Below are 72,089 nucleotides of genomic sequence, written 5' to 3' on the forward strand. Positions count from 1 at the left end.
CCAAAAAGACGCTGCTGGATCTTTAGGCAAAAGTATGTCAGGCCGAAGTACGTTAGATGGAATGTTGGCAGAGTGATCACTTTGATCATCAGTACTTCAGTAACAGTATAACATCAACATCAAGAAATCATCTATGTGAGAAAAGGGAAAATATAAAAGAATATTGTAAAATCATGGAAGTATATCCCAGTATCCATAGAATTTCCTAGATTCGAAGAATGTAAAACACTCAAGAGACTCAAACATCTTCTAGGCCTTCGAGCACAAATTTCAACATCGTTTATGAAGAAAATTAAGAAGACGGCCTACTGACCCATTCTACCCTATGAACTTCAGCTTCGCAACCCATTCGGCTTAACGTACTTCGGTCTGACGTACTTTGGCTAAGCGTACTTCTTCCTAAAGACCGTATGCCCCTAGTTGTGCATTGGGTCAATGGTAAATGGCATATGCAATTATCTTTTCGGGGAAACGGTACATTCGGGGAAACGGTACATTCGGGGAAACATTTTTCGGAGAAATGGTACATTCGGGGAAAAAACTTTCGGGGAAACTTCATTCGGGGAACTGGTTTTCGGGGAAATGTCGTACAATCGAAGAAAACATTTTATGGTTTGAAGCAATCAGGTCGTGTTTGGAATCTCCAGCTGGACAAGGCTTTGAAGAAATTTGGTTTGGAACAATCTTCAATAGATCCCTGCTTGTATTTCAAAATCGATGGCCATTCCTCATTTTTACAAATGATGTTGCACTGAAAAAGAAACTGAAAGATATTCTAAACAATAATTTCAAGATGAAGAATCGAGAAGAAGCAAAGTTGTGTCTTGTACTCCGGATAACGCGGGATCATTCCAATGACATCTTGCATCGGTTCAACATGGCGGTTGGCTGCAAAGTCACCGGCTATTACCACCGGCCTTCGCCCTGTTAGCACGGTCGTTAAGCGGTCCAGCATTTGCGTGAACTGCTCGATCGGCTACCGCGGAGGCGCATAACAGCTACAGAAGAAGACCCCGTTAACTTAACGGCTGCGACGGCTACTTGCACATCGCACTGTTGCCGCAGTGCCGTGACGAGCTCTTCCACTTCGGTGATCTCATCAATGTCCATGACCTTCAGAGTCGCCTCATGTGTCAGAGCCTTCACCTGCGCACCCTCACCAAGGACCTCTTCAACCAGCCTCTTATAGGCGGCGCCCTTGTGCTCCTTCTGGCGCTTCAGCTCCAGGATCATCTCGCCCGTACGAGTACGTCTAATACTGCGTACGTCGGCTCCAAGACCCTCAAGCTTGGCTTCGCTTCGCATCATCTTCAAGACGTCCGAGTACTTGGACTGTTCCGTCTTGATGACGATCGCGTCGCCTTGCTCGCGCTTGGCACCTGCCCTCCTACGCCTTGGCTTGGCGTCCTGCGCTACTACCTGCGGATTCGCCTTCTTCTTCCTCTTCCGCTCTACCTTCGTCCAAGGCGGGTCCTCCCCTTGGATCGCCCTACTCTGTGGCTGTTGAGGGCCCACCAGCGGTCGCAACCTCTTGTTCCCATCGTTCCGGGACGGGCCAGCCTTTTCAGGCCCACCCTTCCCAGCTTTCCGGGAACCCTGGCTGGGGTCCGACCTTCCGGCATTTTTACCGATTTTCGGGGTAATGATTCGCCTGGCCTTGCGGGCACCACCAGACAGCTCCTCGCCTGACGGTTGCCTCGCCCGCTTCTGCGATTGCTTGCCCCGTTTGTCGCGAGCAGTCGCTTCCGCCTTATTCGGACTTCCTGCGAAGGAGAAGGCCTCCGTTTGGGTAAACTTCGGCACTTTCTCATTTGCAGGCTCCGCTGCTGCAGCAGTCAGCAACGCGAGTGCCGCGTACTCCTGCTTGGCATCGTCGATCGACGCCCTAAGTCGAAGCAAGGCCGTTTTCAGGTCCTTGCTTATGTTCGACTTAGTGGACGCAAAGTCGATGATTTTGCCAAGCTGCTGCTCAGCCACCTCTATTGCGGACCGTCCTTTGGATTCTCGGTTGACGGCCCTCAACAACCACGCTCCGTCCATAACCTCCACCGGTTGGCTTGCCGGGAAGTGGACTGGAGCACCCACGCTTGAGCTGCGTACGCAACTCCCAGCACCTATCTCCTCACTTCTCCTTGTCGGAGATCTCATCAACCCGCTTCTTGCGAAGGGGTTGATCGCACCACTACTTCCACCTAAATTCCCTAGAGCCCTGCATTAAGGGACAGCTTACTGTGGGGGGTGCCCAGGTATCCCACAGGCTCCGTTAAAGATCGAGCATCTTTTTCACCCCCTCGATCACTCATTCCTCAGCACGGGTCGCTTGACACCTTGAATTGGGGTTAGTAGTCCTATTCTTAGCCGGCGACTACGCGGCTGACTCGCAAGCGGGGGGTGCGTCAGGCCCCAGGACTTTCGTCCCTGCTGCCCTGCGTCCCTGCTGCCTTGATCGCGGACCTCTCGAATGCCATGTTTGTGCTGGTTTAGTGGAAACGGCGGAAACCGTTTTGTTCGTGAGCCCGCGATTTCGCACAATGCGTGACCGCATGCTTGTCACATGCGGGAAGGACACAACTCCGGACAATCTTGTCCAGAGGATGTGCAGGAATGAGTTTGGCTGGAATTCCGTTTCAACGGCTATCACCCACATCGTCTTGGAGCTATTGAGGAGGTGGCGCGTCGTTTCGGAGTATGGCTAGTTCAGATGCGGTACAAGAGGTGGTCCAGAGGTTCAGAGTCGACTTCGTATGTCATACCAGTGCCCTGCGCTCCATTCGCGCGCTCGCTTTGCTAGATTTTTGCGATTTTTTTTTCCTCTGCGGGGCTCCGACGACGGGACGCCAAGCAGTCAGTAGTGTGCGGTAGTTCGGCAGCAGCAAAGTTTCGCGCGCTCGCTTTGCTAGATTTTTGCGATTTTTTTTTCTCTTCTCTCTGCGGGGCTCCGACGACGGGACGAGTGTGCGCGTGTCGTGGTTCGAGTCGGTTCCGAATTTTTCGCTTCCCTTCGGCGCTAGTTTCCAATACACTTTTAGTTGATAATAAATATTTTCTTTCATTTTTTGCATTTACACAAAAGAGTGAAAAATGATACTTCGGGTTCGCCGGTCGAGAAAAAATCCGGGCGCCGACAAGTGAGTCGCGCTCAGTGTATTTCTGTGTGGAATAGACTAAAGGTTTCTGCTCCCTAGTGGAGTGGAGACGCGCGATAGAATTTTCTTTTTGGCTAGTTCTTGCGTCGAAAAGCGGTCGGTTGTTAACGGCGGTTTGTGTATATTGATCCATTGTCAAATCATATCACCAACCATAGGTGATTCCCGGACTGACAATGTACCTTACCCTACTAACAAAAAAATCCTTCCTGAGACAAACGTGGAGATGCAGCGATTCGCGGTCTTTATAACAACGTTTGTCTTACTAACATTCCCTTCCATCCTCGATGACCGTAAGGACGTGGCCGGCGCCGTTATTGACCTTATTAAAGTTGAGAGCTCTCGACCTGTGTACATTGAGAATAGTAAGCTAGTCCCAAGCCCTATTCATTGGTTCCTTGTGCAATTTCGATTGCTCTGGTCAATCACGGAGTAGCAACTACGAATTGTGCGGTCATCTATGCTCATGCTCATGCTTATACCAGTGCCCTGCGCTCCAAATCGACCCTTACAGCAATTAAAAAGCCGCGGAGAAAAGTCCTGGTAGCGTTGCTGTCGTGGCGTCGGTCTACTGGGTTGGATCCGAGCCCGCGATTAAAAAGGGGTCCCCGGTAAGGGTCGGGTCAGGTGAATCCCCTACTATCTGCAACCTTCTGGTACAATTGGGTTCTTTAGGGGTACCCGATTATTTCATAATCGGATTCTCCGCCCCAAAATTAATCTAAATCCAAAATTTCATAATTTTTGGAGTCCAGGAACTATTTTTAAAATGCATTTGAAGTTTGTATGGGGAAATTTTTTTGTTCGGGTCGAACTGTCATTTTAGCGATTGAACTGTCATTCTATCCACGAAAGTTAAAACTGTTTTGTTAATTTGACCTTTAAAACAAAGGTATTGGAATCCAATAAATTGACGTAATACTCAGAAAAATGAGCTCTTTCGCTTAGACTATAAAAAATAGCAATATTTCATTCATTAAACAACCCAATTGCTAGGGCCTGAACAGAAGGGTAGTGTTACCCTTGCCTTCAGCAGGTCAGATCTGGTTGCACGTTGGCATCAGTTCTTGATGTCTGCAAAACAGTTGGGCGCGGGCTTGGTGTTTACCCTGTCCGCCTTCCGATGATAAAGGAAGTGGTGAGGACCACTCGGGAAACTGGCTAAGCGCCAGCATGCTATCGTGATGGTTTCTTCAAAGCGAGTCATCGATGTTCGTTGCTGCAGGCTACGTAGCTAACCTTGAAGGTGCGATGTGCACTAGCCCCTCTCTGAAGCAATGCCTTCTTGGTCACGAAAGGAATATGTTTATGTTTAATGAGTCGAGGAGAGAGTTGCCCTGGTTTGTTGTAGATGACGGCTTTAACCAGACACGGACTGTGGAAAGCTCCTGTCAGAAACAAGTCAAGAAATTTCTTGAGTGTTTCCTTTTAAACACAAAATTGGGCCTATGGTTGAAACCCAGTTTGGAGTTCAAAGGAATCGTTTAAGAAACTTCTTGAGCGATTCCTGTCAGAAAGTTTCTACGGTGATTGCCATTTGCACTGTCACTTCTTCGCAACTGCGTACTGCGATTGAAGAACTCCTGGTTTCTTGAGCGATTCAGACAAGAAATTTCCCATGCATCAAGATAGGCTGAGAAATTCCTTCTGAACTGCAAACAGCCCTTTAGGGTCTGTTCCAATTGGAGATTTAAAAATAATTTTCACTTAAACTTGACAGTTCGATACTTATTTCCTTAGGATAACTGTCAAGTTTAAGTGTCGAACTGTCAAAAAATCATTTAAATCATCATCATTTTAATTTGCCAATTGGAAAAGACCCTTAGAAGGACTAGATGCTACCTGAGACGAGACTCGTGAAGAGGAAAAAACGCAACGTCAAGTGTAGCTCAACTGAGCTGTCGGTTGTAGCCCGTTTGATTACGTTACCTAAAACGAGGAAAATATTGCTATCCGAGATAAATTCTGAAGCCAAAATTCACTCCGAGCAGCATTTTCTTCTCCTATGCTGTCAAAAATAAATTGAAAACAATATATTCCAATGCTTGGCGATTGTTGGCGATGCAAAATTTCACCTCAACATGATTTTGTGCGTGAATGGAATTCAGTCAAACTGCATGTGAGATGATGCGGTCACGTACGTGTTTGTACCACCTGCCCAAAACATAATAGTCCTGTTCAACGACGTAGGTTGAACTTAATCGAAGTTGCTGCATCCTGCTCTTACCCGTTTTTTGACAAATGGGTAAGAGCAGGATGCAGCAACTTCGAGCAAGTTCAACCTGCGTCGTTGAACAGGATTAATGTCAACACAGACAGGAAGAAGAAAAAAATAACAAACTGGAGAAAAAGAAGACCTTCTTCGCGAGTCTCGTCTCAGGATGCTTCAATGGATCACTACAATAACTAAAACGGCCGCTATGAAATGAACAGATAGCGCCACCGTAGCCTTGTGTGTTTGACGTAACTCGACTGCTGTCACTGTGTTACCGTCCATATACGGTGGCGCTTTTGTTTTGATGCGGTGAGTAGCGGAAAAGTCGGCTTCAATGATCCATTCAAAAAGGAAAAGCTTACCATGATTGGCATCATTGGGTATTGCGGGTAATGCTCGATATTGCGTATGCTAACATTTGTGTACAATGATACAATAATCAAAATGGCAATAACTGGTACATGCTATCAGTTGACTATGTTCTAATAACAAATAATTATCTTCATTTCTAACATCAGACGATTTTTTAAACTTCTCATAGCATTTTATTTGTTTCAGACATTAACGTGTTAAGCCTAGCTTCGTGTTCAGCTGAAATCGCACAAGAGGAGGTATTCATTCATTTTATTTTGCTCTAATGAAATGTTTACTCATTCCTGAAAACCACTGCCTTTCTAGCTAGCCCACAAAGCTCAAAGAACGTCGAACGACTCCACCAAATCGCACCGGCGCGCCCCAAGTCGCACAAGGGGTTGAATTTATGCGCCGCCCAACAGGAACGGACAGAGAATGTCAACTTCAAACGGAAAATGCGCAATGTTATAGAGAAGAGACCCTCAATCAGCCAAGCATATTCTGTCGTGCTCGTTGATGTTGGTTGTGGTCGTCGGCGGTCGTTCGACCGGCCTCAATATGGATAGATGGATGAAATCGCTTCTTCCCACCAGCCCGTCGTCGCGTCGTCGTTGACTAGCTAGGGGGAATCGGTATTGAATGCGTTGAGGCTCAACGAAGATATCGTCTCAACACACTAGATTCAACTATGTAGGGCAATTTGTCCCGCTCTCCCCTCGTATTATTGAAGGAATATGAACGAGTGGGAGCTAGCAGTAAGCAGAACAAACCAAGAGTGAGTGCGCGAATAACTTTAAAGTACGTACAAATGGGTGTATATTTATCATCGTAAAGAATAACAAGTAGGTATGGGTACAGATATAGTTTCGGTTTCACCACCCTAGAGGATAGACGGTTTGTAGCAAAGAACAGAGGGGAGTGGAGCACCACAAAATGATAAACGAAACCCCATCATCCACCGTGAGTTGACTAGAAGAGAAAGGTTCAATGAACGTGAAAATATTTGCACGCTATTTTCCTCGTCCCTCACGTCGTCCGCGTGGACTCCGATGATGACGATGATGACACGTCGTCGTCGTCCCTCTGATGATCCTCCCGCGCCGCGTGTCAACGGGTTCTACGTCGATTTGCTCCATCAATAATAGAGAGTGCGGAGATCGAGTAGAATACGCCACACGGTTGGGCGCGAAAGAAGTCTTGCTATGATCCACGAGCTCACGCGCTGAAAAGTCAGCAAAGTTGGCGCAACGAAAGTAGGTACCTACTCACATTTGCGCGATCGACAGTCTGGAGAGAAATCAACAATTTAGATTTATTGATTATGAATTCCTGAATGGTTGTGGTGGATTCAACTGAAGTGCCGGCAACAAGCTGTTTGCCATAAATTCTGCATCAATTTTATTGGGGGAAAAGAACCGATGTTCAAGTTGTTTGGAAATTTTAGATAGCGACGAATGATAAAAATCCTGTCAAACTTGTTTATTACTTTTCCTTTCCCTTTTCCTTTTCCTTTTCTTATCCCTTTTCCTTTTCCTTTTCCTTTTCCTTTTCTTTTTCCTTTCCCTTTTCCTTTTCCTTTTCCTTTCCCTTTTCCTTTTCCTTTTCCTTTTCCATTTCCATTCCCTTTTCCTTTTCCTTTTCCTTTTCCTTTTCCTTTTCCTTTTCCTTTTCCTTTTCCTTTTCCTTTTCCTTTTCCTTTTCCTTTTCCTTTTCCTTTTCCTTTTCCTTTTCCTTTTCCTTTTCCTTTTCCTTTTCCTTTTCCTTTTCCTTTTCCTTTTCCTTTTCCTTTTCCTTTTCCTTTTCCTTTTCCTTTTCCTTTTCCTTTTCCTTTTCCTTTTCCTTTTCCTTTTCCTTTTCCTTTTCCTTTTCCTTTTCCTTTTCCTTTTCCTTTTCCTTTTCCTTTTCCTTTTCCTTTTCCTTTTCCATTTCTTTTTAAATTTCTCCGTGTAGCAGAAACTTAGTTTAACGAGCAATTCAGAGATACCGGGAATTTCACCATCCGTAGTTCCTGAAAAGAGCTGCAAAATGGTGAGTCGATATGCTGGATAGAGTACCCTCCATAGCTGTGGTTCTCACAAGCTATTATGTACCTCATGCTTCCACGGGTATGTCTATACAAGTGACATGGTTTTTTTTCATGTATTAAATATTACATTAAATTCAAGATAAAACTGAATCAACAATATTTCTCCATACACGATTCGTGGCTGCCGTCCTCCATCCTGGGTCGCGCCCAATGCTCGCCAGGTCACGCTCCACCTGGTCCGCCCATCGTGCTCTCTGCGCTCCACGCCTTCTTGTGCCAACTGGATCAGTAGCAAACACCAGCTTTGCAGGGTTGTTGTCTGGCATTCTTGCAACATGCCCTGCCCATCGTATCCTTCCGGCTTTGGTCACCTTCTGGATGCTGGGTCCGCCGTAAAGTGCAACGAGCTCGTGGTTCCTTCTCCGCCACACACCGTTCTCCTGCACACCGCCGAAGATCGTCCTTAGCACGCGTCGCTCGAAAACTCCGAGTGCTTGCAGGTCCTCCTCGAGCATAGTCCATGTATCGTATCCTTAGAGGACCACCGGGCTTATTAGCGTTTCGTAGATGGTGAATTTGGTGCGTGAGTGAATCTTTTTCGACTGCAGTTTCTTCTGGAGCCCGTAGTAGGCCCTTCGATCAGTTTACATTTTTATATCGAGTAGATACCAAGAGGTTTTACACACCATCATAAAGTCAAAATAAAATCATCTTGGTTTTACGGCGGTTCTAAGAATCTTTTGAGAGGTTTGGCAAATGAGTCATCAAATTGTTGATTGAACAAGAATGCCTGCTGAAATTCCTTCAAAGATTCCTCTTCGAATTTCTTCGGCATGCTTCATGAAGATTTTTCAGTGATGCTTTCAAAATTGTTTACATTTTTTTCTAAAAGTTCCTTCAGGTATTCCTACAGAAGAATTCCTGCAGTACAGTAATTCTTTCAGGGATTGCTCCAGATCACTCCAGATCGCTCCAAAAGTTCCATTAGGGATCTCCCCGGGATCTCCAGGAGGATTCATGGATGCTTCCAGGTGTTTCATCAGGGTCCCTGATTCAGGGATTATTTCAGAAATTCCCTCAGGTATTCCACCTGAAATTCCTTTGGGAATTCCTACATGAGGTCCTTTAGGGATTAGTCTAGAAGTTCCTCCAGAGATTCTTTCAGACGATCATTCAGAAATTCCTACTGGAGTTCCTACAGGGATAGGTCCAGGAGATCCTTCAGAAATTCCTCCAGGTGTTTCAGGGATTCATGTAGATGTGTCTTAAGAGATTTCTTCTGGATTTCCTACAGGGATTCCTCCAGAAATTCCTTCAGAGATCTCCCCAAGAGTTGCTTTAGGAATTTTTCAAGAATTTGCATCAGATAATCTTCCAGGACGATCCAAGGAACCCTCCAGGAGAATTCTTCTTCAGGTATACCTACAGAAGTTCATTCAAGGATTAGTTCAAGAGTTCTTTTTAAGACTCCTCCAGCAGTTCCTTCAGAGATTCCTACAAAAGTTTCTTTAGGGATTCTTCCAGGGATAGCTCCTGAATTTCTTTCGGAGATTTTTCCTGGAGGATTCAGAGATGCCTCCAGGAACTACACCATAGATTTCTCCAGAAGTTTGTTCAGGAACTCCTACAGGAGTTCCTGCAGGATTCTTCTAGAAGATCCTTCAAAAACTTCTTTAGCGTCATAATTAGACATACTTCCAGGATTTCCTCATGAAGTTTCTATGTACAAGAATTCCTCTACGATTTTTTATTTCAGGGAATCTTCCAAGTTTTCTGAAATTCATCCAGGAACTGTTTCGAAGATTCCTTCTGACAAATCCTCGGGATTTCCTTCTAGATAGCTTAGGCGGATTCCTCTTGGAAATCATACGGAAACTCCTCTTAGAAATCTTTTGGTTTCCTCCTGGAAATTCTTTGGGGACTCGTCCTGGAATTCTCTTAAAATTCCTACACCTCTAATAGAAATTCCCGCTGGAATTCTCTTGTAGATTCCTTCTGGATTTCTTCCGAGGGTTTCTGCTGGAATTCTTTCGGGTACTTCCTTCTAGTATTCTTCCTGGAATTCATTTGGGGAGCTCCTTTTAGAATTCCTTCGGGGTATCCTCCTGGTATTTCTTTGGAGACTTTTCCTGGAATTCCTCAAAAATTCCAATTAGGGATATATTCGGAAGTTTCTGCAGAGATCTTTCCCAGAAAGATTCTTGAACCACCAGGGATTCCTGCAGAAGTCCCTTCAGGGTTCCTGCATGGGTTAGCCTAGATAAAGATTTTTTTCTAAGGTATAATTCTAGGGGTGTCCCGTTGAATATTACCATGTTTCGTCCTGCCTTACAGATTTTGACCAGTTTAGCCTCCATGCATAGCAACGCGAAGGTGGCGTCCAACGGCCGGTGGCGTCAACAACAGCATCGACTACGACGACGACGTCTCCGTCGCCGCCGACTTAAGTGGTTCGGTTCCATGTATGGTGATGATTGCTTTTTTGGTTATTTACCCATTTCAGTGTCGTTTGGTCGCAGCATGCTTCGCTTTACTGGGTATACGACGGTACGCGACTGACTGTCTTGCTGCAATGGCCTACTGTTGCTGCTGGTCTCCATACTCGTGCGTGGATTGACCATCTCCAATTTTGGACGCCGCCGGCCTGCGGCGCGCAAACGATCCCAACTCAACATCCCAAACCAACAACAAGTCAGCTGATAGTGTCTGTGCGGCGTGGCGCCTTGGAATCGCCTGACAACTGATTATGCATTCAATTATTGCTGCTGCGGCGGTGGCGAGGACACGAGAAAGTTCCAAGAAAGCGCCTCGCGCCTGTGTCCACTTTACTGACGGTGGTGATCGCTGGTTCGATGATTATCAACAACGCTTTTTGAGTTGACCAGCGAGGGCGATTGAATGTTTCACTGCTGCGGAGATTCTCAATATTACGTTTTAGGCGTTTCACGGAACTTCCGGCGTTCTTTTTTTCGGTGCAAGTGCCCCATATTGTGACTCATTGGCGCCACTTCACTCGGTGACGGTCAGCATTAATCTGGATCTGGAAATCTGATATTGTTCAATCTTTTTTTATTATTATTCAGGTTCTTTGTTCCCTTAGCTGTTAACCGTAGCAAATCGTAAATCAGGCGGTGATAGTCGGCAACGTTTATTTCCGAGAATTTGATAGAACGCTTGAAACTCAATATGGTTTCGAAAAGTCGTAAGCGCCAGGCTCTTTGCGCCGGTTGAACTGATCGCACGGTTGGTTCTAATCTGCAATCACAGCGACTTTGGACCTTTGCACGAGTTGCACGTTTGAGCTGTGCCGTGTAAATATAAAATGAATTCGTTTCTATGGCTACCTAGATATTGTGCGTTGCATGAAAAACACATTTATGGCGAATACTTTTCCAGGTCTTGAAAGATGGAAGAAATTCAATCGCAATGCAAATATTACCACGTGTAGTTGCAGCAGTCATCACACCACCCGGCCACGTGGTGAACTTTTTTCATGAAATATCAAAGATCACTATGATGGAAAATTTGAAAACCAGGTCTGTTGCCTTAGGCGACTATCTCGCGCATATCGTTGACTGTGACCAAAAGTAGTCGCCAAAGTAGATTTTATTTTGATTCTTATAATAACACGGCTCTGCTTAAATGTGTAACGAGTGAACACGTGCATTGGTCCATTATTACATGCACGTTGAAGCTAAACTGAAGGTGGTAGTAGGCAAATACACCACACCGTGGTGATAATGATTTTAAGCTTTGCGCTTCACAATCCCGACACAGTGTTAAATGACTCATGCCGATTTTTATCGCAATAGGCAGAATAATTCACTAATAGCCAAAACAGACGACTGGTCAAACTCCTGATGTAAATTAGAGAGAATCCTTGAAGGTGTTCCCAATGGAATACTTGAAAAGATAACAGTCCCTGGAGAAATTCTTAAATTCTTTGAGGGAACTCTTTGGAAAATCTTATGAAAAGTTCTTGAAGCAACCCTAGGAAGAATTCCTGTATAAAGGGAGAGTTTTGAAAGAATTCCTTGAAGTAATTTCTGAAAGAAAACCTTAGAAAAATTTGTGTGTGTGTGTGTGTGATCCAACTAACCCCCACTGTCCGGCAGTGATATTATGGAAAAAAGATTTCTGCAATACCATATTGATGCTACTGCAAAAGGCTTTAGTCCGGGAGTTAGAAGGTGATAGCTCTATTGCAGATTCAGAGACCCATTTCAGAATGGCTGGAGAGACACGTCCATTCAGAAGTCACTTTCACTTACAATAAGCCCCGCATGTGTGCATTACCGTTATCAAATGGATAATGATACTGCAAACACACTTCCTGATTCAAAGATAATCTTCGAAACTGGCACGTATTTAGTTCAATTTATTGTACAATCAATGATCAGAACAATCTCACCGAAAACCATCCAAGGTAGCGCTGCCATCTCCATGGTAACGTATTCACGCCGCAGTCAGGCTTACTCCTCCTCTCGCACAGTCAGGTCACTCCTCGTCTCACCACCTTCGCGCACGCAATCAGTCATCATTAGAACACACGTCACTTTATCTCTTTCAAAATTATGGGCATGAGGCTACAATATTTGATTCTAGAACTCTCTAAACACTGATGGCGTGGTGTATTAGCCGAGACCGTAGAAAACCCCGAAAAAAAAACAGAACAAACACTCCAAACATAAAATGCTGTCGGTTGGAAAAACGCGGAATAGGCTAATATTTCGACACTCCCGATAGGAATTCCGGCACCGCGTGCGTTATCCGACCTGCTAGGAGCGGCATGCAATCACACACAAGACAATAAAACGCCTCCGGATGGCGTAGCGCTACCAATCATATCACGATTTGTCGGTCAAAAGCTTCAGCAACATGGTATTAATTTTGAAAATATTTCTTCATAATTCTTCACAATTCTTCCCAAAACCACAAATCACTGTACAATTCACCACACAACACAAAAACTCTTCCACACGCGGATACGGATGGCGTAGCACCGGCCAAACCGTCAGCATAATATAATTCCTGTATAAAGGGAGAGTTTTGAAAGAATTCCTTGAAGTAATTTCTGAAAGAAAACCTTAGAAAAAATTGTAATGAAATATTGAAAAAAATTCCTGAAACAGAAATTTGAGAAATTCCTAATCTGAGGAACATTTTTTTGAAGGAATCCTTGAAGAAATTTATGAAGGAATCCTTAAAAAAAATTCTGAACGAATTAATGGTAGGATTTCTGTTAGAATCTTTTGTAAAACATGTAAACCATTTTCTAAAGGAATTTCTGAAAAAGTATTTGAGGTAATTTGCAAGAATTTCTGAAAGTTCTATAAGAGAGAGTTCCTGAAGGAATACTTTGTAAATTTCTGTAGGAATCCTTCGAAAAGTTATGAGATATTATTATTTTTTTTTGATTGCCTGAAGGAATTCATGGAGAAGTTCCTTGAGGACCGCGTAAAAAAAATCCTGAGGAATAATTGGAGAACCTGCTGAAGTGGTCATAGGATTTTTTTTTCGAGGAATTCCAGAAAAAAAACATGAGAAAATCTGGAGAAGTTCTTGAAAGTTTCCTAAGAAAAGTTGCTGAATACTTGAGATTTTTTTTTATCTTTATAATTGAGACTTTCAACCCGAGGCTGGTTCGCTTCCAAGATAAAAATTTATGTAGGAATCGTTGAAAAAAATCTTGAATTATTTTTCAAAGATTTCCTGAAAGAACCCTTCGAGAAATTCCCTTAAGATTACCTAAATGAATTCCTTAAAGAATCCTGAGATAAATTCCTGCTACAGTTCATGCAGGAATTACTGGATTTTGACTTGCAAGGAGAATCCTTGAAGAAATTAAAAAACAAACCTCAGAAGGCATTCCCGAAGGAAGTTTTATTTTTGTTAGAATTCGCTATCATGAGGAATTCTTGAAGGAACTCCCAAACAACAGTTTTCTGAAAAATTTCGTAAAGGAATCGTTTGAAAAATTCTTTATAATAATTCTGCAGGAAACTTCAAAAAAATTTCTGAAAATTTTATGGAGCAAATAAAAAAATCTTCAGAGAAATACCCGAAAGAATACTTCTGAATAAACTACTGATTTTTTTTATCTGTATTAACGAGATTTTTAGCCCTAAGCCAGTTCATCTCGGGACCCACGCTTTACTTCCCTTCCGAAGGAAGAACTCACGTTTTGTGAGTTTGTTGGGAGTAGGATTCGATCCCAGGTCCTCGGCGTGATAGTCAAGTGTTCTAACCATCACACCAGGTCCGCTCCACCTGCATAAACTACTGATGAAAAGCTCAGCGAAATTCCTTGGATGAATTCCTGAAGAAATAAATTAAAGCATTACTGAAACAAGAATTTGAGAATAAATCTTTGGTGAAGTTTTCGAGGAAACCCATCAAAGAAATTCTTATGAATATCTTGGAAAAAATATCTAATATATGTTTAAAGGAATTCCTTGAACAGAAATTTGGGAAATTCCTAATTCATGGAGGAATTTCCAAACCATTGCTTGAAGCGAATTTTTGAAGGAACTCTTATAAGATTTACTTAAAGAATCATTAGGAAGGTTCCTGTTAAAGTCTTTGGCGAAATCTCATAGTTAATTGTTTAGGTAATTCTTGGAAAAACTCTCAATCGAATACTTGGAACAATTCATGAAGGAACCTTATGAGAAACTCCTTGAGTTTCTTGGAAAACTAGCTAAAAGAATCGTTACACGATTTTTTGAAAGTATTTCAGGATTAGTCTTTGGTGTAGTGGCATACGTGCAAAAGTTCATTGAAGGAATTACTGCTGCAATCCTGCTAAAGGAGTTTTCAAAGAAATACATAGAGGAATAACTTAAGGAATCTTTGGATAAATTTTCAAACGAACCCATAAAGATATTCCTCATGGAATTTGGGAAAAAATATGTTGAAATTTTTGGAGGAGCTTCTAAAATATCCTTGGAGCAGTTTCTGGGCTGCAAAACGGTGAGTCGATAAGGAGAGCATCCAATATAGCTCTGGTCCTCACAAGTTCCTACCTCATGCTTCCACGGGTCAAGCGATGACAAAGACCGCCAGCTAAGAGTTGTGTGCTTAGCTGGTAGTGCCGCCTGGGCACTGTTGTCCTTCTGACTTCAGCTAGATTGAGGAGGTACGATCCGAGTGTCTGTTCACCAAGGAGGTGCGGCTCAAACAGCGTCTGTTCTGGCATCCAGCGGCTGAGTAAGAAACGCTGCACCACGCCCAGCTAGATCCAAGGTGGTAGCCCCATCAGCGTGGTCGTCCCAGTGTTGGTTGGGACGTTAAACAGAACTGGCACGATGGCCCTCCGGCGAGACAGGAGTGTTGGCGTAGGCCCAATAAGCCACCCGTAAAAATCCCCATTGCGAATAACATAGGAGAAAATACGACTCGATACAATCGGCAAAGACCCACGCGACGAAATAAGGACTACGATTGGAAACTTGGAACATGGAATTGCAAGTCACTAGGTTTCGCAGGATGTGACAGGATAATCTACGACGAACTACATCCCCGCAACTTCGACATCGTGGCGTTGCAGGAACTTTGTTGGACTGGACAGAAAGTGTGGAAAAGCGGGCATCGAGCGGCTACCTTCTACCAAAGCTGTGGCACCACCAATGAACTGGGAACAGGATTTATAGTGTTGGGCAAGATGCGACAACGTGTGATCGGGTGGCAGCCGGTCAACGCAAGGATGTGCATGTTAAGAGTTAAGGGCCGTTTCTTCAACTACAGCATCATCAACGTCCACTGCCCACACGAAGGGAGACCCGATGACGAGAAAGAAGCGTTCTACGCGCAGTTAGAGCAAACATACGATGGTTGCTCGCCGCGTGACGTGAAAATCGTTGTCGGCGACATGAACGCGCAGGTAGGAAGGGAGGAAATGTACAGACCGGTAATCGGGCGAAACAGCCTGCACGCCGTATCGAATGATAACGGCCAGCGATGCGTAAACTTTGCAGCCTCCCGTGGTATGGTAGTCCGAAGCACCTTCTTCCCCCGCAAAGATATCCACAAAGCCACCTGGAGATCACCCGACCATCAAACAGAAAACCAAATCGACCACGTTCTAATCGACGGTAAATTCTTCTCAGATATAACCAACGTCCGCACATACCGCAGTGCGAATATAGATTCGGATCACTACTTAGTCGCTGTATGCATGCGCTCAAAACTTTCGACAGTTATCACCACGCGTCGAAGTCGAACGCCGCGGCTCAACATCGAGCAACTTCGTAACGTAGAAGTGGCTCAAGACTACGCGCAGCAGTTAGCAGTGGCCCTACCAACGGAAGAGCAGCTTGGCGCAGCTACACTTGAAGATGGCTGGAGGGACATCCGATCCGCCATAGGTAGTACCTCGGCTACAGCACTAGGTTTCGCGGCTCCGAATCACAGAAACGACTGGTACGACGGCGAATGTGAACAGTTGAAAAACGAGAAGAATGCAGCATGGGCGAGAATGCTGCAACACCGTACGAGAGCGAATGAGGCACGTTACAAACAGGCGCGGAACAGGCAGAACTCAGTCTTCCGGATGAAGAAGCGCCAGCAGGAAGAACGAGATCGCGAAGCGATGCAAGAGCTGTACCGCGCTAAGGACACACGAAAGTTCTACGAGAAGCTGAACCGCTCGCGCAGAGGCTTTGTGCCACAAGCCGACATGTGCCGAGATAATCACGGGAATATTCTCACGAGCGAGCGTGAGGTGGTCGAGAGGTGGCGGCAGCATTACGATGAGCACCTCAATGGCGACGTTGCAAGTAGCGAAGGTGGCGTGGTAACAGATCTAGGAGTATGTGCACAGGACGAAAGACTTCCGGCCCCTGACCTTCAAGAGATTGAGGAGGAGGTTGGCCGGTTGAAAAACAACAAAGCCGCTGGAGCAGATCAACTACCAAGCGAGCTTCTAAAATACGGTGGAGAAGCACTGGTGAGAGCACTACACTGGGTCATTACCAAGATTTGGGAGGAGGAAGTATTACCGGAGGAATGGATGGAAGGTATCGTGTGTCCCATCTACAAAAAGGGCGACAAGTTGGATTGCGGGAACTACCGCGCGATCACACTACTGAGCGCTGCCTACAAGATACTCTCTCAAATTTTATGCCGCCGTCTATCACCGATTGCAAGAGAGTTCGTGGGGCAATATCAGGCTGGATTTATGGGTGAACGCGCTACAACGGACCAGATGTTCGCCATCCGCCAGGTGTTGCAGAAATGCCGCGAATACAACGTGCCCACACATCACTTGTTCATCGATTTCAAATCGGCGTATGATACAATCGATCGAGAACAGCTATGGCAGATTATGCACGAATACGGATTCCCGGATAAACTGATACGGTTGATCAAGGCGACGATGGATCGAGTGATGTGCGTAGTTCGAGTATCAGGGACACTCTCGAGTCCCTTCGAATCTCGCAGAGGGTTACGGCAAGGTGATGGTCTTTCGTGCTTGCTGTTCAACATTGCTTTGGAGGGTGTAATAAGAAGAGCGGGGATAAACACGAGTGGGACGATTTTCACGAAGTCCGTTCAGCTGCTTGGTTTCGCCGATGATATTGATATTATTGCTCGTAAATTTGAGACGATGGCGGAAACGTACATCCGACTAAAGAGTGAAGCCAGGCGAATCGGATTAGTCATTAATGTGTCGAAAACAAAGTACATGATGGCAAAGGGCTCCAGGGAGGAATCACCGCGCCCGCCACCCCGAATTCATATCGACGGTGATGAAATCGAGGCGGTTGAAGAATTCGTGTACTTGGGCTCACTGGTGACCGCCGACAATGACACCAGCAGAGAAATTCAGAGGCGCATTGTGGCAGGAAATCGTTCTTACTTTGGACTCCGCAGAACTCTACGATCGAATAAAGTTCGCCGTAACACGAAGTTAACCATCTACAAAACGCTGATTAGACCGGTCGTCCTCTATGGGCACGAAACATGGACCCTACGTGCAGAGGACCAACGCGCCCTTGGAGTTTTCGAACGGAAGGTGTTGCGTGCCATCTACGGCGGAGTGCAGATGGAAGACGGGACTTGGAGAAGGCGAATGAACCACGAGCTGCATCAGCTGCTGGGAGAACCAACCATCGTCCATACCGCGAAAATCGGGAGGCTACGGTGGGCGGGTCACGTCATCAGGATGTCGGATAGCAACCCGACTAAAATGGTTCTCGAGAGTCATCCGACCGGTACAAGAAGACGTGGAGCGCAGCGAGCTAGGTGGGTCGACCAAGTGGAGGACGATCTGCGGACCCTACGCAGAGTGCGGAACTGGAGACAAACAGCCATGGACCGAGTGGAATGGAAGCGGCTACTATGTACAGCAGAGGCCACCCCGGCCTTAGCCTGACCGGTAAGGTAAGTAAGCAGTTTCTGGAGGATTCCAAGAAGGAATTCACGAGGAATACCTTCGAAAAATTGCTGGAGCAATCACTGAAAATATTTTAAAAGATTTTTTTGGAGAAATAAAAAAAAATACATGTAAAAGCCTGGAGGAATTTCTGAAAGTTCCCAGAAGAGAGTTTCTGAAGGAATACTTGAGAAATATATGTAGGAATCCTTACAGAAATACTTAAATATTTTTGTGAGGATTTCCTGATGAAATCCTTCGAGGTATTTCCGTAAGATTACAGGAAAGAACTATCTGAAGAGTCCTGATGCAATTCGTGTAGAAATTCATGTTAGAATTGAAAAAAAATGGAATGTACCTTAAGAGGACTTTTTGCAAACTTGGATAAATGAAAGAAGATTTCGTTGATGCAATTTTCAAAGGAATCTTTGAAGAAATTTTTGATAAAATGCTAGAAGGATTTCCTTAAACGATCGATCGATCAAAAAACGATCAAATCTGACTATACATGTCAATGGTTGCTCCTCCGTGATTGATCTGAGCTGGTAGTAATTGCACTGAGATCCAAATGAATAAGGGTTGGGACACTCCACTTATTCTCAAAGTGCAATTTAAGCAGCTCATACATTCTTGATCGATAACAGCGCCGGCCACGTCCTTATAGCCAGTTGGGAAGAGAAAGGAATGTTAGAGTGTGCTGGTTGTTGCTACTAAATGTTGAATGGTAGGTACATCCTTGGAGGTGCATCACACAGCTCAGTGGAGAGCATCAACTGGTAGGTAAATGGAAATAAATTGTAAATATGTTATACCTGTGTTTTTATTTCCAACACTAAAGACCGAGATCACCTCTGCATCCCCACAGACAGCACAGACTGGGGTATTTGTTAGACGGAACGGATGGGAGATCTGGGAGTCACTGTTGGGTCGGTGATGCGATCCATGGATAGGGGTTATTTATAGTGTTCGTGATAGATTGTGTGGCGAATAAGGTGAATAAGGTTAAGCGGCCAGCACGCTTTGGTTGCATAACTTGTAGGCGTTATATAATATATATACAGTATACACTGTGCTGTTAGTGGAAGTTGGAAGGGAGGGAAACGACTTTTTTCAAATTCGTTTCTGCACAGCAAAACAAATCTTGTAATATCACATTATTTTCGATGCACATCAGTCGCGTCGTAAAATTGATGTACAAATTACATCCGTTCTACGCAGCAAATCAGCCGCCGCAGCTTGGAAGTGGGTCTAGCAATCGCTAGAACCGGAACGATTGATGAATCATATATAAGTAAAATATTGACATGGATTCGTACACTGATCCGTTGATTGTGAGTCTTATCCCTTACCTCTCGGCTATTTCACCGAGTTGGGAGGTAGATGATAAATATGATACTGCTTCTGAGTGTTTGCTGGAATGGGTTTGTTGACACTTTCCGGTGCCAACCAGGGTGTACATAGTGAGTGTGATAAATGTTGAAAAACGATGTAACCGAATGAAACTACCTTCAAAAATCTATACATCGCCAGAAATTACGCGCCTGGATATTACAAAATTATTTGCTGTGTGGTTCTAGCGATGGCTATGAACATATGAATATACATGAGTTGTATATGTAGAGAAGAGAGAGAGCTAGAGGAAGTGGATAGAAAGATGCAAAGTTGAATGAAAGGGACGGGCCAGGGATTGAACCCATGACCTTCTGCATACGAATCAGAAGCGGTAGCCACTAGACCAATAAAATGCTAGAAGGATTTCCTCAATCCTTGAAAGTAATTCTGGAATCAATCTTTGAAGGAATTATTGAAAGAGCTCCCTAAGAAAGTTCTGCAGGGATCTTAAAAGTATTTTCTGACAAATTTATGAAACAATTGAAAAAAATATCCCTGGAAAAAGGCCAGAAGGAATGCTTCTGTATAAATTCCTGATGGAAATTTTAGAAAGAATTCTTGGAGGAATTCCTGGAGAGAAACATGCTTCTGGATAAATTTTTCAAAAACTCTGGAGATTGTTTTAAACGAATCCATAAAGATGTTCTTGCGAAAAATCTCGTAGAAATTACTGAAAGAATACCTGGAGTAATTCATGGAGAACCTTGGGAAAATTCCCGAAGGAATTCATAAAGGAGTGCGTTAAAGAATCCTTGCAGAAATTCCTGGAGGATTCAAGTAATCTTTGGAGGAACTTCTGGAGAAATTATTGGGGAAATTTTTGAACTAATTCTTGGATAAGAACTTGACTGAAATATTTTAAAAGATCCATGGAGGTATACTGGAAGTATCCTTACATAAATCGTTGGCAGAGATTTTTGAATATATTCCCAAAGGAATAGTTACAAATTCACCAGATGTAATCTTTGGGGGAACTCTTGATGGATTCGTTGGAGGAATTTGATGAGAATTATTTAAAGAAATTCTTTCAGGAATTTCTTGAGGAATTGTAAGGGGGGAAATTTCTTTTGAATTTTTTGAAGGAATCCTTTGACGATGAATTTCTGAAGGAACATTGGAAGACATTTTGAACATCTTCTTGGGGCATTCCTGAAGGAATCATTGAAAAAATTCTTCGAAAAATGCTGAAGAAATTTCGATGAAATGTTTGGAGCATTTCCTGCAGGAATCATTGAAGACCTTCCTTAGGGAATTTTCAGAGAGCTTCCTTAAGATATTCGTGTTCTTGTGAAAATTTCTTTAACCTTCCTTTTGCATTACGTTGGCAGCAGCTCGCTGACGTAGTGCACGGTTTGGGTCAAAAATGACCCTAATGCCAAAGGAGGGTTAAAAAAATCTTTGGAGGATTTGCTGAAGGGGTTCTGAGAGAACTCCAAGCGTATTTCCTGGATGAATTCTACAGAAAATCTCCTCGTGGACTCGTGGACAACATACCTGAATATTTGCCTTGATATGTTTTTCAAGTGAGAATTGAAGTAGGAATTGTCAAGAAAATTCTCGAAGAGATGCCTGGAAAATCTCCAAAGCAAAATCCATTGAAGAACTACAAGAGAAATATCTTGAAAATCTTCAGAAACAATCGATGGAAGTGCTCCATGGCTTTACATAAAATCATGTATTTAAAGCACACTAGCAATTAACTTCCTAAGCAACATACATGGACATAAAAGAGTAACGGCAGTGCAGGTAAGGGTTGCGCAGTAATTCACAGTGACTTCTGTGCAACCCTTACATGCGCTGCCGTGACTTTTTTGTAACCATGGGACCCGGACGAAGTACGCTAAATCGTGTTGAGAATGTGCTGAAGTAGTGAATGAAGTTGTTGAACAGATTGTGCATTAGGCCGTCCTTATTTTACAAAAGTTGGAAATGTTTCAAGTTCGTTGTTGGAAAACGATCGTTTTAGGTATTTAGGATTTTGTCAAAATTTGAAGTCTGTATCTCAAGGCGAAGTGGTCCCTCAAGGGGCTTAAAGTTGTCAAAAATTGTATGGGACCAAAAAAACATGATTTTTTTTTTTCGACAAGAAAATACGCTAGTCTACTAAAACCGATTATTTTAGGACCCTTAAGGGCCAAAAATGAGCTTATAATTGCGATATCTCTACGCGTTTCTTAAGGACGCCCTATTGTGCATCTTGGAATACTTGTTAGGATATGTGTCACGTGGCCTGGATACATGGTTCGCGAGAAAGATAAGAATTAGGATTACTTTCATTATCTATTTTGATATTGATCAGGAATTTATCAAACTGTCATGTTTGTATATTTTAAAATAATATAAATAATGGAAAACGAAACATATCTAAAACACTGAACACATTTGTTCCGATGTCAACACACATAATCACAATAATAGGTAACAAAACTAATGTCACAAACCTAACTTTCCGTAGGTCCTACTCCCATTCCGTAATAATCTCAACTACGCTCGTGCTGGTTCCAATCAGGAACCCACTCAACCCGAACGCCGCCATCAGCAGGTCCTTCCACAGGATCCAGTTCCATCGGCCGTACTGCCGGCTGGGCCAAAACGTGGCAATCTCCAGCAGCGGTGGGAAAACCAACGCCAGCGTCGATGTGCTAACGGCTCCGACCAGCGAAATGAACGCCCCCAGATTGGGGATGATGGCCGCTAGGGTGAACGTCACCAGGACGAGGGCCACGCGCAGGGCGTATTCGGCGTAATCCTGGGCCCGATGTGATCCGAACTGCCGCCTCACGACCGGACCGAGGATCGATACGGGGACGTAGAACTGCAGGGCGTAGGAAGCGAATACAGCTACGGCCATCAGAAGCCGGACCAGCTCGGCCAAACTGAAATGGAAGATAAATAAAACAACCGTTGAATTGGTGTAGATTATTTCATGCGTAAAAAACTGCTGGAACTAAAACTACTATAGAACCCTTATGGGCCAAAAATGTGATCATAAATACAATAAATATAATGTATTTGAAGAAATTTGCAAATAGTTTTCGACAGTTTCTAAAGAAAAATATCTAGTAAATTTCAAGGGAACTACTAACTACTAGATTTACAACAATTGAATGGAAATTTTGGAAGCAGCTAAGATAGTTTTGGCAGTAAATGTTCAAAGAATTCCTGCAAAAAATTCCAGTTTAAATTTAAAATGATTCTCAGGTTAAATCCTGAAGGAATTAAGAAGAAACTCGTGATTTTTTTTGGAGGATTTTTACATATATTTCCAGTGTGACCCGAAATGGTATGTATGAAAATTAGGTCAGAAACTTTAACTGGCATTTTTGTAGCACGCTCAATGAAGCTCCTTGACCCTTTGGGGCCGAAGAGATCATATGTAGGGTCTGGGACCATTTCGGCAGGAGCACCTATTTTGGGCACTTGCTGCTATAACTTAGTCAATTTTGAACCGATTGACTTGATTTTTGAGACACGATCAGATACGCACAATATCTAGCCTTGTGCAAAAATTCAAGTCAATCGGTTTGAAATTGACTGAGCTATAGCAGCAAGTGCCCAAAATAGGTGCTCCTGCCCAAATGTTTTTCTTTTTTAATTTCTTTTTATTTGTGAATTTTAACTTAAGCTAATTCTTCACACTCCTGCTCAAATGGTTCCAGACCCTATATGACTTCAAATGCAAAGTGCCTGTTTAAAATACTCTATAAAAGGGGACGCTGTCTTCGGAAAAGTTCCATCAAGCCTACTGCTCTATTAGGAAAAACAGTATATCAGCAATTAGGTTCGAGACCTCATCGACATCCAAAAACAGCATGAAAACCAAGAAGTTTAGAAAAATAAAATAATTGATGCACAAATATGTAGCGTTAAATGCTGATTTTGGATAAGGTTTACATTCATATTTATGTATTTGAATAGCCTTTTTGCCTTTCTCGTACACCAAGCTGTACCGAAAGGCTATATGTTCACTCCTAAAATGAAATTTCGATAGAGCCCCCGGAGGGGCAAGTTTCATACACCAATCGACTCAGCTCGATGAGTTGAGATGATGTCTGTGTGTGTGCGTGTGTGTGTGTGTATGTGTGTGTATGTGTACAAAAAAAGGTTACCTCACTTTTAGATAGTAAATATCAACCGATTTTAACGATCGACGGCTCATTCGACGCGGAATCTGGTCCCATTGTTTCCTATTGAAAATGGTTCGGATCGGTCCAGCCGTTCCGGAGTTATGGCCATTTAGGTGTTCCGGATCGGTACCCCTGGAAGAGGCCAGACATGAAAATGCACCAAACCCATGCATGCGACCCATCAAACCATGGCATTTATGATTATCTGATGAACGGTAAGCAGGAATATAGTCTCAGACCATATCTGAACCGGTAGTGTTCCGGAACCGGATCTGGGTGTCCCGCCGGAAGTGGCCAAATATCAAATTGAACATAACTCATATATGCGACACATCAAAAAGCGGCATTTTCGATAACCTGATAAACGGTAAGCAGGAAAACAGTATCAGACCATATCTGAACCGGTAGTGTTCCGGAACCGGTTCCGGATGTTCCGCCGGAAGTGGCCAAATATAAACGAGTACCAAACCGGCGATGCATGCGACACATAAAACAGCGGCATTTTCGATAATCTTATAAACGGTAAGCAGGAAAACAGTATCAGACCATATCTGAACCGGTAGTGTTCCGGAACCGGTTCCGGATGTCGCCAAGTATAAAAGAGTACCAAACCCATGCATGCGATACAACACATAACGGCTTTTGTGATAACCTGATGACTGGTTTTCAAATAAATAGGTTAGGACCACATTAGGGACAGCCGGTAGTGCCGTAACCAGTTCCGGGTGTCCCTCCGAAAGCGGCTAAATATAAAATTGAACTGAACCTATGTATGCGGCACAGCAAAGCTAGGATTTTTTGATAACCTTATGAACGTTAGCAAGCAAACAGGTTTAGACTGGTGAAAGAAATGTTTTACGCATATGGTCCAAATCTCAACCGTTACGTAGTAATTGAACTTTACATGTTTTTGACTTTGCTTGTCTCAAACTGGCTATAACTTGAAAATGGTCAAACTTATCGCATTTGAAAGATCATTAAATTTGCTATCAAAAAAGATCTTGGAATCTATTGGTTTAGTTAGATAAATAAAGCAAAAAAGCTCGAAAGTAGTGCTTGCCTTTCTCGTACACTTAGTGTACTAAAAAACTATATGTTCACTCAATAAACGATTTTTCGGAAAAAAAGGCTCGGAGGATCATGTCGCATATACCAATCAACTCAGTTCAACGAATTGAGATTATGTCTGTATGTATGTATATATGTATGTATGTATGTGCGCAAACTAGCCAAATCATGCGATACATCAAACTGCGGCGATTTTTGTAACCTTTTCAGCACGGTTGACGAGTTTTGTGCGGAAATCAACACTGGAGAACAGAAGCTCCACGATGTCGGCCCAAAATTCAAGATGGCAGCCAAATGTTCAAGGTGGCGGCTCAAAATTCAAGATGGCGGCTGTTTAATAGAGATTTAGGTCCTTAAAGCATGCTATATGGGAATATTTCACGCAGAAAAATCAATGTAGTTTGCATCAACAAACGTGTTTGTTGAACTACAAACTAAGAAAATAGTTGTTTTTAAATGAACTTTTGTTGTTTCGAATCAAAGAGATCAGTTTGAAACAAACCGGTAAATTAGTTGTTTTAACCATTGCATACTACACCTCGTCCTTTTTTTACGTCCATGCTTGGCTAAGCAATAAAAAATTCTACCGCAAAGACAATGAGCACACTCAACAGTTTTATATTTTTTAGAACATCTTCGTGGTTAGGAGAAGTGTACAAAAATATAAAACTGTCTATTTTGATCATTACTTTGGCAGTAGAATTTTTTTCGCTTAACCAATAGTGGACGTAAAATAAGGTTCAGGTGTACTGCAAAACAACAACCAAATTAGTTTATTTTAACAGCAGTATTTGTTATTTCTACTAATTCTTCAGTTTAGTTTAGTAATTATAAAATACGAGTTGTTTGCATGCGGCAAAATTTTAGTTTGTTTTTACTGCCGAGCCGGTTAGATTAAACTAACAGTTTGGTTGGAGAGGAAACAACAAACATTTCAGTTTGAAATCTGACCAAACAACCTGAATTTCCAGTTTGTTTTAGATTTTCGTTTTTTATTTTCGTAGCCACTTTTTGGGAAAAAAAACTTGCATAATTGTGCTGTACACGTTTTGTGATTGTAGAAATACAATCATTATTGTATCGAATTCAATCAAATCTTTATTTTCCTCTCATATTATGATCTGCTATTATTCAGGTAAGCTAGAAATATTCTAGACATTTCAATGGATTCATAGTCGATTTATAAAATTGTTTCTCTTCCGGCAGGGTACAATGGCCGGCAATGGGGCACGTTCGGTGTAGTACTAGATTTGTAGTAATGAGCTGAATTTTAGTATGGTGAGAAGGTCAGTTCTCCGTTTCTGCAATGAAATGGTGCAAAAAGCGTGGGTATTATGATTCCTTACCTAATTTGATGCTGCTTGAGCAAAACTTTGGATAACTATGTTGTTTATGTTGTAAGAAATGGAGAAAATAACCACACTGTTGCCCAAAGTTTTGCTCAAACAGCATCAAATTAGGCAAGGAATCATAATACCCACGCTTTTTGCACCATTGCATTGCAGAAACGGAGAACTGACCTTCTCACCATACTAAAATTCAGCTCATTACTACAAATCTAGTACTTCACCGATCTGTCCTATTGAGGCCACTGTTTTGTCTCAATGATATTTCCGATAGACCAAGTCGTCATCCACACCAGAAACGGACAGACACTGAAGCTATTTTGAACGGGAACACCAGAAGAATGAATTTCCTATACCGTCGGTGAAACTTTGCCATCTTGAAAGCTCTCCACGCCATCGCGGTATGCTGCTGCCGTAGAGACTTCCAGACGGCCAGCCAATCAACGTGCAAGGATCCTTCGTTCAAGTGGCAAACACGGAGTCAATTTGTCATCAAACTTCCCACTAATCATAGAAATGATCATTACCCCGTATTCATTAAAAAAATATGTAAGAATAAAGAAACAACTTGACTTGTGCTTTTATCTGCAATCTATTAATACTAATAATATTTATTAAAAACGCTAGCCAGAAAAAAATACAAAAATTCCGGTAAATTTAAACGGCACAATTAGTATTTTTGAACAACACAATCGATTTGTTTCAAACGGCAAATTGTTTGAAACAACCCATAGACGTTAGTAAAAACAACCATCAAATCTGATTGTTATCGCAGTTGTCAAAATGGAACAACAAACACAATAGTAATTTCAAACTAATGTTTGTAGATTTTAACTAGAATAAAATGAACTAGGATATTAGTTAGTTTCAACTACCATGGGTAGTAAAATCAAACTAATAATCCGTTTGTGCTCATTTCAAACTAAAATGCCGGTTAAATCAAACCGAAATTCGTTTGTGTTTACTATATTTTTTTCTCCGTGTTGATATGGGGAAGATGTCTGGACTCTTAAAATGGCGACTAGAATATCCAAGATGGCGGTCTGACATCCAAGATGGTGGCTTCAGATTCAAGATGGCGTTTGTTTAAAGAAGTTTAAGGCTCTAAACCATGCAATATGGGTATGGGGAAGATGTCCGGATTCAAAAAATGGCGACCAGAATGTACAAGATGGCGATCTAAAATCCAAGATGGCGGCTTCAGTTTCAAGATGGCGGCTGTTTGATGGAGATTTAGGTTCTAACGCCTTTTTTAGGAAGTTTTAGGCTCTAAAACCATGCAATATTGGTATATTTGGTATGGGGAAGACTTCCAGAGTCCAAAATGGCGATCAGGATATCCAAGATGGCGTTCTAAAATTTAAGATGGCGGCTCCGAATTCAAAATCACGGCTGTTTAATGGAGTTTTAGGGCTTGAAACAAAGCATTATTGGTATACACTGAAGTTTTTTTTTACGACGGTAATGGTCCCGCGTAAAAAAAACCGCATAAAAAAACCGCGTTATTTCAAGACCCGTCGTAAAAGAAAACCGCGTTATTTCAAGACCCGTCGTAAAAAAAACCGCGTTATTTCAAAAAACGTCGTAAAAAAAGTCAAGTCACGTTAGATGTGGTGCTGACTATTTTACGCGTGTTTTTGAAAAAACGCGGATTTTTTTTACGACGGTTTTTGAAATAACGCGGTTTTTTTTTACGACGGGTCTTGAAATAACGCGGTTTTTTTTAGAACGGACCGCGTAAAAAAAAACGCGTATAAAAAAACTTCAGTGTACTTGGTATGGGGATGATGTCTGGATTCCAAAAATTACGACTAGAATATCCAAGATGTTGGTCAAAAATCCAAGATGGCAGCTCCAAATTCAAGATGGCAGCTGTTTAATGAAGTATATTTACCGTAGGGAAGATGCTTGAACGCCAAAAATGGCGACCAGAACATCCAAGATGGCAATCTTAAGTCCTAAATGGCGGCTTCAAATTCAAGATAGCGTCTTTTTCTCTTGTTTGAGGCTCAAACATTAAAAGCCAGATAAACGATATGATTTCTGAATCATGAAATGGATTTCTGTTAATTGTATGAAAACGCGATATATTTACATCAATATTTCGTTTGAGTTTTATTGAAATGGGGTTTCGAAGGCACGAGAAAGGCGGCATCACCGCTAGGTGGATTAATTAGGGTTTTTATAAAAAAAAAGGAAAAGTTTTTCATAGCTTAAGATGTTATAGTTGTTCCAGACTATTCTTGAATTCAGTCCATCAAATCTTCAAGAGTAATACTATTGGTTTGGCTACCAATTGTAGCATTCCTTAATCTGCTGGTCTGATCAGTAATTCGTGAATCTCGGAAGCCACTCACAGACATTGGTTATTAGGATAATGTAGGTTATACAAACTAACTTAGAATATATAACCTCATATCTATACTCTTAACAATAGTCATAATCGCTATACAAAGTAACGTTGCATTATCAACTAAGATTACTGGACCTGCCTGTAGACATCCAAACTATCCTAGATTTCAGCCCTTGACATCTGCAGTTATTAAAGTAGTTCTATTCGCCAAAAGTCTAAGATCACATATCCAACTGTTTTCTGTGACCCTCTTGGAATTGTACGAAACATTTAAAAATTCATTTAAGTTGTTCCAGATCAACCAAGTTATTCTAAGAAACAGAATGTCATATCTACACTCGTGACAGTGATATCTGCTATACAGAATAACTTTGCATAATCAACTAAATCTTCGGGACCTACTTGAAGACTGATACAAATTGATTTGGGATATTCAGCGTCATCCAAAACGTCCTGGAATTTAGTCGTTGGCATTTACAGCCGTTATATTGATGATATTTGCTTTTAACTGTAACATCACATATCCAAGAATCATTAATGAATCCGTTGTAATGGTTTGGATAATTCCAAAATTTATTTTGGGATATTTTAGACCAACCAGTTTGAAGTAGTTACTCCGAAGAGTAGAATTTCCAGTTCTATACTTGTAACAGTAATCATATTCACTTTACAGAGTAACGTTGTATAATTAACTTTGTTTACCGGACCTACTGGAAGATAAATAGACACATTCTACCGTGACGTTACAACGTTTTGACGCCTTTTTGGACAGATTATGAACTATAACTCATAAATGCGTACCGTAAGCCTCAAATATTTTTGCATATTCGGATTCCTTGTAAAATTTCCAGTAAATATGATCTGTTGATCATTAAGTTTTCATTGGACAAGCTTGCTTAAAATAGGAAATGGTAGCGTGACGTTACAACGTTGTAACTGATTCCTATTTTGAACATACTTTTTCAAGGAAAACTAAATATGCAAAAATATTTGAGGTTTACGGTACGCATTTATGAGTTATAGTAAAAAATCTGGCCAAAAAAGGGTCAAAACGTTGTAACGTCACGGTAGAATGTGCCAATACTATTATATACTTTATGGCAGGGGTTCTCAAGCTTTTTCAGTTTGTGACTCACTTTTGATTTTAATAGAATTTGGCAACCCATCAGTTGTAAAGATGGTTTATCTACAGTGCTCTTTTCACTTAAACAAATAAGTTCAAGGTGCTTGAGTAACCAGTTTCAGTAAACTTTCTAATTAATAAATTTGAGAAAAAAGTTTCAAAAAAAATCAGTATGGCCTAGGAAAATCAAATTATGCATTTTAAATCATGTTTTCTTTTGCATAAAATCTCCATTTAAATGATCATACTTAAAGTGCTGTTTAATATAGGTATACGGTGGATGGGTTAACATCATGTTTTCAGAATTATTGCTTTGCCTTAATACATTTTGATTGTGAGTTACACGAATGAAATAACAATAAAGATGAGTTTGGTAAGTAAGGAAGTGAGTTAGAAATGTTTCATTTTTGGGCTCCGGATACAACAAAATGAACTTTGGGTATTCTTCCAGTTATATTACCGTAAATTTCATTCGAGAGAAAAAGAGTTCCCTGGAAAGTTCTTCTTACAAGAATTCATCCATCAGATTATTAGACCAAAAAAAATCTCCAGGAATTCAATAAATACTGTGAGAAAATAATTAGGGACTTTCGGAAATGTTTACGAAAATTATTATGAAAGCCTCTACGGGAATCCTTCAAGAAGTTTCTCCTAAATACATTCCACAAGTTTGCCCGGGAATTCATTCAGATATTCTTCCAGAAGTTTTTCCTGGAATTTTTCTTGGATTTCTTCGGAAAATTCTTCCACGAACTTCCCCAATAAATTTTTAAGGCGTTTCTTCCTGAATTTCGAAATCATTCAGATATGCGTGCAACAATTCTTCTGGAAACTCCTCCAGCGTTTATTTCCAGGAAATTCCAGGAGTTCTTCTGGAAATTGTTTCCAAAATTCCACGAGCATTTTTCTAAACGTTCTATCGGAAATTCCTACAAAGGTTTCCTCCAGAAACTTTCCTTATAGTTCGTCTTAATAGTTCGTCTTAATAATCCTCCAGCAATATAACCAGGAATTAATGCTGGAGTTACTCTAAGAATTTTCGTAAGAGATTTTTCAGAAAATCATCCGGAAGTTCCTCCGAAAAGTTTTTTTTTGTTTATATTTATGTGTGTTTTAACATAACGCTAATTCTGCACTCCTCCGAAAAGTTTTCAGAAATTTTCTAAGCACTGTTGCAGGAATTCCCCTTGATTTCTCCACGCAATCATCTAGAAGATTTTCCAAGGATTCCTCAATGATAATTTCAAAAGATTTCTTCCGGGACAATGCTTTCAAAATTCAAATCGATTCGATTTAATAAGAAATTCTTCCACAAATTTCACCAAGGATAAACGCTATTAAATCCTTATTATTATCCAAGGACTGCACCACATATTGCTCAAGGATTTCATCCGCAAATTTATGCAATTCAAGCACGAATTTTGCCGGACTTCCCTCAAGGATCCCTCTGGAATTTCGTTAAGTTCGTCTAGAAATACGCTCAAGGATGATTCCGAGAATGTTTCAAACATTTTTCTTTTGCGGAATCCCAAATAAATGTTTGTTAAAATTTACTTCCTTGTTTCCTACAACAGTTCCTTCAGACTTTTTTTTCAAAAATTCCTATGGAGATTCCTCCATGATTTGCTAAAAGGATTATTCTAGGATTTCCTTCAATAATTCTTCTTAAAACTGCTCAGGGATTCTTCCAAGAATTATTTTAATAACTTATTCTGAGTTTTACCTTTGGACACTTCCAATGACATCTTCAAGATTTTTTTTCCAAAAATTCTGCCAAGGAATCCTTTTGGAATGCTTCCAAAGACTTCTCGAGGAATTCTTCCAAAGATTTCCCGAAAGTTCTCAGAATAAAAATGCAGCAGTTCTATAATAAATCATTCGGGATTCCTTCCAGGATTTCTCTAGTATTTCTCCGGGGAAGTTATCGGAAATTTCTTCTAGGATTCAAAAAATAATTCTATGAACATCTTCAAGGAATTATTCTGAAAACTCTCCACCGATGCTTTCAAATGATCCCTTCAAGAATTCTTTCAAAAATCCCTACATGAATACTTCTGAAGACTAACCCATAAGTTAACCCAAGAACACTTCTTTCAAAGAATTTCTCTAATAACTTCTGAAGAAAAGCTAAGAATAATTCCCGGATAAATCCTTGGGGAGAATTGAAAAAAAAATCTTCAAAAGGAATTCCAGAAGTATCCATGGAAAAAATCTAGGAATGAATCCACGTAAGAATATCTAAAAAAAAGCTTTGAGGAAAACCTTGGAAGAATTTGCGGAGAAATTATTACAAGAATTTCCAAAAATGCCAAATCCTTGTAAGAAATTCCATTGTAAACGTTGAAAGACTGCGTGTATGGTGGTGGCCAAAATGTTTGGGATAGGCAACTTTTTTTTCTCTCACAAAAAAGTTCAACATGTTGTAACTTTTCATTGAGTGCATCAAAAATTCTCAAATTTTGACTGCTTTTCAACCACTTATATGTGCATTATTGGTACAAATTTGGGCTCGATAGGTTTATCTTTCGTGACGCTAAAACCGTTCTCGTAAAACACTATATTTAAGACAACTAAATTTTGAAATGTCATATCTCGGAAAACAGTGAACCGAATCGAATGAAATTTTGAACGTTTATCAACAATATAAAGATACTCATTACGACGTTATATAATGTAATATTTTCTCACAACGAATAAAGTTATAGTGATTTGACATTTTCACCCATATAGAGAAAAATTACACAAATTTACAATATCACACAAAAATTACTAAATGTGTCCTGCCTTTAATCCAAATAGGCTCTTATATATCTTATTATAGATTATTATAGAGAACAGAAGTAGAAAATCTTGGGATTTCGAAACTTAAATTCAATGACATTGATGTAAAAAAATTACGATTTTTCGAGAAAGATCCAGAAAGTGTCAATCCATCACAACTTTTTCAACGTTTAAAAAGTAGCTATGTTTTAAAGTCTTTTCAAGCATTAATATATTGTATATAAACGTTCAAAATTTCATTCAGTTCGGCCCACTGGTTTCCGAGATATGACAGTTCAAAAATAAGTTCTCTAAAAAATAATGTTTTAAGAGAACGGTACTAGCTCCACGAAAGATTAACCAATCTAGCTCAAATTTGTACCAATGATGCACATATAGGTTGACAAACAGTCAAAACTTGAGAATTTTTGATGCACTCCATGAATTGTTACAGCTTGTTGAATATTATTGGAATAATTACTCGAAGTACTCTTGCAAGAAGACCCAAAAAAATCTTGTAGAGGTCTTTAAAAAAAGGTCCTTTGAGAATCTTTGAAAAACCTGAAAGAAATTCTTGGAGAATTTTCATCGAGAGAATTCTTCGATAAATCTTTCAAGTGATTCCTCTTTTGGAACATACATTGGAAGAACATTTGGAGAATTTTTTGTAACAATTTCTGCAGATATTTTTGAAATTGTTTTCAAAGAAAACCGTTGAATATCCCTTGCTAATCAGTGGAGAAATTCCTGGCAAGATCGTTTTATCGATTTGGATGAATTTTTGGATGAATTACCAGACGAGTCCTTGAAAGATTTTCTGGAAGAATTCTTGGAGGAATTATTTGAAGCTCCCAAAAAAAATTATAGGACAAGGGCTTAAGAGATTTACTAGAGAATACATTGGAAGAATTTTTGATGAAATAATTCTTAGAAAAAAATACGGAGGACTCTTTGGGAGAATTGCTGGACAAATCCTTGAAAGAACTACCGAACATTTGGTCGACAATATTCCTTGAGAAACCCCTAGATGATTTTTTTGCTGAAATTCTGGGAAGGATCGCAAGCCATTCTCGAAAAAAACCTGGAAATTTTCGGATGAGTCCGTGGAAGAATTTTTGGACAAATCCTTTTAATAATTATCGATCAGTAAATTGAGAAAATTGTCTCCTTGAAGGCAATCCTTCAAGGAATCCTTAAAAGAGTTCCTAGATGAATTTCAGGAAGCACTCGTACAGAAATTCTTGGAAGAATATTTGGAAAAAATCCTCAGACGATTTTCTTGAGGAATCCTGAAAAGAATCACAAAAGTGTCCTTAAACCCTTTGGGGCCGAAGGGGTCATACATGACCCCGGAGCAGTGGCCTAGCAAGGGGGGTGCGATGGGTGCGGTCCGCACCGGGCCCCCGAATTCAGGGGGCCTCCAAATCAAGGAAGGTTTCTAACACTAGTTTGCATAAAGTACTTTAAATAGCGAAAGTTTCCTATAAGTATAAGTTCAATACTTTGCAGAACTGTTGATAGATATGTATGTGGGGCCCCCTTCGTGATTATCAAGAGTTTTTTTTTGGAATGGGGCACATGGATTACAAGAAAAATGTGTTAGAAATTAAAGTTGGATTTTGCGAAATTCATTACCGATTTGGAAGTAAAATGTTTGAGCATTGTAAAAAGTCCCTGATATCCTAATAACAGGAACAAATCTAGTAGCTGACTTAGCTTAAGGTAGCAGCTAAAATCCAGGGGCCGCATTTATGAAAATTATGGTCTAAACATATGTCAAGTCAAAACCGTAATAACAATAGTTTGTCGATTTTTTCTTGCTTTCGTATAAAAAATAAGTGCAATCAACGTATTCAAACGATTTGATCAAGTATTTTTTTCCAAGTATTCCTTGAAGGGTTTCTGCAAGAATTCCTTCGGGCAAGGTTAATACTTACCGTGCCTTCGGGAATATGTATTACAATTTATCAAGCAATTACTTCAAAGAATTCTACAAAAAATCCTCTAATATTTGCTTCAAAACTTTTTTCATGGATTTCTCCAAAAATTCTTCTAAGCATTGATTCTGGAATAGGGTGCGGGCACCGGTTTTGGCCAGTCTAAGGGAAATCATTTTTAAAAAAAATTGGTTATTTTTTTCTTATTGGTTATTTTATTCCTATGAAAACAACCAATGTGTCAAAAGAAAGGTTTCAATCTATATTTTGAAGGAAAAATGCAGAAATCAAGCCAATACTTGATTTTTGTATTAAAAGTGGCACTGGCCAAAATAGAAGCACTGCCGCAGTTTTGGCCATATTCTTAAGTTTGGTTTCTATTTTGGCCAATCACGTGTATTTCTTATGGGAGTGGCCAAATAAGAAGCACCCTGGCCAAAATAGATATATGGGAGCTGATTTTTTAGGAAATATATTTTTTTTTCTTCCAGTTTTTAATCAAAATGTGTGGTTTTCACAGCTGTAATCATCATATTGTATTAGGATCTACTAGTAAAAAATAAATTTACGCCGATTTAGATCGCAACCAGCTCAATACCGCACTATGGCCGAAACTCCGGACTGGCCAAAACTGAAGCTTCTACCCTACTTGAATTGATTCCATCAGGAACACCTCCAAGAATTTATTCAAAAAGTATTAAGGAATCCATCAAATATTCCTTCATGAAGTAATATTACTTAAGGATTACTTTTTTTTGCGAATTTCTTCAATAATTCCTTCAGGAATACCTCTTCGGATCCCTTCATAAAGTATTTTAAGGATTATATAATGAAGTACTTTAACAAAACCTTCAGATGAACCTTAAGGAATTTCTCCAAGGATTCTTTTAGAGACTTCTCCAAGAAGAAAACTTGCAGGAGTTCCTCAAGAAAAATATCTATGATCAGTTTCTGAGATCATGCTTGGATCCTTGTGAGATTTTCTAAAGGAATTTCAGATGAATTCCCGAAAGAATCCTTGTAGAAATGCTTGCAGGAATTTTTCGGAGGAAATTTTAAAGGAATCCTCGAAGAATCTTCTAGATGAACTCTTAAATGTATTGGGAAAGAATCATTGGGTATGAAATAGTAGTAGAAGTACTAGAAGTACTGTGAGAAAATCCTGAAGAAATTTTGAAAGCAAAGGTGTTGAAAACAGGACAGGAACACCGCTCTTCCAGCAGATTCAAGAAAACGCAGTTTATTTAACCACATGCTACAAAGCTAAAAATACTTTATTAAACTTATAAACTAGAACATACATTTAAAGGGACACTTACATCTTCGGTGATTTATTTAGATTGGGGAAATATAGATTCCAATGCGTGTAGTCTGTCCACAGTTTCCACTATTTCTGACGTGATTGAAAGCAATGAGCAGAAAAAATCACACAAAGAGAAAGCAATCAAATAGGCAGAAATGCAGGGGATCGCATGATGTAAAACGTTGCAAAACGGATTTTTGGAAGAATTAATTATGAAATGTTTATATTATTTTTCAAAGAAATCAATGGCATAAACCCCTAAAAATTCATCTCAAATTCGTTGATGCAGATCAAAAAACAATTTTAAAGAATTCTTATAGATTTCCGTGGAGATAATTCTGCTGGAAGCTTTGGAGGAATTTCTTTAATATTCCTTGAGTGAATTTGTGTAGGAATCCTTTGAGGATGAATGTATTTACCCTTGTAGGATTATGTGAAGGAAAACTTTGAGAAATCCCTGAAAAAATCTTTGTCTGCTTGAAAAAATCCTTGGAGAAAAAGATCAAGTCTTTACTGGAATTTCTTGTAAGAGCCTCGTGGCCGTGCGGTTAGCGTCACCAAGCGTATAGCCGTACCATGCCAAGGGGTGAGGGTTCGATTCCCGCTCCGAGTGATGAAACTTTTCGCAAGAAATGTTTCTTCCTCGTATCCACTGGTGCTCGTATTGTATGTCGTGTCCGTTGTCTAGTGTTAAGTTTCGTTCAGTCTGTACAGCCTCTGGCTGAAGATGGTGTCCGTGTCTTTTTTTTTACATAAACGAATTGTGAAAGAGGAATTGAAAAAAATGCCTAAGAAATCTTTGGACGATTTCATACTGCAATTATTGGAAGAATTTCTGAAGAAATCTTCGAAATGATTCGTAAGAAATCCTTGAAAGGAATTCAAAAAAAAAACCATTTGAGGCATTTCAAAAAGAACCCTTGCAGAAATTTATGAAAACAAATCTTGAAGGGATTCCTAAAGGATTCCTCTGGAAAATTTGCTCAAGGGATCATGTGGGGTAGCCCCAAAGGAATCGTTTCTTAAAATCTTAAAAAAAAACTCTTTATCAAATTCTTAGGAAAACATGTTACTGAAGAAATTGCTTCAGAAACACTTTGAGGAGTTCCCGAAGCAATCGCTATAGCAACTTTCGAAGCACATCTTGGAGGAATTTGTAAAGAAGTCCTTGCAGTGATTCCTAGATGAATCGTAAAAGATATCTAAGAAAAAGTTCTTGGAGTTCCTTATTTGTAACAAATACTTGATGAACTCTTTAGAAAAAATCGTGAAGGAAATCCGGATGAAAATGGTATTATCGCTAAGTAAATCGTTAATGGTATCAATAGGTGGAAGAATACCTAAAGAATTTATTGAAAGAATGCCAATAACATTTCTCGGACGAATTTCCATGAGAATTCTTGAAAAAAATCTTGAATTTTTTATTAGAATTTTCATTTGGAAATTTCGTTTGGATCTTTTTCAGTAATTACTTTGGAAATCCGTGCAGAAATTCGTTAAGGAATATCTTTGAAAGTTTTTATTTGGAAACTTCTGCGGCGGATACTCTGAAAATTTTCTTCGGAAATTGGTTTGGGAATTCCTAAATATTTTTTTCGGGATTCATTCATCATTATTTTTAAAGAAATTCTTTGGCAATTCATTTGAAAATTGTATCAGCTATTGTGTTCGAAATTCCTTCGATAGAAAGTTACAAGTTTCATTAAAAATTCCTACGGCAATTCTTTTGAGAAATTGTTAGGCAATTCCTTTGGAAACTTCTTTAATCAGTTCTCGGCAATGCATCGGCAATGACTTTGCGAACTTCTTCAGAATATTTTGTTTACGGAAATTTCTTTTAAAATTCCATTTGTTTTTTTTCATATTACCTTTGGCGGAGTTTTTTTTTTTGGCAAACCCTTTGGAAATCCTACTAGCCATTTTTATTGGATTCGATCCTAAATTTCCTATAAGATTATTGTGAGGGTTTCTAAGGACATTTTTTTTGAAAACTGTTTCTGCAATTCCTTCGACATTTGGTTCGGTAATGCATTCGGAAATTTCTGGACAATAATATTCGAAATTGATTTAAGCTTTTATTTTTGGAAATATCTACGGCATTAATTTCGAAGTTTGACCGACAGTCCCTTTGCTAATATACCTAACAATTACTTTTGTAATTCTTTTAATAGTTCCTTTCTAAATTCATTCGGCGGTACTTTGAAAATTCTTTAATCAATTCGTTTGTAAATTGAGTTGGCAATGTTAGAAAATTTCTGTAGTAGTTCCTCGAAAAATGCCTTTGGTAATTCCTCTGGAAATTTCATTTGATAATTCCTTACGGAATTGCGTCTATTGCTACTTTCGAAATTCTATGAAATATATTCTTGCGAATTAAAAAAACATGCATTTATAATGGAACGGCTGAAGAAAATCTAAAAAAAAATAAGGAATTTCCAAAAATTTAAGAAAAATCGCAAAAATGATTGAAGGCATACCAGTAGAATTTTTTGTGGGAATTTCTGTGAGAATGCTTTACAAATTCTTACATTTTTTATTTGAATCTTTGGAGAAATCGCAAAAAAATATTGGATAAACTAATAAAGAAATCTTTGGAAAAACTCCTGAAGGAAGTTTGGGAGAAATGCCTCTTTGAAGGAATTGCTTAAGAATTTTTGAATAGAACCTTGGTAGAATTCTTAAAGCGATCCCTGAAAAAAGTCCAAAGTAATCCTCTGTAGAGCTATTGGAGAAATTATTGAATAAATTGAGCAAGGAATGCTTCATTCGATTCATGAAGCCTTCGCAGAGGTTCCTAACAAGATCTTTGAAGAAACTCTGAAAGATTTTTTTTAAGAAATATTTAAGAAATTCTTGGAAAATATCCCGTAGGAATTCTTGAAGCGATTCCAGAAGAATTGGATTGGAAGATGGATATCCTATATGAAATCTTAAACTTGAATTAATCAGTTTAAAGATGCTTCTAGGCATTCTTAAAGAATTCCTGAATAAAGTGGAAATACAGTCTTAGGAGGAGCCCTTGGAGAAAGTTCTGAAGAAATCATTTGATTTTATCTTATCGGTTCCTTTACTATATAAGCATACACGCTCCTGTTTTTATCCTACTGAGAACAAAGGAATGAAACGCTTGTTTGTTAGAAGTGGCACGAACGATAACAAAAATTACGTAATCAATCGGTGCCGTAATCGCTTTGTTTCCGAATAACATGAATTTGGGATTGCAAGATTACTAAGGCACGTTAACCCTACCAGGAGTCCTCAGAGATTTCTTAAACAAATTTTCGGAGAAATCATTAATAAACCCTGGAGACATTTTTGACTGAGATGGCTTGATGGAAACTTAGAATGGTTTTCCAAAAGGTTTTTCGAAAGAATTTTTAAGGAGTCTTATCAAAAGTCGCAATAGAATTTTTTACAAGAGTTCCTAGAGGTGTGCTACCAAAAATTCCTGAAGGAATCCTTGGGAAAACTCCTAGAGTACATGGATATTTCAGAATTCGTGGGAAGATATCCAGAAGGATTTCTGAATAAAAAATCCTACAGAAGTTCCTCTAAGAATTTTCTTAGAAGAACTCCTGTAGGGATCTTTGGAGGATTATTTTTTTATTATAATTATCCACAATGGATTCTTTGGAAATATCTTGGGGGATTTCTAGGAGGAATCTCTTAATAAAACTTTAGAGAAACTCCTTGAATAATCCTTGCAGATTTTTTTCGAAAAAAAAGCGTTGCTGTAACTCTGGAAGGAATTTCTAAAGGAATCCTTGGAAAAAAATTCTTAAGAAATCTTCAAAGGAACGCCAAGATGAGTAATGAATGCTTGAGTAAATGCCAAGATAAACTCGTGGATAAATCTATGGAGAAATGCTTGACTTCCGTGGAAAAATCATTTCAGGGATATTTAGAGGATCTCCTGAAAGAAAGAAATGGAGGAATGTTTGAAGAAACTCTAGAAAGACTTCTCTTCCGAATTCCAGAATTCCGATGTAATTTCTTAGAAAATTATCTGGTTCCAGAAAAATCATTGGAGAATTTTCTGTAGTGATTTTTTCTCTAGAATTTCTTAAGAACTCTTTGATAAATCCTCGAAGATATTATTGTTAGAATCCTTGGTGGACTTCCTGAATAAATGTTTCGAGAAATACTCGTTGAAGCCTTCGCAAGAATCTTTTGAAGTACTCTGAAGTACTTTTGAAAACATCCTCGGAGACAACACTGTAAGAATTCCTGAGGGAGTGTTTAAAGAAATACTTCATGACACCCTTGCATAAACACTTGAACGATTCTTGAAGAGAATTTTTTATTCAAGTAAGACTTTTTTAAAAGAAAACGGTAGAGCAATCTTTGAAGGAATTCCTAAAGGATTGCTTGATGCAATTCTTAAAAAAAAACATCAACATAATTCTTGGAAGAAAATCTTACGCTCATTCCGGGATGTTCTTATTCTTTCAGAAATTACCGAAAAAAAATAATGAATGAATACAGAAAATATGTTTTAACCTTCCGTCAATTAGTTGGCCACCAGCATCAGCTAATGCTGAGTACATACAAAAGTCGAGATTTTTTTCAACGTTTTGTACAAAATACAACGGCGTGATAATTTGAGAGTTAGAAGGATAGATTTATCATTGTAAAATATGTACATCTGTAATTTTCATGGGGGGCCCACAAATTTGAATCCGCACCGGGCCCCCAAATTCCTAGCTACGCCACTGCCCTGGAGATAAAGCCGAGCATACTAAACGTGTTCGCGGTAGCATTGGCAAAACTATTCAGCCCAGAAGGCTAAAGAATTACCGGCGAAACCCTTGGAAGAATTCATGGAGATATTTTCGGAACATTTTCTCGAAGAATCCTGGAAAATTATCAGAACTAGCACTTTCAAGAACCCTTAGAGGAATATATGTAAAAATCCTAGGCATAATTTCCTCATAATGTCTTGGGAATATTTGAGGAGCAATACTCAAACAGTTATCTGAAGGAAATCTGGAGCAACCCTTGGAAGAATTCTCGGAGGAATTCTTGGAAAAAAAAACTAAGAATAATGCTTGCAAGAAATTCAAAAAGAATTCCTGGAAAAGTTAATATATGCGTTACCTTTTAATCACTTTATTGAAAAGATAACTAGGGTGACAATGGGTATTATCGGCAGGTTTGTTCTCTTCGTCATGGGGGGTTTTTGTCAGTCAAATTGCCTGAAACTTGGCCATATAATTCAGCTTAGTTGGGAAGGATTTGAGACCAACTCTGAGTTCAATAGGTTTCAAAAAAAACCCAAAGACGAAGAGAACAAAACGGCCGAGAATAGGCAATTTCCCCTAGTTGAATTTTGTTTGTTTTTGGATTGCTTCAAGATTGCTATAAAACCTTTTATCAATGGTTTTAATCAAAGTAGTCATAAAATCGTAAGTTTTAGCTATTGTTGTAGTAAAACCGTACAAAAATCAAACAAAACCAACCAGCAATGAAATTGTAACGTGGGATATTCACTTACTGTTAACTAGTGTCAGGAACATTGTATCAAAAACTCGATACATGAAGAAGTGTTTCATACTTGTTTTATCTGAAACTTAGCAGAATAATGTACCATCGTAGTTATAACAGTAAAGCAGCAAACGCAGCTCTCCATGACGTAAATCTAATTTACATTCACCGCGAGAAGAGTTACCTTCGCAGCTATCTCACGACTTTGGTATGCATAAGCGACCCTTTCAAAGAAACCTAAAAAGTCATCACCAAATCATTTTTTAAGCAAATGAACATTGACAAAAGTTTGATAATTTTCGGAAAACTTTTTGTTTAATTTCTCCATAGATTCCTCCAAAGATTTTTCAAAAACTTTCTGCATAAGTTTCTCTAAGCATACATTTGGTGATCCCTCCAGGAATTCATCCATGTTTCTTCACAAGTGGATCCATGTTTCTTCCACCCAAGTGGAAGAGGACTTCGTTAAGGAAATTCTTCAACGATTATTTCCAGAATTTTCAGCTACAGATTATTGCCGCACTTACTCAAGAAATTCGTAGAAATGATTCATTTGTCCATTTGCTTTCAGTTCTTCTTCCAAAGGGTTCCTCTAAAAGTTTCTTCAAGCTATCGCCAAGAGATTCCCCCATTTATTCATCCAAGAATTCTAGAATATTTTTTCCAAGAATTTCTCCAAAATCAATCCAAATGTTCCATCAGGGTTTCAAATATTTTTTCTAAAATTCCTTCCAGGATTTTTGCAGGAATTTCTCCAATGATGACTGCAGAAATCTCTCCATGAGGCCTTACTTTCTTCCAAAGATTAATCTTCAAAATATTCCAGGTAATGCTCAACTAAACGAATTGTTACAAATATTATTTCATGAATTGCTCCAAGAATTCAAGAAACTATTCCAAAAAGTTCGTTGGATTGCTCTAAAGAATTCCTCCAAGAATTATTTCAAGTGTTTTTTTTTTTTAGATTCCTCCATAAATTTTATCATATGCTAGTTCATTGGTTGCTTCTTGGGGAAGTGGCTGCTTTGCAATATTTGGAAAGATTCTAGTAGAAATAACTGTTGGAATTTCTAGAGCATTAACCTTTGAAGGAATTCGTGAAACAGTCGTTGCAGATTTGTTTTACAAGTATCCTGTGAAGAATTTCTGAAAACAATATTGTATAATTTCAGAGAAATTATTGGAATGATGATAAAGATTCCAAAGTTCATCAAAAAGTCAATAGAAAACAATTGTTGGAGGAGCTCAACGAATATTGTGGAGGAATCCTTGAGAAAACATCTGGAACATTCTTTGGTGGGCTTTCTGGAAGAACTCGTGTAGAAATTTTCAAAGGAATCCTTGTAATGATTCTTGGAACAATTCCTGAAAGAGAACATAGAAGTACTGCTGAATGAAGGAGACCACAAGAAATGAGATTGCCTATTTTGTTTGATACTGTTCCCCTTTTTCTTTGTATTTTTTATTTTCAGCCTTGAAGATTCGTTTCTGATGACCCCCTGACCCCTCCCCCTCCCCCATTAGGATTTCTGGATTTCCGGAGACTCGTTTTACGATTTGGCATGCTGTCCTCTTTCAAGATAGCGGCTCCGTTATGGTACATTGCCGTGTGAGCCTTTAGTTTTAAGTTATTTTAATAATGTTATTTGAAAAGATATAGAGGTTTTGTGCCTCTTTGAGAAAGATTTCTTTTTTGAAATGCCGAAATCACTCAAAGGGGTTTTTCCCTCTTTCTAAATTTCAAGTTAAAATAAACAACAACAACAACAACAACAACAACTGTCATTCTATCCACGAAAATTAAAACTCTTTTGGTAATTTAACCATCGAAACAATGGTTTTGGAATCTAATAAAATCAGGTTATACTCAGTAAAATGAGCTCTTTCGATTAGGCTATAGAAAATAGGAATATTTTATTCACTAAACAACACAATTGAGAAATTTCAGAAGCAAAACTGTTTGTAAAATGTGTGTCTGTTTTCTTGCCAAAAAAAACAAACTTTTGCAAGGATTCATAGAAGATCTTTGAAAAATTACAAAAATCCATAAAAGAGTATTGAAGTCTTCTCTTGAAAATTTTCGGCTAAATTTCGGAAAATTATTTCTTTGGAATTCTTTTAAAATGAGAAACTCCCTGAAATAAATAGAAGTTTTTGGATGAAATTTATAAGAGAACTGCAGAAGGAATCGCTGAATCTATTTCTAACGTAACTGTAAGCGAACAAATTTGTGGAAAAACTGTGGAAATCTTTTTGGTGAAATCCGTTAGGCGATTATGATTTTTTTTGCATAACCGTCAAAGAAATTGTTACGACAGAATTTAACGTGGTTTTCAAAATCAAAGTCTTAGCTAAAGTTCTCAAAAGAAATTGGGCAATCTGCAAAAAAAATAGAAATGAATTTTTCAGAAATTATCCATTTTTACCTAAAATTACTTAAAGAATTTCAAGACCACTCTGGAATTTTGCTGCTTAACTGATAACCCAGCAAATATACGTAAACTTCATAAAAAAAACAAAGCTGCAAATATCTCTAAGAACTCCGTAGAAAACATTGTTATAGTTTTCGACTCACATAACTCTTCTGCAAAATTTAATACGTGGCAGAAATTTCATCACAATTTTCGTAGTTTTCCAAAGCAATATTTAACACGTTTTTGAAAAAAAAGTTCTGCAAGTATTTTAACTAGAGACTTACCGAAAATTCTTCCAAAAACACAAGCAGAGCTTTCCTTATGAAAATGTACAAACACCCTTCAAGGGATTTTTCTTAGGAGGTTACACAATTTTCGATTGCCACAACACTTTTCGTTGTATGACGATTGCGCAAGTAAAAACGTAAGCATACTTACAACAAATGACTCGGCAGATTGAGTGTGATGCTGCCCTCGGCAGCGTCGCCGTACTTCAGATAACCGTAGAATCCAACGGCCGAGTAGAGACACACTACGATCGTCATACCGGTATTGAGCACACCGTTCCAGCGGCAAAAGTCCCTCGGCGTTTTCATGTTGTTCTCCAGCGGCAGGATCACCCCGATCCCTTCAAAAGCGTACATGACGGTTCCAAAGTACAGCGGGATCGTGCTCCAGCTCGACGCCGGTGCCACCGATGTGCTGCGCGGGAGATCCTTGAGCAGGAACATGAACGAGATCGTTATACCGGAGATGGCCAAGAAGGAAGCTATCATGGACGTAGGGGTTAGAAGCTTCAGGCTACGGATCATGTTCAGGGCGATCAGGGGAAGGAGTATGCCGGCAAGGACCGTGAACACGTCGGTCTTGATGGAGATGTACTCCAGGAAGTCATGGAGATTGACGGCTACGAAGAGAAAGTACACGCAGCAGAATCCGAGCTGCATAATGATGAGGAAGATGTTGATGAGAATTCCAATGAGGCGTCCGAATCGCTGTACGCTGCTGGGACCGGATTCCAGGGCATATCGGCCTACCTCGGAGAATGACATGGACGGAACCTGGTACCGTCGGCAGAGTTCGTGCGACACCTTCACCAACGTGTGCATACTGTGGGTGCAGATTACGCCCATGGCCATTGTTCCGAAGAATCCCACATACAGGCCGGCGTTCTTGAAGGCGTCGGGCATCGCCAGGATCCCCGTGCCCAAGTTCCCATTCAACATGTGAATCAAAGTGTCCAGGTTCGACGTAGGGTGCTCCAGCTTCCGATGCTGGAGCGGATCGTATCGCACTATCTTCTGCCATTGATTCGTCGTAGATCCGTAGTATCGCATATTGTTCCGAAGCGCAGCTTCCAGGAGCGACGGCTTCAGCCGATCATCTTCGTTGCCGTTTCGATCGATGCTGCTGTTGTTGTTACTGTCGGCTGCGAGCAGCAGCGAGGCCGTCTCGAGGTCACGCTGATTTGGCGCCATTTGTCTTCGATTTCTTCGTTTACCCCTTGTCCAGCACTTCCACCCAGTGCAGTCGTTTGTTAACACTTCTGGCTAAGTTCTTTACCCAAGTACAGTGATGCGTATGCATTTGCCAGCGAAAATCACTCGTCACACTAGAGAGCTCCACGGTGAGCAGCTATATTGTCGAAGTCAGCTTTGAACACTTTTGTCGTCTGGTCGTCACAAAATCCCGATCGTAACTGATCGCTACGCCGTGCAAGAACGACCCTCAATAAGTAGCTCGGGTACGTGCAGGAAGACACACACAAGAGTATGTAGAGAAGAAAAAAAAACTACGGCGTCATGTACCCACGATCCTTTCCTATAACATGTAAATCAGTGAAAGTGCTGCGTGTACTTCAGCACCCTAATCGCAGGCACAGAAGAACGACAATCATTTGCTTTATTGGACCAACAGGGTGCAGTGAAAAAGTTGGAACGGCCTATTAAATCATCATTTCACAAGAAAAATTCTTATGGAATACTTCCTGATATTCTCCTTGAAATTCCTCCTGGAATTTCTGCTGAAACTCCACCTGGGTTTTCTGAAGGAATTCCTCCTGGAATTCCTCTTGGAATTCCTCCGGAAATGTCTCCTGAAATTCCTCCTGGAATTCCTCCTTGAATCCATCTGGAATTTCTCCTGGAATTCCTTCTTGAACCCACCTAGAAATACTTCCTGCTGGAATTCCTCCTGAAATTCCTCCTGGAATTCCTGCTGGAATACCTCCTGGAATTTATTCAGGAAGTCCGTTGGAAGGAATTCCTCCTGGAATTCCTCCTGGAATTCCTCCAGGAACTCCTCCTGGAATTCCTCCTTGAATCCTCCTGGAATTTCTCCTAAAATTCCTTCTGGAATTCCTCCTGGAATGCCTCCTGGAACTCCTCCTGGAATTCCTCCAGGAACTCCTCCTGGAATTCCTCCAGGAACTCCTCCTGGAATTCCTCCAGGAACTCCTCCTGGAATTCCTCCTTGAATCCTCCTGGAATTTCTCCTGAAATTTCTCCTAAAATTCATCCTGGAATTCCTCCAGGAATTTCTCCTGGAATGCCTCCAGGAATTCCTCCTGGAATTCCTCCTGGAATTCCTCCTGGAATTCCTCCTTGAATCCTCCTGGAATTTCTCCTGGAATTCCTCCTTGAATCCTCCAGGAAATACTCCTCGAATTACTCCTGGAATTCCTCCAGGAATTCCTGCGGCAGTTCCTCGTGGAATTCCTGTTGGAATTTCTACGGGCATTACTCCTAGCATACTTTCTGGAAAACCACCTGGCATTCTTCCTGGAATTCCTCCTGGGAATCCTCCTGGAAATCCTCCTGGAATTCCTCCTGGAATTTCTCAGTAAAATTCTCGTAAATAAAATCCTTCTGGAATACTTCCTGATATTCTCCTTGAAATTCCTTCTGAAACTCCACCTGGATTTTCTCGAGGAATTTCTCGTGGAATCCCTCTTGGAATTCCTCCCGGAATACCTCCTGGAATTCCTCCTGAAATTCCTTCTGGAAATACTCCTTGAGTCCTCCAGAAATTTCTCCTGGAGTTTCTCCTGGAATTCCTCCTTGAACTTCTCCTGGAATTACTCCTGAAATTCCTCCAGGAATACCTCCTGGAATTCCTCCCGGAATACCTCGGAATTTCTCCTGGAATTCCTGTGGCAGTTTCTCGTGGAATTTCTTCAGGAATTCCTCCTTGAATCCTCCTGGAAATACTCCTCGAATTACTCCTGCAATCCTTCCTGAAATTCCCCCTGAAATTTTCCCAGAAAACCTCCAGCAATTCTTCCCAGAATTCCTCCTGGAATACCTCTTGGAATTTAATCAGGAAGTCCATTGGAAGGAATTCCTCCTGGAATTTCTCCTGCAGTTCCTCCAGGAATCCCTCCAAGAACTCCTCTTGGAATTCTTCCTAGAATTCGTCGTGAAATTTATCCTGGAATTCATCCTGGTACTCATCCTTGAATTCCTCGTGGAACTGCTTTGCGAACCCATTTTTGGGCCATGGATCTAATCCCCTACGGACGTGGTTAGCTTTATAAAACTAGTTTTGCTAGAATATGGAAATCACATACTGCAACTCAGGATCTCTATTCAATAATAGTGGCCCCTGAATTCATACGGTATCAAAGTATCTCAGTGACAAACGTTTTACTGTACTGTTACTCGTCTTCTCGTTTTCTCGTTTTCTCGTTTTCTCGACTTTTCGTCTTCTCGTCTTCTCGTCTTCTCGTCTTCTCGTCTTCTCGTCTTCTCGTCTTCTCGTCTTCTCGTCTTCTCGTCTTCTCGTCTTCTCGTCTTCTCGTCTTCTCGTCTTCTCGTCTTCTCGTCTTCTCGTCTTCTCGTCTTCTCGTCTTCTCGTCTTCTCGTCTTCTCGTCTTCTCGTCTTCTCGTCTTCTCGTCTTCTCGTCTTCTCGTCTTCTCGTCTTCTCGTCTTTTCGTCTTTTCGTCTTTTCGTCTTCTCGTCTTTTCGTCTTCTCGTCTTCTCGTCTTCTCGTCTTCTCGTCTTCTCGTCTTCTCGTCTTCTCGTCTTCTCGTCTTCTCGTCTTCTCGTCTTCTTGTCTTCTCGTCTTCTCGTCTTCTCGTCTTCTCGTCTTCTCGTCTTCTCGTCTTCTCGTCTTCTCGTCTTCTCGTCTTCTCGTCTTCTCGTCTTCTCGTCTTCTCGTCTTCTCGTCTTCTCGTCTTCTCGTCTTCTCGTCTTCTCGTCTTCTCGTCTTCTCGTCTTCTCGTCTTCTCGTCTTCTCGTCTTCTCGTCTTCTCGTCTTCTCGTCTTCTCGTCTTCTCGTCTTCTCGTCTTCTCGTCTTCTCGTCTTCTCGTCTTCTCGTCTTTTCGTCTTCTCGTCTTCTCGTCTTCTCGTCTTCTCGTATTCTCGTCTTCTCGTCTTCTCGTCTTCTCGTCTTCTCGTCTTCTCGTCTTCTCGTCTTCTCGTCTTCTCGTCTTCTCGTCTTCTCGTCTTCTCGTCTTCTCGTCTTCTCGTCTTCTCGTCTTCTCGTCTTCTCGTCTTCTCGTCTTCTCGTCTTCTCGTCTTCTTGTCTTCTCGTCTTCTCGTCTTCTCGTCTTCTCGTCTTCTCGTCTTCTCGTCTTCTCGTCTTCTCGTCTTCTCGTTTTCTCGTCTTCTCGCCTTCTCGTCTTCTCGTCTTCTCGTCTTCTCGTCTTCTCGTCTTCTCGTCTTCTCGTCTTCTCGTTTTCTCGTTGTCTCGTTTTCCCATGTTCTTGTCTTCACGTCTTCCCGATTTCTTATCTTTTCATCATTGCTTTTTATTTTCCAAACCTAATCCAATTAAATAGCTTTAAATCTTTTTACCCTTTACATGATATAGAACCGACTATTTTGCCACACCCTGCAAACGCACACGGCACACACCCGTCGTCGGTATGGAATTGTTTTGCTTTGGTTTGTTTTGTTATTCAAATTCGGCTCCAAAATCTTTGTGTTATCAGTTACACATAGCCTGGAAGCTGACGCATTGTCGTAATCTTCTACCTACAACTCGTACCCGCATCATGTAGTAGTATACAGCTTAAACTACATACCCGAGCAGAGGAAAATATCAAAATAATAACAACGGAATCACAAAACCTGTTTTTATATCTCGGTTTGTTATTATTGACTTATTAAGTTATCACCGTTCCATAACATGTTCTGTTGGGCAATCTTATTTTGTTATGATCGTGCTCTTGGTATATTTTCTTTAAATTACATTTCAATAACATGTTTTGTTGTTCAGTTATTATTATGTCATTGAGACTGTACAAATATTTGATCATTAATATTACAACATAACTAGCTTTGCAATCAAAACAATACACTTTGCAATCAAAGCAATACACCATTCGAGATTTTCGTTGTTCACAGCATTCCGCGAGGAACTGTAAGAGAAAATATTATTTTGTCATCAGTTTCTCTTCTTACTGACATTACGTTTTAAGTGCGACAGAACCAACTTATCAGATTTTTGTTTTATAAGCACTTTGAAAAGTATACCTGTTTTTTTTTTGTCCCAGTTTTAGTTAGGTATGAATACGAAAATAGAGAGTGCAAAAGAGTGTTAGCCATTATGAAACATATTGGATCAACTGGTGGAATTCAAGGACGAACAACACATTTTCGACAAAAATGTAAAAAATAAGTCATCAAGAACTCCATTGATTATTTTTAGGCATTTTATTTTTATTGATTTCACTGCATCGAGCCCACTTAGATTCACTTGGATAAATGTGTCAATCAATGAGGTAATAAAGTAAATTAATCTTATAAACAATGAACCACCTAATAAAGGGTTTCAAAACGACGGTAGTTTTTCATCGTAAGTTGTTTGGAAAATAAACGAAAACTATTGTATCTCTCTGTTTTTAATAAAAGAATCGCTTGCGACAACAATAGCGTCCCAATTATGAATGAAACATTTAACAATAGATCCTATTGTTGCGTATCCCATTGAATGCATATGGGACTTTGAAGGAGTTCCTATCCGCAACAGAAAAAAAAACAAATTTTGTTTTCAGATTGTTATCAATAACGTATTCATATCAAAATTTGTTATCGAAATATTTTAAAAATTCGCTGTTATTAAGTTGGTATTGAAACTAACAAAACATATTATTAAACAGGTCTTCCAGGAACATTTTTTTGTTATAATTTTTGTTATTTTGCCGCTTATGACAGACAAGTTTATAACAGGATATGTTATGTAAATAACATGAAAATAACTCTTTCCGCTATTCAGTTATTTTTCCAAAATAACACATTTTATTATGCTGTTGCTATTCCCTTCTGCTCGGGTAAAGAAGCTAATCAGGCCTGCACAAAGCGGCGGACAACGCCCGCCGCCGAATGTTCCCGACTCGATCTTCTCGGCGTTTCTCCCGGCCGGCCTGGTTTATGATAGGTAGGTACCCGATGATTGTTGCACACGCTTCACGGATAGTAGCGTAAGCTCGTCTCTTCGTCTTCATTGATAGCATGGTCTGCTGGTCCACTGTGTTGTAGGAAGAACTGATGAGAAATGCACTACTTGACCTTTTCAGATAAATTTCTTCATTTGAACTCTTATTGTGACACGAGTCCCATTAATCAAATGCGTGGAACATACAACAACAAGATAATAAAAGTTATTTCCGAAAAGATTACGTGACGCAAGGACGCCAGCCTATTGACAGTTTCCCGCAGTCCAAATGTTACCGGTAAACAAGTTGTTTCCATAATAGTTATTCATAATAGCTATTATTGCAAAAAGATGTTTTTTTTTTTTCAGTACGAGTCGTACATTTACCCAACAAGGCTTGCCATAATAATACTGAAATGAGTTCTATAAAATTTGGATTATGATACTGATTTGCATACGAAAATAGAAATAGTGACACTAAATTGCATAAACAACATGAAACGATAATTAATGGACCACCTACTACGATCGATTTTTAAAAATATGGTCAAGTCACTTGTCGGTGCCTTGGTAACGTTTCATTTTGTCCCATTTTCCCCTGAGAAGAGGCAATGTGTCTTGTTTGTTTTGTAAAAAACCCGATTTAATCCACCTATGGTGAACAGAACCCTTCTTACACTTATTAAAACTATTGTTGTATTATTTGTATTTAACATATTTATTTTGTGTGATGGACCAAAAGTTCTAGAAAATATTGTGGATTTGGCATCTAGTGGATTGGTTTCCAAAATAGCATCATGGACCATGGACTAAACTACCAGAAATGCCAGACACCTTCTAGAATCTTGTGTGAAATTTTTAAAAAATAGCTTATATATTCTAGAATATTGTATCTTTTGTTAACTACCAAAAGATCTTGAATCGATTAACAAATGGATAAGAAAATCAGCGAGATACACTTTGTCTAATATCTGTTAATCAGTCGAATAAATTAGCTCCGAAGTACTTGGTATTCATGGTTATGGTGTAAAAAGGACAAAAATAATATATCTACTATGCTAATCAGTTTTGGAATTAGCTAGTTATTTTGGCTGTCCAGTTCTTGCATTTTTCCCACAATACATAAATTCAATGCTTTCATTTAACATATTGTTAGTTTTTATAGAATTCCTGTTTATTTGTAATTTGTTATTAATAATTTTATAGAAAACAATTATCTGCTAATATACACTTTATATGAGGTCAGCATTATTGATTGATCAATATTTTTCCATAGACTGGTCAAAAGCTCATGCAAGATAATAAACGAATATAATAATAAAAACCCAGATTTATCCACCTAGTGGTGATAGTGCCTTTCTCGTCGAATATGTACTCATGATCTTTCCGTCGACGCAATCAACAGGGTTGTTACAGCAGCACGGATTTCGCGAATTTTGCGGATTTCGCGATTTTCGCGGATTTGTCCCTGGAATTCGGCCTTCGCGCGGATTTGGCGCGGAATTGGTTTTGCTGTTCCGTCATACAAATTTTGTATAGTTTTTTGTGTGAGATTGCCTTTTGATCTACCAACCTGCGCTTGACGAATCCCTTCGACGAACTTTGTTCTGTGAATCTTGTATATGAAAATACTGAGTTAAGCCATTTTGGTGCTTGAAATAACTTTTATTCCCGTTGGTATGAATCCTCTACCTTTGGATCTTGGGCAATATGTTTTAGTAATAACGCAGACAGACGTTCAAGTTTGACTCGGAAGCTTGTGTAAAAAACATGGCCGCCACAAATTGCCAAGTGGCAATCAGCGAACAGATGGCGTTAGCGACGTTCATATTCAATCGCTGCCTCACATGTGCGTTGCGACCAACAACTGTCACCACGGTCGTCTTCCAGCCGGATGGCGGGAAAAGACCGCACGTGTTGCACGCTAATAATGTTTCCACATAATTTGTGCAGAGTAAATGACTTTTATTTAATGTCTAAAATCTTCTGCACAAATAAGCGCAGGACTCTTGTAAAATATTTTACACATTATTACTTTTATTTTACATAGATTTACTTGAATAAAACTGCATTTGGATGAACTTCACTCGCATTGGGAAATCTTTGTGAATGTGACGCAAATGTAGGAATGATTTTGACAGTGTTTGTTTTGATTTTATTTTTCGGTGGGTGGTGAATTGGGTGGTAAGTAAGCGGCTGGAAGCACATGGTTTCTCAAACTGTCAACTGCACGCGGCTGCACTGTGGCAATCGGTTGCCTAGGTGTCGCTAGTGAAAATTTATATAGAAAATATGAATAAATTTGTTCGAGCTAGAACGTCTGTCTGCGGTAATAATTCAATACGACATTGATCTTAAAAGCTCTGAACTAAACCAGGTTAGTTACATTACATCTACAGTGACCCCACACCGATAAATCACCTTAATTTTGTACACTATTTATGAATCACCATGTTGATCAAATGAGTGATCCATAAACTGCGGTTATTTTTGCCGATTCATAAATTGTGGGGTCACCGTGTGTAGTTTATTGTCGTAGCAATAAACTTCATTTTGCATAATTAGTTTTTACAACATAGGTATTTAAGTAAAACATGCTAGCACTCTCTCACCTTTATTAATGATTGTACGATTGATCTTTAGAACACAGGTTTTCAAAAAATAAAAAAAATAATTGATTCTGTGAATTTTATTACAAATATTTCTTAGGAATCCATGGCTGGAGTAATCCATCCATCATAGGCCACTAGAAGAGCTTCCGTAACAATAGATTTACCGAAAGAATTTTCAGAGTGGTACACCGCATAGTTATAATGCCATTTCTAGTAGAAATTCTTAGATCATTTTAGAAAAACTGTCGAGGAACCATGAAGGAAATTTATTTAAAAAAACGTATAAATCCCTATGAGAATTGATGGTGAAAATTTTGGAGAAAACCCCTGAGGAATCTTTGAAGGAGTTTATGGATAAATAACTGGACAAGTACCTGGAGAAATTCTAGAAAAACACCTAAAGGAATTTCACCAGCAAGAAATTTTTTAAAAAATGCAACATGTCTTTCAGGAATTTTCCCAGAGTTTCCTTCAATGATTGCTGTAGGGATTTTTTAGTATTTGCGGTGGAAGGTATTTTCTGTTTGTACAGGCATCTCTCCATGTGTTCCTCTTGGAATTTCTTCAGTATTTCCTCAAGATGCTATCCATAAACTACGTAGAATCTCTTTTGACCATTACAGAATCATCTTCATAGACTGTCCATACAAAATTTTCGAAATTATTTTGAAGCTTAGACTTTGACCAGGCCACCCCCGCCTCATAACAGTCTATATAATTCGTAGACCAGCCCTAAGTATTCTCTCTAGATAATACTTATCTAAACATTAAGTTTCTTTCTATAATGTCTCACTGGGATTCTCAAGACATTACTAACTTTTTAAATTTCTAAGAATTACCTTCACAATGTCCTATTCAAATTCATGCTCATTAATTTAAGAATTCCTCGAAAAAGTTTGTATCAGGTACTGGTACTGTATATAAAAACTTCAGAAATTCTTTCCGTTTCATTCACGTTTTTCCAAGTATTTTTAAGGGATAGTTCCATGATTATTCTTTTAAAATTTTTCCGACATTTTCTTTGCCAGAAATTTCTTCACAATCTTTTGGTATATTCTCCTAAATGACGGGCTCTGGCAGATTTCTCCAAGAATGCTCTGTAGATTGCTGCAGCGATTTAACTAAAAATTCTTGAAGGAATATTGCTGTAAATAAACCTTAAATCAGTAACAAATTTTGAAAACGACGTATAATCAATGGTGTAGCATTGATTATACGTCGTTTTCAAAATTTGTTACTGAAATAGTCTTGTTACAAAACGTCTTCAAATTGCAGAAAGCTTAGAACATGAACAGATGAACTGCGTTAATTTACGAATCAACAGTTCAGCTCCCACCCGGCACTCAATTTTTCCATTCCAGTTGAAAGTGCCTTTTCTTTATATACTATTTTTCTTATCTATATTAACGAGATTTTTGCCCTAGGCCAGTTCATCTCGGGACTCACGCTTAACTTCCCTTACGAAGAAAAAACCCACATTTTGTGAGTTTGTCGGGAGTGGTCATACCAGGTCCGGTACACTAATGTAGATTGTTCAAATTTTATGTGTAATGTAGAAAAATAAAACTTTACTTCCACATTCTCGCGAATTTGGCGCGAATTTAATTTCACAATCGCGCGGATTTGGCGCGGAATCAAATTTTGCGCGCGCGGATTTGGCGCGGATTTTTTTCCACGCTTCCCGTAACAACCCTGAATCAATCTTGTCAGTGATCAGCCCTAAATCTCTGAGCTTTGGTAACGGACGAGATGGATGAAATGCTCATAACAGCGATCTGGGACTGTACCACCTAAGAATTTCTGAATCATGAGAATGCTTTATTTAGAAAATCAAGAATTTTTTCAAGGTCATCATCGAATTGGGGCACTTATTCCTACATTATGTTCAACGTATGGGCAGAGCTGAAAGTATCAGTACTTTCAGTTGGCTGCTTGATCATCTTCACTGGAGGCTGATTCATACCAAGATGACAATAGGGTTAAACTTTTTTCACAGATCACTTTGACAAAGTTTTATCTGCACACTTTATGCTATATTTTATTATCATTGGTTACAAAATTCATGTAGAATTTGTAATGTAGTTTTTTGAACTGCCAATGCTATATCACATTCAAATATCAACCACATTACAGAGCTCGCCCTCCAGTCACATCAAAATTTTGCGCAGTAACTTTAGACGCAAATAAAGATTTAAAAGAATGTTCCGGGCTGATGCACTTAAATTTTAATTTTTCCATACAACGTTGATCCATCCTACTGTAAATTTACGTCTTAGGAATCTAAAATGGTGTGATTTGATGGGATCGCTTTAGTTTTTTTTAGGTTTTTGGTTTTCTTACACATATCCATCGCCTGCATTTATTTAGTTCACTTTCGTAATTCCGCTGAAGCACCCAACGCTGCTTCTGCAACACCACCGGTAGCCTCTTATGTAGTCTGAGTCTATTTTGTATTTCTTACGAGACACCCGGAAATGATTCCGGAACACAATCGGTATATTTAAATGTGATCTGAGTTTATGAAAACTGTTAATCAGGTTACCCGGAACTAAAAACACTACCAGTGGTAGTAACTTCTGTGGACTGTGCCTATTTTCTTATTATCCATGCATCAGGTTACTGACAAAAAAGCATTTTGATGTACCGCAAGCATGGGTTTGATTCACTTTTATGTATGTCCACTTCTAGTGGGACACGATACACTTTGTTAAAAATCTCAAAAAGTTTAGTTGTATAACTCCAAAGTACACTTCGAAAGATATCTCAGTAATAAAATGTCCAATCCTAATAAAATTTCTGGGCAATCTACTAGGATGTTGTAGCTTTCATTTGCTGCCAAGAGAACTCAAATCGGTTGACAGACGGCTGAGATATTCATCAATATGCTAAATGTCAAAAATCTCTCAAAAAGCTAACCTATATTACTTCAAAGAACTCTTCGTAAGATATCTCGGTAACCAAATGTCGGATCGTAATAAAATTCAATAGGGTTCTACTAGGATGTTGTAGCTTTCATTTCCAACTAAGAGAATCCAAATCGGATGACAGACGGCTGAGAAACGTGCGTGACTTTTTTTTGTAACATACGCACACACACACATACACACACACACACACACACACACACACACACACACACACACACACACACACACACACACACACACACACACACACACACACACACACACACACACACACACACACACACACACACACACACACACACACACACACACACACACACACACACACACACACACACACACACACACACACACACACACACACACACACACACACACACACACACACACACACACACACACACACACACACACACACACACACACACACACACACACACACACACACACACACACACACACACACACACACACACACACACACACACACACACACACACACACACACACACACACACACACACACACACACACACACATTTGCTCAGTTCGTCGAGCTGAGTTGATTGGTATATGCGACTCGGCCCTGCGGGCCTCGGATAGAAAGTCGGTTTTTCGAGCGGTATTTATACCCTTCTTATGGGTGTAAGAAGGGTAAAAACGAAACGTGTTTCTTATCAGAGACAATTTGCTAAAAAAAATTGCTTCCTCTTAGCTTCTCCTTTTTTTGTCGACGTTTCTAATCGGATGAGTAATTTTGAAGGACACGTGAATGAACGCTTATAATGGACGGCTATATTCGGAGAGTATGTACTCCAATCGTGGTTTTCGCTATTAAGCGAAAAGTAATCGTAAGATTAGAGTAGATTATCTACTCTTCAATTTTTTCGCGAAAGATGCGAAGCATTCTGTTGTAGTTTTGCTGTACCCAGCAATACAAACAATGAGACCACCATCCGTATTGCACGCCAAAATGGAAAGCTTTGACGATATCGTCCCGTTAATGCTAGAACTAGGTAACTGGTTTTGCGAAATCGCGAGAAATTTGTTTTAATCTGAACGTACACCACAATAAACAAAAGTTTGTCAATTGAAACTACAAAAACTCATATTAATTTACCTTTTAAGACCAACACAAAGTTTGCTTTATAGCAGGATAAGTTTAACTAGCAGTTTTTACCCGCACTTTCCATAACGAGTTACCTAGTTCTAGCATTAAGGGGGCGATATGATAATTGGTTTCTAGAAAACCGTTTTGGCTGAAACTTTAACAGTCGCTATAAATTGAAATTTGATTTGAATTCAATTCATTGAGCTCTATTCACGAATTAAAAAGTTAAATATTTCTTATGGGAGTGGCCAAATTAGAAGCACCCTGGCCAAAATAGACATATGGGAGCTGATTTTTGAAGGAAAGTTATTTTTTTCTATCAGTTTTTAATCAAAATGTATGGTTTTTACAGCTGTAATCATCATATTATATCAGGATCTACTGATGTTGCGTCCGAAATTTTCGTCAATGTACCCGAAGAATGTGTTTTGTACAACTGCCATCTTGATCAAACTGATGATAAATCGACTGTTTGGTGAAATTGATTATGTTTGGCTACGCAGTCATTTATTGGACAAACGGCGTTCTTTATTTGCCCGACGTTTCGACACGGGGTTTGCGTCTTCCTCAGGGGGTACTGTAATTTTACATATTTTCTATTTGTTTGTTTTTATGTCTACTAGTAAAAAATAAATTTAAGCCGATTTAGATCGCTACAGGCTGAATACCGCACTATGGCCAAAACTCCAGACTGTCCAAAACTGAAGCTTCTATCCTAAATGAATCCCCAAGGCATGCAATTTTCATCAATTATCAATTATCACGTACACTGGAACCTCTATATCGGTAGAATCCATCTAAGTAAAATCTTCGTTTTTGATTCTGTTCCGAACAGTTTGAGATAAGGAATAAGGTAGGTTTAAAAATCTCCAAGAGCTCCCTTGAGTATAGGTTATCGGATCTGCTAGCGTAATCAGTCTGGCACATCTTAGATCCTTTCTGAAACCACCTGAAACGTTTATGAAACGCTTTAAACGCCTCGAGCCTTGCCTCGAGCTCATTTGAGATCAGGAATCCAAAATGTATTTTCTAAAACTGTAGGCCCCCACACAGTCTCCAGTTAGCCTAGTAGTTAAGGCTATGGATCGCCAGTCCGGAGACGGCGGGTTCGATTTCCGTTCCAGTCGGAAAAAAATTCTCGACACCCTTGGCATAGTGTATCATTGTGCTTGCCTCACAATATACAAATTCATGCGATGGCAGGCAAAAAAGCCCTTCAATTAATAACCGTGGAAGTGTTCAAAGAACACCAAGTTGAAGAGAGCCGCGACAAGTTCCAGTGAGAACGTAGAGCCATACCGGTGAAGAAGAAGAAGAAGGTCCCCATAAACCTCCTGTAACGCCCCTGTGAGACCCTCCGGAATATGTCTCTGAAACTTTCTGAAATTGCTCCGAAAACTCATGAAACCGCCTCAGACCCCCTGTAACGCACATGAGAGCCAATGAAACCAACGAAAATTCTTCTGTAACGCCTCCGAAATCCCCTGAAAACCCCTGAAACCCCCTCAGACCCGCTGAGAATCCTCTGGAGCTTTCAATACCATCGGAAACCCCCTCAAATCCCCTCATGTAACGCACCCGAGACCCCGAGAGATACTCAGGGAGACAACTGGCGTCAAATGCAAGCTAATTGATGTCTAGGCAAACCTGTCACAAACTGACAATTTTATTTTAACTTATTTATTGTCCAGTATTTACAAAATTCCCAAATTCCAGTATTTACAGTATTCACAAAATCATGAAACATTTCAAATAAGCAGAAAATCATGGCTTACGCAGCAATTGATTCTGTTTAGTGAGTACTCCTATTGTATTTCTTATAAAATTCAAATTCATCTAAGCTACGCTGATCTTCATGTGACTCAATCAAGTACTCTATCATTATACAAAGTGTCGTCTTACAGTGATGGAATTACTCTCATCATGAAGCAATTCGCGAGTGGAAAGTCAACACAATGCTTACTCACGATTCCGAGAGTAAACAGTGTGTGAGTTTATTCGCACCCGCCTGCTTCGTGAGTAAGAAGCAAAATGAAAACAAAAGCACTCATGAGTTTTTATTCGTGAAGAAGGTGCGGGAAGTGCATTTTAGTTAGGTTATAATAGCAAATCCAGTGATTATCCATCATAAACTAATGCTTTATGCTTCATTAATCCTGAAAAGCAGCACTGCCACTCGTTAAAATGCGTTTTTCGTCAAAATACAAAAAAAACACAGCGAAGATTCGCAAATCACATGCGAGTGCTTGCCAGTTTCCTTTACTCACGAATAAAGAAGTGCGAGTATTCTCGGGCCCCTGTTGTTCACGAATAGGTTTGTTTTGGTTTGTGTCTGCTCAGCTGCAATCTTCATCATTTTTCATCTCTGTTGTCTTATTCGTCTATTGATATCATGTAAATAAAACTGGATATTACCATTCTTCCGCGTCCAAAGTTGTCACACGCCGATCTATTACAATGAAGTCGTTCCGCAAATGAGTGTTGTTGTCCAAATTTGTCGATTGGCATTTAAGGACAGACTTGTTAGAACCGTAAAATGGCCGCCTCAATGGCCGACTTTGGCATCTACTCACGATTTCGAGCGCACAAATCTCTTCGTAAACAAAACCAGCGCAACTGATCATCTTATTTAAAGCTTATTACAAGTGAGCAAGAATAGAATAATAAAATAATCTGTTGTTTGAAGCTTGCTTCTTGAGATATATGCGTCTGAAGTTCTGATGCACTGTTGAAGCGGGATTTCAAGACGTTTGTCCTTAAAGAGGTGATAAACTACACTCAGGCAAATAACCGAAAGGAGTACATAAATACGCATTTTGAAATTTAGCCATAACTAAATTGTAAGATTTTCATAAGTACCCATTATGAAACATGTGGAAACGGATCCGTTTCAGTGGCCAGTATTCTTTAAACTGTTGGAATATAGTAGTGACAGCCCCCTGGTTGCGAAGATGATTGCGTACGTGTCAGTCCCCTGGTCGGTGATGACAGTTGACGATGACATTATGTTGGATATGTATGTAATAACGAAGCATAGTTGCGAAAGTATTGTGTAGTAAATGTTTGTTATTGTTTAAGTCCGTACTAGTCCGTTGTAGAGTAAAGTTGTAAAACGAACCGCATCCCGTGTTATTTTTTTTTCTTCCGCTATCACGTGAACCCCGGGACGGATATTGTCCGGTCGAACGGTTGTGTTACCGTGTCTACTGCGCCTGGGTTTCCATCAGGTTATGGGCCCAGATTGCGCGAAGAAAATGAATTGCGTTTTGTGAACGATCTGAAGAATCGTTTGTTGTTTCCCGGAGGCTACAGCGGATATCTTGCTGTTGAAGATACCTAGTGCAATTATGTTGAAGTGTCATCAACGAATCAATTATGCCGATTGCGGATCGCGGAATTAGCTACGGATGGTTATGAGTTTTATTCGAGGAGGAGCGACATCGGCTATTGCGCCGAAAGCTGTATAGAAACATTTTGCAACGGACTCATTTTGTTGTTATTGTCTCCTGTAGAGTGCCTTTAACTTAGAGTGGCGTCAATGTCAAAATTGGAACAAAGATCGTGTGTCAAATTGCTGTCAAATCCATACAAACGCGTGTTCCAAACGAGCAGGAGACCTGTCAAAATCGGAACATGACGCCACTCTCCCTTCCAGTCACTCTAGTCTCCTGTATTGTGAAATGTGTGGTATTGAAACGGACTAGTGTGTTGATGAACTAAAGTGTGTAGTTGTTATTGAGTTGGGAAGAACATTGCACAGTGGTCGAAAACGAAGATTTTTTGAGACGATTTGTGAAAGTTAAAAAAAAAATGACCGAGACAAAAATTGTTTTTGATCGCCTTAATGAGTTCAACTGGGGGACATGGAGATTCCGGATGGAGTTGATGCTGATGAGAGAAAATCTGTGGTGGACGGTGAAAGATGCCAAACACGAAGCAGCGGATATAACATCAGCGTGGACACGACAAGATGAGAAGGCTAGAGCGATGATCGGGCTAGCGTTGGAAGATAGCCAATTGAGCCACATTTTGGATGCAACGAGTGCCAATGAAATGTGGGAGAAGCTCAAAAGCTATCATGAGCAAGGATCGTTGACGAATAAAATCCATATTCTGCGTCGACTTTGCTCGATGCGGTTGAGCGGAGACGAAAACTTGTCGGATCATCTGGTAGAGGATTCGGAGTTAGTCCACCGGTTAGCAAGGATGGGAGAGCCGTTGAAGGAACATTTGGTTGTTGCGATACTGCTGTCGAGTTTGCCTGAGTCTTACAACCCTCTCGTTACCGCCCTTGAAGGTCGTCCGGAAGAAGACCTCAAATTGGAGTTTGTGAAGGGGAAGCTTCTGGATGAGTGGCGGCGAAAATGCGAAACCCGAGAACGAGAGCACATCCAAGAAAGAGCGATGAAGTCAACGAAATTGCCAGAAAAGCGGAGGAGTGTTAGAACTTGCTACTACTGTGGACAAGATGGTCATATTCGCTGGGATTGCCCTGTTTCGGCAAGAGAAAGAACAAAATTGGGAAGACTGCAGTATCAAGAAGAGCAAGAAGAAGAGTCTACGATGGCACAGCATCCGTATCCAAGAAGTAGTAAGGGCCGAGGAGTGTGTTTTACAATGACGACGAGAAGTGATGAGTCTATAGCTGAGAAGTGGATTATTGACACTGGAAGTTCGAGACACAGCGAGGTTGGGCTGGTGGACTCCATGTGCCGAAAAGGTATCGCTAGCTGATGGAAGAACAGTTACAGCCAGGAGAAAAGGAGAAGGAAGGATCGTCGGACGCGGATTGAAAGGCGAGCCAGTTGAAATGAAAGTGAGAGATTTGCTGTTTGTTACTGGATTATCTGCAAATGTTTTATCGGTTAGCAGAATTACGGATGAGGGTTACAACGTGCAGTTTGGACCGAAGGATTGCCGCATTATGAACACCGCTGGGATTGTTGTTGCTGTTGGAATTAAGCAGGATGGTCTATACCATCTTGTGCAATAGGCTTAGCGGAATTGGTTTCGATCCAGGAGGAGTATGGGAAGCGTCAGTGGGCTGCACTAAGGAGGAGTGTTGGAATATAGTAGTGACAGCCCCCTGGTTGCGAAGATGATTGTGTACGTGTCAGTCCCCTGGTGGGTGATGACAGTTGACGATGACATTATGTTGGATATGTATGTAATAACGAAGCATAGTGGCGAATGTATTGTGTAGTAAATGTTTGTTATTGTTTAAGTCCGTACTAGTCCGTTGTAGAGTAAAGTTGTAAAACGAACCGCATCCCGTGTTATTTTTTTTTTCTTCCGCTATCACGTGAACCCCGGGACGGATATTGTCCGGTCGAACGGTTGTGTTACCGTGTCTACTGCGCCTGGGTTTCCATCAAAAACTACATTATGAAATAACTAACAAGCACCTATTATTTCATTAACACCCACTATGAAACTCAAAATATTCTCCTTTGATCTCAAATGAAACCTTCTGAAACCATAATGTGAGTTAATGAATTGATCTGTGCTTGATTATGGTATTAAGTATAATGTAGTTTTATGATTTAGGGTGTTTATGATACGGGTGTCGTGTCGTGCCACCACCCGTATAAATACAATCGAGACGATGACAATGAGGCGCTTTCTAGCAGCTTGCACCTCGGATGGGCGGAGCTTTTACAGCGTTGCGCAGCATGCGTGTGCTGACAAAGTTCAGTGTATAAATATAATTTCAATGTATGTATTTATTAAGGAAAATTCATTTCGTTGGTCTCGATTTTCGATGCATTACAGCAAGCCATGTGGAACGCTAAACGATTTACTATGAAGATTGCCGAACATCTTTTTTACAATCGGTTCTAGGATTTTCCCTGACGAACTTCGGATCCGACAGGTAGAATTGGTAGATTGCATCGGAGAATGCTGCTTCGGTTAACATTTCTAGGAGGAAAACCGTTTCTCTCAAACTTCCATAGTATTCCTCCAATATTCGGCGAGTGTTGGCATTTTGTTCCTGGAAACTCCACAGCCATTGACATGGCTCTATTCACTGAGATTACAAAAGGGACTCAAAAGCAATACATATGAGTCCATGATTTCCCGTACCACAGAATAAAACTCTCGAAATAAATTTACCTGCCCTTTTTTTTTAAGAAGAGGCAGTATTGAAGAGAGGTACCAAAGTATTGAAGATATGTAGGTATTAATCAAAATAACGATTGGTGGGAGTTTGGCTTTGCAGTCTAAACATCTCTAGAAGCACCATTTAGGACTCGTCCCTACGTTTCGGCAATTGTTGGTGCCTTCTTAAGGGGAACTGGGGGAAGGGGTTTATTTTCAAATGTTGTTTTGCACAATTTCTTAGAATCTATATTTTCAAAGCTGATTGTGGAAACGACCGACGGATTGGCAGGGTTATCCCTCTTTGGACCGAAAAGCCAACCATAGAGGGATAGCTCTATATTTTCAAATCATGAATATCGTTCACCATCTAATGTCTTTGGTAATAGTGTTGTCGTGTTCTGATGTGGTAGGTTGTACATGTGCTGTGTAATTTTGGGATTTTTAGTGATTATGGCAATTATTAGCCTTGGCCATTGACTTTTTTTTTTCCTCCCCTGTTGGGGAATTTAAGCCACTGCGTCATTGACTTACATTCGTTTTTGTGTTAAATTTGTCCATTTGCGTTTTATAATCATTGTTTTAATTTTTGCACTTTTAGATGAAGTGGCTATTATCTTCAACTGTAGGGTTATTTTTACTAGGATAGGTTGTGTGAGTCTTGACTATTTTCATGGACCTGCTTCCATGGGATTACGGGGAATTGTGGGGTATTTCAATAATATTAAGTGGGTTTCGGGGGCGTTCCAAGGGGCTTCGGGGGCAATTCAAGGGATCTCAGGAGCCTTTAAAGGGCGTTGCAAGAGGTTTGAGGGGCGTTTTAAGGTATTTCAGAGTCTGCTCTGAAACTTCCTGATATGCCTCAAAAATCCCCCTTAAAACCCCCGGGGACCCCATGTAACGCACCTGAGAGGCTTCGAAATCCCTGAGAACTCCTCCGTAACGCTTCCGTAACGCCTCTGAATCCTCCGAAAATGCTCTGAAACGTCCAGAAAAGCCTTCAAAACCCCTTAAACCCCCTCGGACTCCATGTAAAGCACCTGAGAAGCTCCGAACACCCTGAAAACTCCTCCGTAACGCTTTCGTAACGCCTCTTAATCCCACAGAAAATACTCTGAAACGTCTTGAAATGGCTCCAAATTCCCCTTAAACCCCCTCGAACCCCACGTAACGCACCTGAGAAGCTCCGAACACCCCGAAAACTCCTCTGTAACGCTTTCGAAACGCCTATTAATTCCGCAGAAAATGCTCTAAAACGTCCTGAAATGCCTCAAAATCCCCCTTAACCCTCTAATACCCAAATTTTTTATTTTGATCTAAATATCATTTTTCGTCATCTGAAATCGATTTAAACATGTTTTGGAAGATGATTCTTTTTAATTCTTGATTTCGTGAATTTCAGTTTTTGATTTTTCTAATTTTTATTTTTGAACATCCCCACACTTTTATATTTTTCCTGGAAGCCAATTTGGGGAACGAATTTTTTGAGATGAAAACATTTTGAGATTTTATGATTATTGTTGAAATATTATTATTTTAAATTCTTTTCACAGAAAATTTTATTTTCCGTGTAATTTTAAGGAAAATAATTTTAGAGTGTAATCGATTCCCTTAAACTATTAAACAAGGATAGAATGATTTGGGAAAAATTTAAAATATGTTAATTGTAGCGATTCAATACAAAATAAACAATGACTTCTTAAAGGTGACTAAAACATCAATTTTTCAATGATTTTTAAAAAATGTAAATACGCTTTAAAATACACCAAAAATCATTTTGAGATATACAGAACAGTTCTAAATTTCAGCCAAAAATATAAAAAAAATTATTTTCCACGAAACAAATATCACAAAAATGCTCAAACAATACCCCGTCTAAAGGCGGGATTGGGTATTAGAGGGTTAAACTCCCTCGGACCCCATGTAACGCACCTGAGAGGCTCCGAACCCCCGAAAACTCCTCCGTAACCCTTTCGTATCGCCTCTTAATCCCACAGAAAATGCTCTGAAACGTCCTGAAATGCCTTCGAAATCCCCCTTAAACCCCCTCGGACCCATGTAACGCACTTGAGAGGCTCCGAACCCCACGAAAACTCCACGTAACGCTTAAGTAACGCCTCTGCATCCCGCCGATAATCGTCTCAAACGTCTTGAAATGCCTCCAAAATCTCCCATTAAACCCCCTCAGAATCCACGTAACGCACCTTCCAACACCCCGAAAACTCCTCCGTAACGCCTCTGAATCACGCCGAAAATGGTCTGAAACATCCTGAAAAGCCTCAAAAAATACTCCTAAACCAAAACCCCTAAAAACGCCTCCGTAACGCCTCTGAAACCAGCCTTAAATGCTTTGAGATTTCCTGAAATGACTCCGAAACCTCCTGCAGACCCACTCGGACCACATGTAACGCACATGAGACCTTCGGAAACACCCAAAAACGAACCTGTAACCTTGCTCTCCTCTGTAAACACCCCTTGGCCCCCGTTGCAATAGTTCTCGTCATTATTAAATATTCTTATGCACAATATTGGTTCTGAGTGGCTTTCCCTCTTTTTATGCAGGGCATAAAAAAGGTGCATAAATTAAAAGTGCATAAAAATAACATGCATAAAAAGAGGTTTTAGTGTATTAGCTAATAGGCTCGTTATAGTGTCTTATGATTACATAGGTTGTTTATGTTGATGCATAATTCTAATCAAGTCTATAGTATGCCACTGAGGATTCAAAAAGGTTTTCACCATCTTCAAAACTTTTCAAAATTCTATGCGCGTGTTTTCTGAATCATTTCTTGAATGATTTTAACAAAACTGATACCTAGTGCCAAAAATAAAATTTTGCAGCTCAAACATTTTAATCGTAAAGCGATTCTAATTCGCATTTTCCAACAGCGACATTGTCAAACATAGATTAGCTCCAGCTCGTGTGATCCTTGGGGCAACCCATTTGTCAATGGCGAAACGTTCTTGTTGAAAGTCCCATAAAGATCAAAATCAAAAACCGAAGCAGGCGATGAGTTTTAGCTTGCCACGCTTGGCATGGCGCTTGGCGTCGGTCGTGGCCAAAAGTGACGCCACCGCGATGCCGCCAACTAATCGCTTGGTTTGGCTTGCTTGGATGGTTTTGCAGTATGAACTGGAATGGAACACAGCACTTGCGTCACTACGGAAGCAATGGTGATTCTTTTTGGCCCAACCTGCGGTTAATCTCTTTTGCCGGGGGTTTTATTATTAAGAGTTAAGAAGAGCGAAAAACATTATAAGGCAAACAAATCTCCTGCGCGTAATCGTCCTGCTTCGCTGAAAAATCCATATATATTCCCGGCGGCGGTGATAGGATGACGCGCAACAGCGATCGTGGAAAGCCAAGATCAACATTATGTGGATGGTTTGGTTGGCGGCGTACGACAGTGTTCAAAGTCTATGCTAGTGGCTGATGCTTCCGGATTAAACTCAGAATAGCGAGATGGATTCGGAAATCGAGCTCAGATAAGCACGGATTTGCAAATAACTTTATCAGTGGCTATATTTTGTTTTGAATTGATTTCAATTGACTTGATCGGTTGTTTTCTTGTCTTCCAGGTTTCATATCTGTAATGGACCTTGGGTAGGTTCTTAGCTTCATTTGATCCTTTGGTGTTTCTTCACTTTTATATTTTTTTTTTTTTTGTTATTTACCCACCTTATTTCCCAATTTACTATACATACTAGAGGTACTCACTAAACAGATTAAATTGCTGCGTAAGCCATGATTTTCTGCTTATTTGAAATGTTTCATGATTTTGCGAATGAAATAATCAAAGATTGCCTTGGTGATCGCGAGGATGTCCTTTTCCAATTCCTTATTGTTTTTGATTTTTTATTGAATTATACAATCTCCCTCCTTCCATTCCAATCATGATTCCAATATTCCTTTTTTATCACCATTCGAATCTTGTTAGCTTTACATTAGTCATTAGTTGCTCAAATCAGTGGCGTAGCAAGGGGGGTGCGGAGGGTGCGGTCCGCACCGGGCCCCCGAGTTCAGAGGGCCTCCAAATCAGAGAAGAGAACACTAGTTTGAATAAAATTCTTTAAATAGCGAAAGTTTCCGATAAGTATAAGTTCAATACTTGCAGATCTGCTGATTGGTATGTAGCGGCCCCAAAATACAAAAAAAAATGTGCTAGAAATTACAATTGAATTTTACGAAATCCAGTACTGATATGGAAGTAAAATTCATGAACATTATGAAAACGTCCCTGATATCCTACCACAGGACCAAACATAGCTGTTAAAATAGCTTAAGAAAAATTCAGGGGCCTCATTTATGAAAATTAAGATCTGAACACATGTCACGTCAAAACCGTAATAACAATAGTTGGTCGATTATTTTTGCTCTCGTATAAAAAATTAAGTGCAATCAACGTATTCCAAATATTTCATCAAGTATTTCCTTCCAAGTATTCCTTGAAGGATTTCTGCGGGAATTCCTTCGGGAAAGGTAAATACCGTCAAATGGGGTAACTTGCAACACGTTTCGACTTTGAAGCAATAGCATTGAAAATCTAAACATTTGGAACATACTGTAAAGCATCGTGTACACTAATTACCACAAGTAGAATACTATGCAGGACTTCATTCATCAAAATACGTTGCCACCTAAACAGGAGGTGTGAAATACATGCTTGTTGCAAGTTACCCCATCTGTGGGGTAACTTGCAACACATGAAATGAATGAGTGTAATCAGTTTCGTACCTTTTAATTCCGCCCTATGTTGCTTATCCTTTGACAGATACGCGTATTTAGACTACCACTTGTAATCTTCCTCAGTGTCAGTTATCCACAGAGTGGATAACTGACACTGAGGAAGATTACAAGTGGTAGTCGAAATACGCGTATCTGTCAAAGGATAAGCAACATAGGGCGGAATTAAAAGGTACGAAACTGATTACACTCATTCGAAGAGGGTATTCTGCTTAGAGGGTTCGAAAAGTCGGTACAAGAACATGAAATGAAGTTAAGTTAGCTACAAAGAAACTGCCCTAACATTCTGGTTCATGGTTGTATTATTAGTTTTTGATGTAATGCATAAAAAATGCGTTGGGAAAATGTACCCTAACCAACTGAAATATGATTTTTCATTAAAGAGTTTGTAGTTATTATAAGCGAGAGTATATCGTTTCACAGCAGGTCTTACGTCCCTCAAATATAAAATATATGTGGATCTCATTACTCAATACTAGTTACAAAATGTCAACAATGTTCAGTGTAGTTTATTTAAATGGCTGAAGATGTAATTTTCAGTTTTAAGTGGTGTATGGCTACTTCAACAAAAATAACATGATGTAAATACTCTACTCATTCAACTTTGTATATATCAAAGCCGTCAATTTGTGCATTCTTGTGAAATAATTCACTCCATCTAGGAGGTGGAACCTCGTAGCCATGCGGTTAGGGTCACCAAGCTTCTAATCGCACCATGCTATGGGGTGAGGGTTCGATTCCCGCTCCGGGCGATGAAACTTTTCATGAGGATAGTTTCTTCTCCGTATCCACTGGTGCATGCTCCATGTGTTCCTTGTCTAGTGTTAAGTTTCATTCAGTCTGTGCAGCCTCTGGCTGAAGACGGTGTCCGCGTCTTTTTAAAATAGATGTTGGTGATTGTTTTAGAACGTTCATGAACTGGATTAAACTTTCATAAAGGTGAAACATGAATAAAATTTCAAAATATGTAAGTCCTTAACAATGTTTGAAAATCACGTGCAAAAAAATGGTAAAGTTGAGTCGACATTTAAAAATGAGCACGTTACGTAATTATTAAATGATCCATTTTGATTATTTCTATCCGCAATATCGTAAAATAAAAATAAATTATAGAAAACTTTGCAAGTTACCCCATAGTGGTTGTCGAATATGATTACGATTTGTTACGTTACTTAGTCGATAAGTTTATCAAACTTTTATCGTTCAACTAAGCTTACTATAAGGTACCCTTACTGCAAGCAAGGTCATCAAACTTATTGCACTTACCATAGGAGAGAGGTACAGCACGATTTTCATACTTGTTTTCATAGCATAAAATGAGCAAACCGTTTTAACAGTGTAACTAAACAATAAACAAAGAAACAAAACTTATTTTTTCACTAAAACGATCTTTGGTACACCTTATTTTGATAACCGAAATGGTGGAGTATACTAGCTTTCATTATTATGGGAAAAAAGTTCACATTTGATGTATGTCATCGTGTTGCAAGTTACACCGCTGTTGCAAGTAACCCCGTTTGACGGTACTTACCTTGCCTTCGGGAATATCCTTTACAATTTATCTAACAGTTACTTCAAAGAGTTCTACAAAAATTCCTCTAAGATTAACTTCTTAACTTTTTTCAGGGATTGCTTCAGAAATTCTTCTTAGCATTGATTCAGGAATACTTACAATGATACCTTCAGGAACTCCTGCAAGTTTTTCTTCAGGAACTTTTCAAGAAATCCTTCAGGAATTGCTTCATGGATTTTTTAGGCATTTCTACAAGCATTTGTCCAGAAATACTTCTTCGGATTCCTTCATAAAGTCCTTCAAGGATTGTTTCATGAAGTCTATCAAAGAATCCTTTAGATTAACCTTAAGGAATTTCTCCAAGGATTCCTTTAGAGATTTCTCCAGAAACATATCTCGTGGGTGTTCCTTATTGAAAATTTATTCAATGAATTTCTGAGATCATGTTTGGAGGCATACCTGAATGGATCCTTGGGAGATTTTCTCAAGAAATTTTGGAGAAATGCTTGCAGGAATTTTTGGAGGAATGTTTAAAGGAATCTTTGAAGAATCGTCTAGGTGAATCCCAAGATGTATTCGGAATGAATCATGATTTTAGAGCTATCTTTGATAACATTCTTAAAGGATTACTAGAGACGAACCAGCCAAGGGCTGAAAGTCTCTTCAATAAAAAATCAATCAATCAATCAATCAATTGAAGGATTACTACGGTATTATGAAATAGTACTAGAAGTACTAGGAGTATGTTGAGGATTTACGTAAGGGATTCCTGAAGAAAAGCAAGTGGATTTTTAGAAGAACTTAAGAACTTATGATTAAATACCTAGATTATCTCTCAAAAAATCAATGGCGGAAGCCCCAAAGAATTCCTCTCAAATTCTTTGGAGTAAATTAAAAAATAATCTACAAAAGAATTCCTATATATTTCCTTGAAGGAATTTCTGCAGGAGGCCTTGGGGGAATTTCTGTAGGACCCCCTGTTGAAATTTCTGCAGGAACCCTGTGGGGATGAATGTGTTCATCCTTGTCCATCGGGTCTCCAGTTAGCCTAGTGGTTAAGGCTATGGATCGCCAATCCGGAGACGGCGGGTTCGATTCCCGTTCCGGTCGGGAAAATTTTCTCGACTCCCTGGGCATAGTGTACCATTGTACTTGCCTCACAATATACAAATTCATGCAATGGCAGGCAAAGAAAGCCCTTCAATTAATAACTGTGGAAGTGCTCAAAGAACACTAAGTTGAAGCGAGGCAGGCCAAGTCCCAGTGGGGACGTAGAGCCATAAAGAAGAAGAAGAAGAAAGTGTTCATCTTTGGAGGGATATCTGAAGGAAAACTTAGAGAAATCCCTGAACGAATCTTTGTAAAGTAGGTTGAAAAAATCCTTGGAGAAAAGATTAAATGTTCACTGCAGTTTCTTAATGGATTCTTTAACGAATTCTGAAAGAGGACTTGAAAAAATCCTACAGCAATTATTGGAGGAATTTCTGAACAAATCCTTGCAGGTATAACTAAAGGACTAAATGACTCCAAGAAAAACCGTTTGAGGTATTGCAAATGGCCGGCTGTTCGAGTCCGTATGAAGTTGATCATCAATATTAACTTCTTTTCTCGATCAGCCTAGATAGCTGTGTAGTGTCGGTAGCGATTGTCTCAATTGGCTAAGAATAACACTACGGACCGCCTGTTCCGGTGGTAAGAATCCACCAACAGGTGACCCCTAATTCATGGTGTGATGCGGCTTTATGCTTACCGTGCCTAGGAATGAATGGCTAGGGGGGTCTAATAAAAACCTAACCGCTAACGGAGCCTGTGGAGTACCAGGGCGCCCTCCACAGTATGTAGCCCTTACTGCGCTAACCGGAGCAATGGTGCAGTGGACCTTGTGTTTCTCCGAGACAATCAGCTGCCCTTCTTTAGTCTCACTTGAGGCTAAATAAGGGCAGGATTATGAAGATGTTGTTAATTAGTTTAAATTTTCACCTATATGGTTTCGCATTATGCGATTTACACAGTGTATTCTGTGTATCCTCGCCTTTGGCGTTTTCCAATCGATACCGATTTGGTTTTATTGTTGCTGTTCTTTGTTGTGCTGCTGTTGCGAAGAGTTTAATCTTACCTAGTTTGGGTAGTGGCTACGGTTAGGATAGCTCAGATCAATCTTCAGCATAAAAGAACAGCAACGATCAATCTTTGCAGACTTATGCAAAATGGTACAGCCCAAGGGGCCTTGGTACAAGAACCTTACTTTCGTAAGGGAAATTTCTATCTAGGAAACCTTGTGAACCCGGTGTTTGCCACTTTCAGTAAACATGAAACGGCAAACTCGCGTGTCATGCCTCGAGCCTGTGTGCTTGTCAACAACGCAATAGTTGCTACACTCATCTCTGAACTAACCACCAGAGATGTATGTGCTATCACAATTGATGTATCTGTTGGAAACCTCAACAGGAAATACGTCTATTGTTCTGTGTATTTACCACATGATGAACCATCCCCTACGGATGCTTTCAAACAAGTCATCGCATACTGCACTTCAAAAGGCCTTCCGCTAATTGTTGGCAGTGATGCTAATGCTCACCATATCATCTGGGGCAGCTCAGACATTAACTTGAGAGGCTCCAGTTTGATGGAGTACTTAAGTAGTACAGATCTTGCATTACTTAACATAGGCAACCGCCCAACCTTCATGGTATCTGCTAGAGAGGAAGTGTTAGATATAACGCTTTGCTCTAGCAGAATTAGTCACGAGCTGACCAATTGGCATGTGTCAGATGAAGAATCTTTATCTGACCATCGCTATATCTTTTTTGAACATTTAAATGTTACTTCGCAAACATTGCGTTTCAGGAATCCTCGGTCAACAAACTGGGATCTTTATACTGATTTGGTTGCAGCCAAATTTCATGGATATTCACCATCCATTGACACTCCAAGTGATTTAGATGATGCCGTTGATACTACAACGACCTTCATCATGGAAGCTTTTGAAGAAGCATGCCCTCTACGGTCTGTGAAGATCACAAGAGGAACCCCTTGGTGGAACTCTGATCTGGCGAAACTCAGGAAACAATGTAGAAAGAGTTGGAACAGACGACGTTCGGCTGGTTCGGAGGCTTTCAGGTCGGCTCGCAAGGCCTACAGGAAAGCTCTCCGGTCTGCTGAACGATCCGGCTGGAAAAACCTCTGTACAAATGTTTCCAGCTTGAGTGAAGTCAGTCGGTTAAACAAAATCCTTGCGAAATCTAAGGATTTCCGGGTGAACGAACTTCGTTTGCCAAAT

At 39.9% G+C, this 72,089-nt stretch overlaps 1 protein-coding gene across 1 annotated transcript; it reads right to left on the minus strand.

Moving 5' to 3' along the window:
• Positions 1 to 21,820: 21,820 nt before the first annotated feature.
• LOC109416114 (proton-coupled amino acid transporter-like protein CG1139) lies at positions 21,821 to 45,262 on the minus strand. Its single transcript, XM_019690081.3, has 2 exons — positions 43,862 to 45,262; positions 21,821 to 22,384 (listed from the first exon to the last, which is right to left on the minus strand). Exons 1-2 carry the CDS (start codon positions 44,899 to 44,901, stop codon positions 21,967 to 21,969), a joined length of 1,458 nt encoding a protein of 485 aa, XP_019545626.2. The 5' UTR covers positions 44,902 to 45,262; the 3' UTR covers positions 21,821 to 21,966.
• Between the last annotated feature and the right edge of the window lie 26,827 nt (positions 45,263 to 72,089).

The sequence above is a fragment of the Aedes albopictus genome, chromosome 1, assembly GCF_035046485.1.
Source record: "Aedes albopictus strain Foshan chromosome 1, AalbF5, whole genome shotgun sequence".
In the NCBI taxonomy this organism is placed as follows: Eukaryota; Metazoa; Arthropoda; class Insecta; order Diptera; family Culicidae; genus Aedes; species Aedes albopictus.

Bases quoted from the DNA above. Each gene is read 5' to 3' on its own strand.
- LOC109416114 (XM_019690081.3), bottom strand. From the start codon at position 44,901: ATGGCGCCAAATCAGCGTGACCTCGAGACGGCCTCGCTGCTGCTCGCA. The intron at 22,385-43,861 runs GTAAGTATGCTT...CTTCCATTTCAG, and splicing joins AATCTGCCGAGTCATTTGTT to TTTGGCCGAGCTGGTCCGGC.